At 52.4% G+C, this 69,721-nt stretch overlaps 2 protein-coding genes and 1 long non-coding RNA gene across 7 annotated transcripts; 2 read left to right on the forward strand and 1 right to left on the reverse strand.

Moving 5' to 3' along the window:
- Positions 1-4,085: 4,085 nt before the first annotated feature.
- Positions 4,086-31,731, reverse strand: Gata6 (GATA binding protein 6). Of its 5 annotated transcripts, none has more exons than XM_063231855.1 (7): positions 30,757-31,731; positions 28,136-29,286; positions 24,118-24,284; positions 21,010-21,135; positions 19,826-19,913; positions 19,629-19,732; positions 4,086-5,299 (listed from the first exon to the last, which is right to left on the reverse strand). In XM_063231855.1, the coding sequence occupies exons 2-7, from the start codon at positions 29,247-29,249 to the stop codon at positions 5,132-5,134; spliced, it is 1,767 nt and encodes a 588-aa protein (XP_063087925.1). In that variant the 5' UTR covers positions 29,250-29,286; positions 30,757-31,731; the 3' UTR covers positions 4,086-5,131. The 5 variants fall into 5 exon arrangements, with proteins under 5 accessions (XP_063087925.1, XP_063087923.1, XP_063087922.1 ...); XM_063231853.1 differs by having other exon boundaries at positions 30,713-30,851; XM_063231852.1 differs by lacking the exon at positions 30,757-31,731 and adding an exon at positions 30,561-30,692.
- Positions 31,732-31,996: 265 nt separating this feature from the next.
- On the forward strand, positions 31,997-32,779 carry LOC134471813 (uncharacterized). The gene is made up of 2 exons (XR_010041487.1): positions 31,997-32,197; positions 32,405-32,779. It is a non-coding gene; the product is annotated as an uncharacterized LOC134471813 (long non-coding RNA).
- A 26,758-nt stretch (positions 32,780-59,537) lies between these two features.
- LOC134471855 (uncharacterized) lies at positions 59,538-68,654 on the forward strand. The gene is made up of 4 exons (XM_063232031.1): positions 59,538-59,580; positions 59,881-60,128; positions 60,633-60,938; positions 68,325-68,654. The coding sequence occupies exons 1-4, from the start codon at positions 59,538-59,540 to the stop codon at positions 68,565-68,567; spliced, it is 840 nt and encodes a 279-aa protein (XP_063088101.1). The 3' UTR covers positions 68,568-68,654.
- Positions 68,655-69,721: the final 1,067 nt, after the last annotated feature.

A 69,721-nucleotide genomic window follows, 5' to 3' on the forward strand; every position in this document is an offset into this window, starting at 1 on the left:
AATTTCCCTAATTTAGCAAATGGTAAAGATACTCAGATATATGAGGCATACAGGACCCCAGTCACCTACAGCCCAAACAGAGCTACACCCAGGCATACAATAATCAAAATTCCAGAAATCCAATATAAGAACAGAATATTAAAAGCCGTCAGAGACAAGAAACAGATCATTTACAAGGGAACACCCATCAGAATTACAGCAGACTTCTCAGCACAAACCATCAAATCACGAAGAGCGTGGGGGGAAATAATTCAAGCTTTGAAAGATAACAACCTCCAGCCAAGATTGATATATCCTGTACAACTGTCCCTATAAATTGATGGAAAAACAAGGTGCTTCCAGGATAAAGAAGAACTAGGGGAATTTGCAACCATCAATTCAACTCTACAGAGAATACTGCAGGATATTCTAAAAAAGGAAAATACCAAGACTTCAGAAACAGTGGCAGAGAGGCCACAATGAATGGAGCAGAAAGTGAAATGAAGAAGACACACTGACAATTAATGACAGAAAAAGAGCTCAACAGAAATGAGACAGAGAAAGCTGGATGGTAGGAACAGCTATTTTGGAGAAAACAAGACATCATAATAGCTAGTGCTGATTTAATACCATCTTATTTTGAAGTCCAATCAAGCTTTTGTTCTTCTGTCTCCATCGGTCTTAACAGGTTATATCTTATTGGATTTTATTATATGTGACAATATAAACAAAAACTTTTATAGACAAGGAGATTATACAGAAACCATTGTTCATTTTCTGTTAGTTGGTTCTAAATACCCTGTAATACTGTCATTCTCCTCAACGGTTTTACATTGTCTTGATATGTTTGATGCTACAGTATACGAAGTTATACTCAAAAGATTTCAAAGAAAGAGACACTATGGTAACTACTTTTATGTCGGGATTATCTTGTGAAACACTATTTTGCTTAAATGGTTGTGTTTTGACCTGCGCTGTTTTGTTGTTATGCCCTCTTTTATCTCAATCTCCTTTTTTTATTATTTACTTTTTCATTTTTATTCTTTTAATTAAGGGAAAAATAAATAAAAAATAGCAAGCTATATTATAGTATCCCACTTTGATTTCCTATTAACTTGATTTGAAACTCTGTATTGCTGTCACTGTCTTGTTTTGACTGATTTTACTCTATTCTGTTTTGTTTGATAGTACCAAGTTCGAAAGTATAGGCAACAACTGTAAAGACCATAAGATTCATTCTGACGCCCATTCTGGTTTGACTATTATCTTCTTTTAAAGTCCTCTAATGTCTCCAATGTTTTGGTTTTATTGGTTTTGTTCTTTACTGTTTAGTTCAATTTTGTTATAACTGATTATATAGGCAATTCTTTTTAAGATAGCAAGAGGCATTATGGTAACCATTGTTGATCACCTTGTATTGTTTTTACATTATGTATTATGTCCATCCTTTTGATTTGACTGTTTTATTATGTCACATTTGGTTTTATTCTCTTCAAAATACTAAGAACTGTGGGAGTAATAAAACCCAAAATGTGTAATTGTCATTGTACAAAAGAGGAAAATAAAGTGCTCTAAAGGACATAACTGCATGTATATTTAAGTGTATAAGATAGATAACCATATTACTGAGTTTTGTTGGATCATTGAACAGAACTGTCTTCAGTCTCACTGTTTGAATGTCCACTTTATATGCTTTAATTTTGTAACTTGAACAACTATTTCTAAGATGACAATATGTAATCTATTAGTGATTTCCTACTGTTTATTTTTTCTGAAATTCTGTATAACTTGCACCCTTTTTCTGTTTCTGTTTTTGTTTTGTTTTGTTTTTTCCTTTTTCTCCTTAAATAAAATTTTTAAAAAACATAACACAGGGCATCAGCTACGGAGCAGTCACTTTGCAAGGACAGTGAGAGTGGGGGAGAGTGACTTACGCACATCCTCCCGACTGCCCTTCAGGGCCATCTGGAACCGTCCACCGGACCCACGCAGCAATTTCCTGAGACTTCTTCCCCAGTGAAAATAAACTCTTGCCAGGCATGACAGTGCATGCCCATCATCGGGAGACTGAGGCAGTAGGATCGCCACATGTTCAAGACCAGTCTGGGTACCCACACTCTGTCTCAAAACAAAACACACACTCGAACAAAGTAAATAACCCCCCCACCCCCCCCCAACTGCTAGTGAGAGTCTGGAGGCTCAGGCAGCACATGCCGCTGCCCTGGGGACTCATCAGGGTTTCAGGGCGGAAGCCATGTCCATTTTCACCAGCAACGCTGGCTGCTCTGTCCGTGCTTCTCTCCCGCAGGTCACCCCTAACAGTGGCTTTGCCCCCAGGTTCCATAGCACAGGTACGAGGTGGCCCCACACCCTATCCAACCGGGTGGCTCGACCTGCTGTGCTGCCCCTTGACTGAGACCGGAAGTTAACCGAGTCTCTGAGGCCCAGGGAGACCTTTCCGTGAGCGAGAAATTACCTTATTTGCAGGGGAGAAGGACTGGCTCCCCCTGCTTTGCAGGCCCTTGGCCCTTCCGTGCCACCAGGAATCCACGCGAAGGGTCTCTGAATGCTGTCACCTAGAAGACAGCCTAGGACACGTGAACAGGGACCCATCCAGCAGCTGCCTGTGTCCCCACCGCTCCTCCGAGAAACGACTGGTTTTGTGTTCAGGCCGAGCCTTAGGGGAGGCTCAGTTAGTTGGCTTCGGTCAGCAAACTTCCATTAGAAAGGCCCAGGGGCAGGGGGTTGGTGGCATTGGGAGAGGCAGACAGGGAGCCCCCAGCCTCCCCTACCAGCATGCTTTTCACACAGCTGGGCAGGAGGACTGGGCTCCCTCGCCCCAAACCAGCCAAGATCACCCCAACAAAGGATCATCCAGAAACCAAAGCAGAAAAATTCCCTTTCCAGTGAAAGCACATCAAAATGAACAACTCCCAACACCCCCGAAAGCCCCCACAGCAATGAGAACGTCCCAGAGGGGGACAGCGGCCTGGAGGGTGGTGGGTTTCTTCTGGTATCACAGCAGCCCTGCAATCAGCCCAAGGCAGACGGTGCCACACACCTGCTTCATCCCCAGCATCCCTGGCTGCTTCCACACCTGCCAGCACAGGCTCAGCCCGGGGTTCAACCCCTGGTGCCGGAAAAAGCATTGAAGAGGTACAGGTGACCCAAGTAGATTGTTAGAGACCACATGTTGCTGATATTCCACAGAGATAAGATGCTATTCAAAGCACCCAACCTGTAGAAGCCCAGGCCACCATTTAGCACAGTTAACATGTCTGGGATAGTAGCACACACCTATGATCCCAGCACGTGGGAGGCTGAGGCAGGAGGATCTGTCAGTCATGGGTATGCATGGGCTCCATGAGTCCCCAAATCCACACACACGCCAGCCCTGAACTGGGCCACCAGAGCCACCTAATATAGTGGCACGGCACCTACAGTATCACCACAAAGGAAGACTTTCCTTCCCTTACAGTAAGATGCCAAGATGCTCTGGGAAACGAAGGAACCAGAAAGGAAAACCTTCTCCCCTCAGGCCACACAGCATATATCACTCAACAGGAAAGAAGTCTTGGACTACCTAAAATGTGTTTCAGCACTGACCCTAAATCTCAGATAACATCGTTCAGTACAGTTTTAGGGTCCAAGCAGGTGTGGCGGTACATGCCTACAATCCTAGCTCTTGGGAGGCTGAGGCAGGAGGATGGCTACAAGCTCGAGACCAGTGTGGGATTAAGACAGTGAATCCAAGTTCAGCTTGGACTAGGCGGCAAGACTCTTTGTTTTTTTGAAAAAAACATAAATTTAAAAAAATACTGAATCCTTTTCACCTACCAAAGCTGTTACCAACACACGCACAAAGCACTAATTATTCTGTGCATCAGATTTCACGTAAACCAAGATGCAGACAGTTCCCAGGCATGGCACGTGCTTGTTTTATATGAAGACCCACAGCCAGGTGTAGCATCAAGAGAAAACTGGAAGGGAAGGGTCTCAGAATGCTGTCACCTAGAAGACAGCCTAGGACACATGAACAGGGACCCATCCAGCAGCCGCCTGTGTCCCCAGCCACAGGAAGGGAAGGGAAGGAACTCACCATAAAAGAACACAAAACAATACCCTTTTATTTTAAAAACTCTGGTGAGACAGTTTTCCATAGGACATCCCATTTAAAAAAAAAAAAAAAAAAGAATGTAAACCAACCTGTGGGTTAGTCACGCTATACAACTTTCGAGTGTCTACAGATGCCCAGAATATTTACAAATGCTATTCGTTAGGTAGTAAAGTTCTTCCAGCATGTATTCCACAGTCCAAAGAGGGGGTACAATGGGGTTCTTGTATAAAAATCCTTAACAAATGGAGAAAGGCAATTTTTCCTGAGAAGATTTGTTCTTGAAATCGGTTTTCTTCAACAATTGGGAATATTAGAAATGGGATGTGTTTGTAAAAGAAGCATAAGAATGTCTAAGTTAACATTGTTTCTTAAATTATTTTAAGTACCATTAAGTTAAAATGTTTACATTCATTATAAAAATGCTGTTAAATCTTATGCAAATGATTTAACACTGATTGCTGCAACGCAAATTGCACTTTTTAAAAAAATTATTGTATACATGGAAGAAAAATATTTTGTTTGCTACCCTGTTTACAAATGGCGACCTGCCTCACAGCGGTCACGTGAGCTGAACGTGGAAGTCAGTCACAGTGTAGTTAGAGTTAGATGCGGCCTTGCAAACTGAGCCGTGCGCTCCACGAGGCCCTGGAACCGACCCAGCCCCCACGACCTGCACGAATGTGGCCTCCCACGGTGTCTCCATGAAGCTGGCTTGGGAGCAGGTGTGAAGAAATTCTGGAATAACCAACAGATCAGAAGAAGCACATGATTTGGGACAAAACATATGAAGCTGCTCCTTAAAACTCTCCATCCTCCTTAGCAGGTGAGGCCGGCACCGGCCCGGGGCTGCAGGTCGGCTGGAGGTGGCCCCGGCGCTTCGGGCCTGGACGAGCCCTTTCCCGTGTTTGCGAGCCTCCCGGCGAGTAGGTCCCTTTCAAAGCAAAGGCACTGAATCCCGCATCCGAGGAATGTTCAGTCTGCGTGATCACCACCGTGGGGATCGGGGTGCTGCCTCCCCGCCTCCAGCCGCGCAGCTCAGGCCAGGGCCAGAGCGCACCAGGAATCCTGCCGCACGGAGGACGTGACTTCGGCCGGCGAGGCCATACTGACGCCAATGTAGAGCCCGTCCTGACCCGAATACTTGAGCTCACTGCCCTCGGGGTTGGTGCCCTCGGCCGCGCTGGACATCACTGGGGCTCCCGCCTGGAGAACGTAGGGACAGAGGGGAGAGATAGTTAGGTCACTACGTCAGCTGGCCCACTGCTGCTGGTCCCACACAAGGGACACAGGGCTGGCCGTGCAGCCCGGTGGAGAGGAGAGAGACGCAGCCGGCAGGCGCTCTTCACTGGGCTGCAGCTGTCACACGGGGCCACCAACCTGACCCTGGCACATACAAACATTCCTCTGTTGACTGCCATTTTTTTTGAGACAGGGTCTCACTGTGTAGTGCAGGCAGGCCTCGAACTCACTGTGTAGCCCAGGCTGGCCTTTAACTCATAGTGATCCTCCTGCCTCGGCCTCCTGGTGCTGGGATTACCGGTGTGCTCCACCATGCCTGGCCCCTCTGTTAACTTTTGAGCTCAATAACTGGCCAGGGACGTGGCTCAGTGATAAGAGCACCTGCCTCCCATGATTAGGTCCTGGGTTTGATGCCCAGTGCCACAAAACAAACACAGCAACCTCAGGAACCACCTGGCAAGACGCAGAGCCGGGCAGAGAAGAGGCTGGCAGAGTTCTGCACTAACCCGGCGGAGTCCAACACCTCAGCGGGTGCAACACCGCACACACCGCACAGCACAGCGGCTCCGTCCAAGCGGAAAGAGCAGCGCGCAGGTTTCTGAGCGCGGCCCTCCTCTGGCTCAGCGCATGCGCGCTCCAGCTGACCAGCTGCCTCACTCTGCGCATGCGGGCCGCGGGGCTGCAGACCACCGCATCAGCAAAGGCCTGCTCTCCTAACCAGCACCAGTCGAGCCGTGATTCCTCCAGCAACAAGTACGCCTTCCAGTATCTTCTCATCCACAGGAGCAAGGCCAAAGAGAAAACAGCCTGTCCCTTTGCAGACAAAAACCAAAGGAACCGCAGTGTTCAGGCGGGGTACTCTGGGCGGAGCGCGGCCTTTCCCAACCAGTGACCCAGGCACAGCCTCCTGCACGCGTGGGCAGCTCCCTGTGGTCCAAGTGGTTTTTCTGTTGCACGCTTGATCGCATTAGGCCTTTCTCTGGCTGTGTGGTGTCCCCGCCACTGGAGGACCCAAGGCCACACTCCCCTACCCTCACCCCGCAAACTGCGGTTCTTCCTGGCTGCACACACCCCAAGGCGCCCCAGGACAGCAGCTGGCCGGTCCCGGCAGGCATTTTGCCTTCAGCCCTGCAAACTTCCTCCCCACGACCAACCAGCCCTGGCCCTGACCCTCACTCCTCGAAAAAACGATGGCTTCAGAGAACCCAGCAATGATAGCACTCCCATGTGGAAGACTACCCTGAGAGGCAACAACAAAATTTCCTGAGGTGATTGAGCTGTCTACAGTAGAAAATGGGCCAGGTGTGGTGGCGCATACCTGTAGTCACAGCACAAAGGAGGCAGAAGCAGGAGGATTGCTGCCAGGCTACCCTGAACAAACCAACCAAGACCCAGTCTCCAAAAACAACAGCGATCAATTGTGGCTAATAATTCCACAGCCATTGTTATAAGCAAGCTGGTGTGAGTCTAGATTTAAGCCCAGATGACAACATTCAATGACAAACCATTTGCTTGTTTTAGAAAGAAACCTGGGGCTCACAGAAAAAGAATTCCCTGAAGCATTTAGGTCACACCCACCCTGACTCAGCCTCTTCTCTAGCCGTACCCCCGTACTCCCGGGCCTGACCAGGTGCCCTGAGCATGAGAGGCAGAGAGGCCCCGGGGTACAGGAGACCAGGCCAGTGGACACAGCCACCACTCTGTGGTCACCAACATGGACCATATTAGCAAAGTTCCCACCAGGACCAGGATCGCCAGCTAATGGGAACAGGGCAGTCACTGACCCTGAGTGACAAACTGGCTGACACAGGGAGGCAGCAGAGCAAGATCAGGAAAGGGACACAGGGGCAGAGACTTCCCGAGAAGGTCGAGGCCACCACTCAGGAAGCTCGGGTGTAAATCATGGTCAGGTCAGTCACTTTACTGAGTAAGGTCACCTCCCTCAGCTCCTCCTCTGTGTGAGGGTCTTCGATCCTGAAATCCTCAGGGTTGGCTATGACAATTAAATTGGGATCACTGTCTGGCGTGGTGGCACACACCTGTAATTCTGTAACCCTAGCACTTGGGAGGCTGAGGCAGGAAGACTACAAAAGTTCAGGGCCAGCCTGGACTACATATTGAGGTTGCCTCAAAAAAACGAAATAAAAACACTGAGCCTGAGTTAATTAAGACCTACTAAAGTCCTTATCCTAGTGTCTGACAACAGCGGTGATGCTCACATAAGCTACTACTTCTGTGGTTAAGGCAAAGGACCTAGGCCCTGTGTTCTGCCAAGTACCCTCTCCCAGCCAGGAACAAAAGCCAAAGGGACCCATCCAGAGAAGAAGTCACCCAGGGTCGTCCTGTCCCAACTGTTACTGCCAGTTCTTCACAAAGATACCAAAGACTCCAGCAACCACTCAAAAGGCCCGTGGCTCTTTTGAAAAAAAGCCACATTAGAGAAATCTTAACACCTTGATGTTATTCTTACACTTGAGCAGTAATCACAAAAGCTATCTGTTGAAATACCTTTTATCTTCCTTTTCAGACAATGTTAGGCATTATGCAGGCCCAGAGAGCCACAGAGGGCAGACAACCCCCAAATTCAACCCAAGGACATCAGCACCAGTGAGATCAAGAGCAACAGCCTAGCCAGGCAAGGTGGTACACAGCTGCAATCCCAGCACTCGGGAGGCTGAGGCAGGAGGCTTTCAGTGAGTTTGAGGCCAGCCTGAGCTATACAGTGAACCTTGTCACACACACACACAAAAAAGCAGTAAGCTGTCTTTCAAGAAAAAAAAAAAAAAGAAAGAAAAGGTGGGTAGTATGAGGAGCTAGTGCCTAAGTGTTGACAACTTTAAATAAAGCACATAACAAATAAACATGAAATGCTACAAGGAATTTTTTGCTCATGCAGAAGGCTGACATTAGGCAATCACACCAGTCCCCCCCCCCCCCCGTCCTTGGCAGGCGGGGCTAGAGTATGTCCACAGGCAGCAGTCCTGTCCTACAACTTCAAGAAGTCTGCACCCTGCTTCACCCCGTAGCCTTGCTTCTGGGGTCTCACGTGGAAATAATCCAGAAGAAAGGAAAGGTCCCACAGGGAAGCCAGCCGCCGCCGGCTGTGTCCAGCATGGGCGCAGTCCATGGTGTGTAGGTAAGGGGATGGTGCAGGGAGGCAGGGCACCTCTGCTGGGTGAAGCAATCAATAAAAATAATAAAACCAGGCACAAGATGAGGAAATCCCTGTCACACACTGTTACCTGAAAACCAGCTGGAGGAGAACTCTCTGTCCCACACACAGATATGTTACAGGGGACCAAGAAAGAGGTGGGGGGTGGCAGGGTTGTGGCATCCAGACCCCTCCCGAGCCCTGGACTTCGGAGACCCTAAAGCAGGGCCTGCACAGGCTAATAGAGACTCAGACAGGAGCCTCCGGGCACAGCACCTGAGGGCAGAGCCACTCTAGATGGGGTCAGAACTCTCCCTGCAAAGCCAGGGAGGAACCAATGTGGGGGCACTGCTGTGAAGATGCAGGAGGGGTCCTGTGTACCCCAGAAAGCATCTGTCTGCCTCCTGTCACAGCCTAGGGTCTGGGAGGAAGCTGTGCACTCGTGAAACACACAGCTGCACAAGTCCAACACTGACACGTACCCTCTGTGCACCTGAGTCACTTGAACAATGGAAGACCAGCAAATCCGCTGCAGCAGGGCTGGATAGCCAGGCAAGATGGCGCACACATAAAATCCCAGCACTCAGGGGGCTGAGGCAGGAGGATTGCCAGCAACTCCCCTGAGGCCCCTGGCTCATTTTATGTCCCTTTCCATCCTGGGTCATGTTCATGAATGATCTATGAAAAATCAATACCATTTTGGGGGAAAATCAAAGAAAACTTATGACGACCCTGGAGTCAGCACCACCCAGGCACGCACAGACTTCGGCCGGTTAACATTTCCCTGCACTGAATTAAATCTAGCACTTCTCAGTTCAGGTGGAGCACCTGACCCAACCTCAGCCAACCCTCCCTCCTTGCAGCTTGGACTGGGTAGTCAGCAGCCACTGGCCAGGCCAGGTCCCCGCTTTCTCAGGATCAAAGTGCGAGCCAAGGGTGGAGCTGAGGTCTGCTGTTCCCATCCCGGCTTATCTCCCCGCAGCCTGGCAGGACAGCTGAGAACAGCGCTTCCTGTTGAAAGAATGTTATCAGCCTGGCGAAGCCCAGCCTGGCCTGTAGGTGCAGAGGCGGTGGGCTGGAAAACTCCCTCGGAAAGGAAGAAATGACCCAGGGACAGCACAGCGGCTGGTGCAGCCTGCACAGGGTGAGAATCCCTGGCCTGGGAACCAGGCACACCCGGACCTCTTTCCTGTGGAATTTATCGAAAAAATCCAAGACCACTGGGCATGGCAGTACAGGCCTGTAATCCCAGCAGCCCGATCGCTTTGAGTTTGAGGCCAGCCTGAGCTCCACAGTGAGTTCAAGGCCATCCTGCTCTAAGCACTGAGACCTTTCTCAAAAAAATAAATAAAATAATGTTTAAAAAAAAAAAAAGCCAAGACTTGCGCATGCATACTCTCTGTCTCTCTCTCATTGCTTTTGCTGTTCACCACCATGAAGTATTACTGCTGTCTGCCACATGCCATGCTGCCCCGGATAGAGTCAGCCAGTTATGGCCTGAAACCTCCACAAACTATGAACTAAATAGACCTTTCCTCCTTAAAAAAAAAAAAAAAAAAAAAAAAATCCAAGATTTATGATGCCATACACGCATGAATTCAAGTACCCAGTGGAGTATCTGGCTGCTTGTGAGTTTCTGGAAAGTTGCAGTCCTGTTCTATTTGTTTTTTGAGACAGCGTCTCACTGCGTAGCTCAGGCTGGCCTTGAACTCGCCGTGGAGCCCAGGCAATCCTCCTGCCTCAGCCTTCCTGAGTGCTGAGATTACAGGTATGCTACCATGCTCAGCTATAAAGTTCACTTTTGAGGAAGAAAACCCCAAAAAAGGGTTCATTAGAAGGGCTCTCTTAGCATGCACAGGACCATGCTTTGATCTAAGGAAGTCTGGCTCTGAAGAACTCGTGGTCATACGCAGAGCGAGACTATCACCTATGGACCTCTGAGCCTGGGCCCTCCCCACGGGCCTGAGCATATGCGTGAACACAATGCTTTCTCTCAAGAGAGCCATCATCCCTTGCAGCCAAGACTCCTGCAGCACTTGGCAGCTCCTTCCTCAAAAGGACAAAGCCCGGCCAGGCCTGCATTCCGGCCACGGGGAGCACACACTCATTTCCATGCTGCCTTGGTTTGGCCAAGGCAGGGCCAGACACAAAAGCAAGCCCATGGCAGTTTAGAGGGAACCCACTCAAGACAGGAGTGTGAGTCCATTTCCAGCAGGGGGTAGGAAAGCGGGTCACAGCGAAGTCACTCTCAGCCCTTACTCTACTAAGAGCTACCTCAGGTGTACCCTCTCCCCAGAGTCCTGGTCCTTTAGCCAACAACCTCTCCATCTTCAGCAGATTTCTCCTGGAGATGTCACAGCTGCCAGCTGTCCCCTGGGGGCCCAGGCTAGGTTCTGTCTACATAGTGAGTAGCAGACCACAGCAGTGGGCAGGGAGTGAGCTGCCCGAGCTTGAGAGGAACCAATTCCATAGCCAGAGAGTATTCTGGGTAAGGTAGCCAGCCATTTCCCAGGTGTGTGCACACCCTAAGGAGCAAGTGTGGCAAAGCCCTTGGGTAAGCAGCGACTACTGGGAGCAAACTCAATTGCCATGGGGAGGGCTCATCCCATCTGCTGGACCAAACCAGGACACAGCACTCTATTTTAATCTTCCAGTGGAGCGGCAAAGGTCCCGAGGCAAGAGCTGAACCTTCTGAACTGTGATCCTAACTTTTATAACTTTTATAATCAGGAGATTGCATAAGCACCTTAATCTGTAAGTCCATGAAAGAAAGCCTTCCAGTCAGAGAGCCCAGCAGCAGCATCTGGGACACACTCCCCCTGCAGAGAGCAGGTGAATGTGCTGGGTGGCATGAGAACCTTTAAAGCATGATTTCCCAACAGACCAACTCTGAATTTCCACTTTAGGGAGATAACAATTGCTGGGTATGATGTGCAAACTCATAATCCCAGCACTAGGAAGGCTGAGGCAGGAGGATCGCCGAGAGTCAAAGGCCAACCTGGCTTACATAGTGAGTTCAAGGCCAGTCTGATCTACAGAGCAAGGCCCTGTCTTCTCTCTCACACACACACACACACACAAAAGTGCCATGCAAATAAAGCACACATGTCATTCTCAGCTCCAAGGTTGTATCTAAGTAGTGTGAGTCCTGCAGGCATCTGCCACTAGCACTACAGCACAATCCGAAGGGTCAGGTAGTCGGGATGACTTTCCCCTCTCCCAGGAGGAGAAACACAGCTTTTTACAAAAGCTTGGCCGTCTGCTATCATTGGAGGACCAAGCTGGAGCTCAGGCCTGGCTGCCTGAATCAGTTTCCTTCCAGCTGCTAATCTGCAAACCCCCAGAATCAACTTCACTACAAATCAAGTGATTTAATTTAACAGGAACTTTAAATGCAAAGTCTTGGTGCTTAAAAGAGAAAATAGGATTCTACAGTACATGCTCCAGCTCTGGCAAAATACTGCCAAGCCCAAAACCCCAGTAGGACACTGAAACCAATGCTTTGTGGTTTACTTGTTCAAGTAGTTCTTAAAATCTCAGGTCAATAAAACAAGGTCTTTGCCAGGCGTGGTGACACATGACTTGTATAGCCTTGGGGAGGCTGAGGCAGGAGGATTGCTGCAAATTCAAGGCCAGCCTGAGCTACATAGCCCAAGGCCAGGCTGAACAACACAGTAAAACTCTGCATCCAGACAACCAAAAACAAATTAAAAATAACTTCCTGGGGGCTGGGGATTTAGCTCAGCGGCATAAGCGCCTGCCTTGCAAGCAGGCAGTTCCCTGGTACCGATAAAAAAGGAAAAGGAAAAAGACAAAAAAAAATATAATAACTTCCTGCCTGAGCCTCCTGAATACAGGGATTATAGGCGCATCACCAGCCCTGGCTTAACACCTGTTTTGGAATCACAGCCATTTCAGAGAAAATGGGCAGGTGAGTCAAACACAAACGGATCTACTACGCTGCATTCAATTCATACTCATTAGCTGTGTCACTGCTGGTAACTCTTTTGGCAGACACCCACAAAATGCATAATAAATTGCTTTTGTTCCAGTAAAGGAATTCATTTTCTTTGAAGATTCATTTGGCAATAATTCTACAGAGCATTCTAAGCCAGATTTCCTAAATTGGGCCATGTTTTTCTCGTAACATTATTTCATGTTTTGTGACAATTTTTATGCATTTTTACTGAGGCAGGAGGGAGGGAAAAAAAGCAGCTGCCATCTGTGCAGGAAAGTTGCGTTCTGAGCTGAAGCCATATGCAAAGGTAAATAACTTCGGCCCTTACTTGCGCTTCACCAGCGATTCGAGCTTTCAGACTGTAATGAGTCACTTATTAAATAAACCACAGGTCTATGATAAATTGGGTGGCCGTCTCTATTACAAACTATTTAAAAAGTAATAGAGTTTTACTGTTTCCTAATACTATACACATGAAGCCACTGGATTCCAATGCAATGCGCCAGCTCTCCATTGCCCACATGCGTGGACGCACACGCACACGTAGCCTTGTGAGCAAAATGGAAACGTGCCGGCTCGTGAGCCTGGCACACAGCGAGCGCGCAGGTGAAAACGCCAGCAAGCGTTTTTCTCCAGTCCAGGCACTGCAGGAGCGAGCGCGCATTAGTGAGCTCCGGGGGCAGAGACGCCTGCCCACCGCCTGGCCCTGCGTCCTTCGGAGGTGGCTGGGCATCCTGGGTCATAAATGACCCCGCCAGGGAAGCTGACTGCAGCTCTCTCCCGAGCCTGGGAGAAGGAACACTTTCTTAACCCTTGTTTTGATTTATTTAACAAGGAGTGTTGCAGACAACACAGACTGAAGACAAATGGGTGCCTGCCTGCCTGCCAGGGGACCCTTGTGCAGTGAGCTCAGAGACTGATGGAAGTCAAAGCCACAAAGCTCAGCACCGCGGCGGAGGGTGTAAGTCTCCCGCTGGAGGGACTTAATGGGCACAGTGACAGCATGCGCCTATAATCCCAGCCCTGCATCACTGGGAGTTCGAGGCCAGCCTGGGCTACACAGTGAGTTTAAGGCCAACCTGAACTGCATAGTGAAACTCTGCCTCAACAAGACAAAAACAAAAAGTTGCAAACTTCTATTTGATATTTTTAAAAGAATCTTGTTATAGTTGCATTCCTAAATAAACAGGGTTTTTAATTTTTTTATCAACAGTATTTTTTACTATTTAATGATAATTTCACTAAATTTACTGATATTTTTCTACCTAATCTTACCCCACTTAATATTAACTTTTTCTGTACTACTGAGGATGGCACACCAGGTACCTACTACTGAACTATATCTCTGGCCTTTTTTATTGTGGGACAGGGCCATCCCTAACTTGCTCTGCTAGCCTCAAACTTAAAATCCTCCTGCCTCAGCCTCCCAGAGCCCTGAGACTATAGGAGTGGGTCACCATTCCTGGCTAACAGTACATTTTTATCTCTAAGTAGAATATTGCTGAGGAGAATCGTGTGAAGGGTCTTCCATACTTGGCTAGTGTTTTAGTGGCTCTTTGACACTGAAATTAATCAGAATTCCTCACATCTCTTTAAGGAAACAACTACTACTCTTCTCTAAAGATCTCAGAGGGATGAGAACAGAGCCCCAATGCTGGCGGCCTCACTGACTGGGCACCGGCCAGATGGGGTCCAGATCAAAGCCTGTTTTTTAATTTGACCTCGACCTTGGCCTGGTTTTTTCCCTTCTGCGCTCACTCTGAGGGAGGAATGAGAGAAAATCCCCTGAAGGCAGCTGGCATAAGAAAGGGACTAAAGAATATGCGGGCCCCTCCCTGGGCGAAGACCTTATAACTGAGAGCTCGGGGCGCTGAGTACTCCAGGAGCCCTAACAGAACCCTTTAATCTAGAGCAAAGCAGGGCTGTGGCACTGTTCTCACTGGAGAGAAAGAGTCAGACCCAGGGTTCGGTTCGGTTTGATCCAGCACTACAGAACAAATGAAAGATGGCGGTAATATCCCGCCCAGACTGGCCAAGGCAACTGTCAGGACTGCCTAACTCCTCTGAGAAGCCCAGACCCTCTGCAACACTGTTAATTCGTGACCGGTGGTAATCCAGGGTAAATCCCACTTCCCGTGCTTAGAGAAAGACAGTGGAGTGAAAGCTGCTGGCAAGGCACCCTCTCCCTCCAGCCAGGCAGTGGCCCACGCCTCTCTAATCCCAGTTACTGGGAAGGCTGAGGTGGGAGGATCCTAAGTCTGAGATCAGCCTGCACAAGGAGCCCCTGTATTCATTTGCAGGTTCAAAAAATAAAATGAAGAAAGGAAGAGGGGAAGGATGAACTCCCCTCCCTTAGCTAAAAACTGTCCAGTGAGCTACAGGGACTAAGCGGAGTCCATACATAAAACCTCCGAGAAGTTTACACGTTACCTGCCTGTGTGCCCGGCCTCCCTCAACAGCACCCGAGGGGTCTGTGTCTCTCAAACCCCGCTGGGGCTCCTGGGGGCACCAAGGACACCTTTACAGAAGCAAGAAGCGGCCAGAACCCAGGCCTGTGGCAGTGCCCAGCAAGAAGCCCAGAGTGGGGGAACCTTTCCGGGGCACTCGTGCCCTTGGAAGAGGAAATCCACACAGTGCCCCAGCCCTGGACGGAGGAGGTGCGGTGGCAGCTGAGGCCATGCCTGGCGCCTGGGCTCAGGGTCAGATCGCTGAGGAGTCCCGCGCGCGGCTGGCTTGGTGGGGATTTGAAGACTCTGCTTTCCACCAGTCTTACTCAGCAGCTGGAATCCAGTCCAGCCCCTGGCTTCTCGCTCCCTGCCCCCAGCCGCACTAAACCTCTGGAAACATTTCCCTTCAGCTGCTCTGGAGATGGGAAACTTCCCCACACACACACCACTGTCCCTATTTTCTCCCATAAAAACTCTGCCCAATTCATCTGAATTTCCTCTACTGCTTCTAGCTCTGCGATGAACTCCATGCTCCCACTTTGACCCTGGGGAACTCTGCTTATCACTGGTTTACAACACTTACACATCTAAGTCTGCGCTCCTTGAAACCACCCCAGGCACTGTCCCAGGAGCAATTCCAGCTGTGGGGCCTGGTCTTACCCAACTGTAAACACTGCCTCCCCTCCAGCAAAGCTTCTTGGTTTGGACTGGTTTGGTTTTTGAAGCAAGTGCCTCACTTTTGTAGCCCAGGCTGGCCTCAAACTTTTATTGATCCTCCTGCCTTAGCCTCCCAAGTGAGCACAGGGATCACAGGCTTGCGCCAACCAGCAAAGCAAGGACTCATCCATTTTCACCTCCATTCACTGCAGCATCCACGCTTCATGTGACTGTGTATCACAGTCACCATTAATATCAGCTTCAGGAAGTTTATTTTTTAGTAATTATTTATAGGATTATTTTAGGGCAAAATATGCTCAGTGATTCTTAATTCTCAGACATTGTCTTATTGCTAACTTCATCTCCAAAGCTAATTGTTTCTATCCCAAAGAAAACTCAGAATACTTTTTCTCTATAAAATTTAGCAGCTGAGTTACAAGGTTTACACAAAACATTCTCCAGTTTTAGAGTTTGAAGTCATAGAAGCGATGAGACCATTTATGGGCTGCTTATTAAATCTCATTTGAGAATTGCCGACATAGAACATTACATTTTTGCACTAAAGAACCATAACCAAAAAGCCTGTAAAATATAACTCAGTTAATAAATGGAAGTCAAGAGATTTTAATACTCTTACATATTATAGAGAATAAATACCAAAGGAAATCTGATGTGTGTTTAGATCAACTAAATGTTTTCAATCGATAACTCCACTATGTGTAAGGAAAATCTTAGCCAGAATGAAAGATAATAGTCTTTAACCAACTCTATCAAAAATTAAGTTTATGTTTTGCTTAATAAACACCAGGAATTCTGAAGGAATAAAACAGGCAATATGCCGGGTGTGATGGTGCACGCCTGTAATGCCAGCACTCGGGTGGCTGAGACAGGAAGGTCACCTTGGTCAGCCTGGGCTACATAGTGAGTTCAAAGCACCCTGAACTACATAGTGAGACATTGTCCCAAAAAATAAAAACAAAACAAGCCAAGCAACGTGTGAGCAGTGGGCCGGTGATTCTACATCTTCCCGGCCTCAAGCACGAAACAATCTGTCCACCCTCATCCCCAGCAGCACAGCCCACAAGGAGAAGCTAAGTGATTCTGTGGCCAAGTCGGCCCATTGGCCTTTACCCAGGGGGTGTCTTGTGCTCTCAGAGGTTGTATTAAAGTGCAAATTAGCAGCAGGTGCATAGAGCTGCTAAACAAAAATCAGTCCAAGGAGTGAACTTTCAGAGCTGGGCAGAAATGATTTCATGGCACATGACAGCTTCCTTGGGAAGAATGCAGTGCCAGGCACCCTCCCCTTCATCTTTCCTCCCGGCTGGGGAGGGAGCCCCAGCCCAGACTCGGACAGGACAGTGTGGGCCTCTTCCCTGGCCTCAGAGGACTTGGGACTCTGGCCACGCCTGCCACTAGGCTCCCAGACTGATTCCTGGGCGCAGAGCGGGGTTAAGTGAATGGCAAGGATGGGGCTTCTAGGATGACTCCCCACTTACAGGAAGTCGATGGTCCCGGTTCATGGGCTGCAGAGACCACTCTTGATGTTGCTGAGTTCCCCGACTCAGTTGTGGCATTAAACTGTGGCACCCTGCAGGTTAATCCTACCCTGCCACTCACTGGCAGTGTGGAGTGGATCAATTCTCTCCAAAGACTTGGACCTCCGAACCATCATAGGTACTGTGTAACACATGTACTTTGCTTTGATTTGGGGTTTGTTTCTGAAAGAGGGTTTCACTGTATAGTTCAGGCTGACCTTCAACTCATGTGGTCCAGGCTGGCCTCAAACTCCAGGCAGTCCTCCTGCCTCAGCCTCCCAAGTGTTAGGATTACACTTGTGTGCCACCACACCAGGGTTGTTTATGTGCAATAGTTTCTACACTCCTAACACAAGCTTGCTCCGGGAACCTGCCTATAGCATTTCACAAAATCTCACCGGCCAGCTGTCCACTAGCATCAGACTCGGGGAACCAAAAGGGAAAGTCAGAGAGGACACCTCTGTAAACCCCTCCAGCACATTCAGAACGGCTCCTGCACTGTCACTTAGCTCTGCCCCTGCCTGAAGGCTCAGCCCACTCAGAGAAGCTCCTGGAAGGTTCTAGGGGCAATGGACATACTCAGGGACCCTTGGTAACCTGGGGACTCTAGTATCCAAGGAGGCTCAGAGGGCTCTGCCAGGGAAGCTGCACCCTCACACAGCCAAGTCACAGGGCGCTCTGGGGACCTCCACACTGAGGTCACCATTCACAGGGGCTTCTGCAGGCCCAGGGCCCAGCTCTGGCCCCTACACTGAGGAGGAGTCTGTCTGGGGGAGGGGAGGGAGGACGCTCCGCCCCATCCTGGGGGCTGCAGGAATTTCTGTGCTTATCTCTGGGAGCTGCCCAGCTGCAGGCCCGGGAGGGAAGGAAGGGAAAGAGGGAAGAAGGCCAGGGAGCTCACAGCCCAAGACCTTGAGAGACCTGAACTCCTCACAGATCACAGATCCCCACTGCTCAGCCCCAGGCCTCAGGCCTCAGGCCTGAGCTGGCCAAGCCACCTCCCTGCACCTGGTCCCTGGCAAAAGGGCCAGGCCGTCCAGGCCCCCGTGGCACCAGCCCTGGGCCCTTTCACCCTCCTTGGAGCGTGTATCTCACATTATGACACCTTGGGAGCACCCACAGGGACAAACAGGCCCACGCCTCCTGTGGGTGCCGGGACCCCTCTGCCATTGAGGTGTCACCCACAGCAGGGACCTGGCCGGCAGTGGCCCTCAAACTCAGCTGGACAAGAGACAGAGAGCTCGGGCTCCGTGGCAGGCCCCACTCCTGCTGCAGGCACCCACCAACCAAACAAAACACCCAGCCAGACCTCTCCCCGCTCAAAAGGCTCTGCAGGCGGTGCCTAAGGAGCAGAAACAGCTGAGGCCCCCTCCCGGTGTCACGATTTCCATTCCGGTGACAGGATTTCCATTACAGAAAAAGCGCCTGAGAATTTGGGCCTCCGGACAAAGAGAAACATCAAATTCTGGTTTTAAGCACAGCTTCAATATTCTGTTTTACACATTTAAATTGGGGTTGGTACAGACAGCAGGACGTGAGAGAAGGACCCGCTGCAGATCCCAAAGCACCCAGGGGCTGCAGTTCCCATTTCCCCGGGGCCCTAGTTTAAAAATCCAGATTTCCAGGCCCCACCCCCAAAAAATTTAGATTCAAAACTCCAGGGTGGGGCTCAGGAATCTACAGTATTTTAAAGGGCCCCAACAATTTCAGAACAAAACCACAGTCCTAAATTAGTCTCTGCTTTAACCTAGGAATTAGCAGGAGGCTCATTTTAAAGCCCTGCTTGAGGGCTAGGAGTGTTCTAACTCAGGAACCCTGGGTTTCAGCCCCAGCCTCAAAAACATAAGAAAAAAGAAAAGAAAAGGAAGTCCCGGTGGTTTTATTTTGGTTTGGTTTTTTCCTCTTTTTTTAAGAGCATTCCAAGTGAGGCGGGGCATGGTGGCCCAAGCCTGAGATCCCAGCACTAGGGAGGCTGAGGCGGGAGGCTCCAGTCACATGGTACCAAAAGAGAATTCCAGGAGAATCTGAGAAACAGGGTGGGGAAAGGCACAGCTTGACAGAAACTTTGTGACGGTCACCAAGACCCCCACAGTCTGCCAGGTACAACCAAGGAACACGGGACAACAACAAAGGTCGGTGGAAACAACAGCCAAGAGCACAAAGGCGCTGAGCTTTGCTTTGGGTGGGTGATAAGGAGCGGCAAGTGAACTGGGAGAAGCAAAAGCAACTACATAGAAGGTTCTGCTTTTCTTAAAAAAAAAAAAAAAGTACCACTAAAAACAACTGAAAACTCTCCAAACCTTCTTGCTTTCCTTGGGTTAATTTCACCATAAAAAAATGATACAGATCTTAATTAAGATGTTTGTAAAGTACTTGAGTTTGTCATTTTGTTGACATTTAAATGTAACTTCCTCTAAAAGCTATTCTTAGGTATCAACTAACTAAACTGTTGGTTTAGATTATTGTGCTGCCAGATAAGATAAAATTCGAGATAACGTACTAGAGAGCAACCTACTCGGTTAGGCGTCCGCTCCGTAACACTCACCCTTGAGGCCGCCTGCTGTGTCGGAGGGGATGCGTTCTTGCTGCAGTCATCTGAGTTAGAAGAGGCTGAAGTTGGAGTCATAGGAACGGAACTATTGCTATTACCTGTGAGAGTCAAAATAAACCCCGTCAGCACACAGGCTCTACCGCGAGGACCGGCAAATACTTCCCGATCCAACGGCCTTTCATTATATTTACCAGAGCAGGTCTTTGACTTATTTATGTTTTTAGGTTTTCGTTTCCTGGTTTGAATTCCCTCTTTTTTCATAGCAAGCGGTCGAGGCACCTAAAAAATGTTCACATAAAGCCTTAAGTTTATTAAATATATTGAAGGAAAAACCAAAGACTGGCATCAGGACTGAAAACCCCCATTTAAAAGAATTTATCGTAAACCTCAACCCCATTTGTATACACAATAGATTCCAAGTACACAGAGGCTACACATTCACCATCAAAGATCGATATTTCTTAAGAAAAGAGGGTCTGAATCGCTCGAGGAGAAAAAAAAAATAAAAGAGGAGGGCAGCGGGTATACTCAGTAGCAGGGGTGGATTTGATCCCCAGCATGGGGAAGAAAAAAAAAAGTGAAGGGTGTGATTTACAAAGGAGAATTTAATTCTTCCAAAACTTCTTGCTTTTCCTTGGATTAATTTCACCATAAAAAATGATAGAGATCTTAATTAAATTAAAATGTCTGTAAAGTATGGTGTTTATTGCTCCAATGGCCTGGGCAATGTAGCAAGATCTTTTCTCAAAATTAAAAAGAAATAAAGACAGACAGACAAGTAACTTGGCCTGGGAATGCAGCTTAATGGTAATGCATTTGCCTACCAAGCCCGTGGCTCTGGATTTAATCCATTTACATGGATTAAACGTGCAGTGCTTAATTACATTTAGCACTGCAAAAATGTAAGTAGGTAAATAAATAAATGAAATAAAAGATCATGTACGATCTTCCTCTTAGACCTTATTTTTCTTTGCAAGTTTGAGGTATTCATAATATTTTACCCTGTCCTCTAAGCTGAAGGACAAAGTCTACCAGTTCCTCCGCTGCCAGGGTCCTTGCTCGCATTCAAGGATTTTATAATCTACTTATTATTGTGCCTTGTGAGTTCATCTGACTGACTGCTTACAATTCAAACAGATCTGGTCGCTACTCCTAAAAGGTGTCCTGGGGCTCTGGTGTTCCTAAATCGGGAAGGTGTCACACAAGGGGGGCTTGTGATCATGAGCAGGCAGGGACTCTGATTTTCACGGCCACCCAGATCACAGTGCAGCACCTTCCAGCTAAGGAGGTGCTCGAACCCTCTGGCTCTCGCACCCTTCCCTGTGTGGACGTCACTGCACCTCTACCAGGCAGAGAGCAAAAGGGAGCCGCGCACCCCGTGGAGTTTCATGTAGAGCCCACATGCGTTGCACACGGGTTCTCCCTCAGCGTTCCTGCGCCATAAGGTGGTGGTGGTGGTGTGGCAGTTGGCACAAGACAGCCCGAGCCGCCTCGACGAAGGCTGTGAAGGAAGAAGCAGAAAGGATCTTAATACAAGCCCCAACTGCGTGGCACCTCAAGTCCCAGCTCCACCACGCACACTCTGGGTGACGGACTGCTGGGAGACTTTCCACGGGGAACCAGATTTTCTAAAAGCTGCCAAATAGCTGTATCTCGAAAGATACCACAAGGGAGGATACAACTGGACATGAACACGAGTGTCCCTAACACCCACTGAAGGGTGATCATACACACCAACGCCTCCCCGCTCTGGACGCCCCCTCGGCGCAGACACTGGCAGAGCCCAGGTCCTTTCTCAGCTGGGGGGGCGGTCAGCCAGAAGCTGGACAGGGGCCCTACACCTCCACCTCCGGGCGATCTTAGAAGCAGAAGATAAACAGAAAAAGAAAGAAGATGTAAACCCTTGGCGAAGAAAATGCTCCTCCATTTCCCCTACATTATCACATGTGACTTTTAAAGAATAAGAATTTAAGCTAGAGGACTTTCCTCCCCAGAATGGCAAAATGTACCATCCGTCTCTAACTTAAGTTCCTTTTAAAACTTGTTTTCCATGACTATAAAAACTGTGCTATGACTTCAGCTTAGAAAGAAAGAAAGAAAGAAAAACAGAAAGAAAAAAGAATCTAAGGGGAGCATTTAGAGACCTGAGGAAGTTTTAATGAGCAGAATTTGATAAGTCAGTTATACATTAGTCTGAACACAAAGTTATAAAAGACAGGCAATAAAAATACCAGTGAGGATGCATTAACATTCCCAAACTGGAAGACAGAGATTTGCAAATTCTTTGCCTGCAAATTGAAATGATGAAATTGGATTTCACGTTTGCAGTTCACACCCTGCATATTGCGTTAGCAGCATTCTTTACAGTGCGGTTGTAAAAACAGACACCAGTAAGCCTTTTAGCACTGCAGCTTTTTTTCAGAAGTCGGTGCTAATAATTCTTAACACCAGTTCTTAGCTCTGGCTTCTTAAGAGTGTGATTTAAATGATAGGAGACCTATCTGGGGAAATTTCTTTGCTAAAATGATGAAAATACTAACAAAACCTTACATACACACTGGGGCTTCTTTACCTTCTCCCTCTCAGCGAAGTTAAAAAAAAAAATTATTCTAGACAAGCACTCCTTTCCACAAATGTGAAATCTCAGCAAACAACAGACAGGAAGATTCATTTTCTAAAATGGGCCGTTTATGAGTTTCCAGGGGAATGTGGAGCCAATGCGAGGCAAACTTGTTATCAGAATGTGCCATTTTAACAAAGAACTTTATGATTGTCAACTGCAGATCATAAGGGAAGCCAGTCCTCATAAACATGTGAAATGAAGGTGAGCGGGTTATAAAAGTCCCTTGCAGCGAGCCATCTCAGTTATATTCCTCACTGACAAGGAATTCAAGTTACACCATAAATCTCGCATTTTGCAACGCATTGCAAGTTCAAATCCACACTGATTGGTTCTGGACTGCTGGCTAAACAAACTCGGGTTCAACATTCTGTTTCTGAGAACTAATCCAGACCCATGAAAACCATAAATACGAAGCCCACAAGAAGAGCTAATTGATAGTGACACACCCAGCAATTGGTATCATTTAGGGCTCATTTAACGAAGCACACTGGCTGACCTTGGTCTTGGCCAACACACCTGCCACAAAGAAAACTGACTCAGAAATGGGAAACCCCTTTGGTTTGCTGCTTACAGTTATTTTTACTGGTAAATGCGGGAAACAAATGGTACTAAGTAAGGACCTTACTTAAAGGACATTTTTAAGGAGAGTAGACCTTAGTGGTTACTATTACACCGCCTTGAGACAATGTTTCCTTTCCGAGCTTAGCTGGTACTGAGCTTTCCCAAAAGTGGCAATTGTCTTGTTTCATTGTTCATGAAGTAAAATACCCAAAACCACGGAACTTCCTTGGAATATTTTCCTATTACTTTTTCTCTTTTAACGTGGTGTGTATGAGAATAATTCAAACCATAAAAGCATAGAGTTATGCACCAAAGCTATCAGCATGCTTTCAAAAAAAAATTCTAAGCCACGGGAGGCTCTAACAAGTTTAAGGCACATACTCTCATTGAACTAACCTGGGCCACTTAATTTTAAATGCATTAAAAACAACCCTAAAACTAATTGCTTCTCTTTAAGGTGTCAGACCACGCAGTGGTGCAATTTCACTCTAATCTTTTAACGCAAACAACATGTGTAGCATTTGTTCTGCTAATTAGGGTGCAACAATTAAATAAATTACCTGGATACTTAAGACGTCTGGCATCTAACTGCAAATTTTGCCTTTAAAAAGGCGTTTAGGCAAGGAGTATTTGGGCTAAACAAATGTTAGCCTTTAGGAGGGTTCATGGAGGCTTCAACTTCCCTAACTACAATAGCCGGGAACACCCACTCCTTAGACGCATACATAACAATGCCAAAGTGACATTAATCTTTTAAAAAGAATCAGAATTCCTGTACTTTAAAAGATGGGGAAATCTGCTAGAATTGGTGAAAGTCCTCAGTCAGAGAATTACATATCATTCCACGTTTTCCCAAGTTCTATGCGGTCCTCTAAGGAGCCAGATTTTAGAATCGCCAGGATTAGAGCATGGCATTCACCAGGCTCAAGGGCAGTCCCAAAGACGTGGGGAATTTGGGGCTGACCCTGTCGCTCACTGGGACACGGGAGGTGCAGGCTTCCTGGCCTACTCCACTGAGCACCCCGTGTTTTAAAGGGGTCCTGGTTTCTCAGGAATGACCGTCAATCCTGACCAAAGGGGACACGGTGACAATGTCCCTACTCCATTCCACCATTCCCGATTCCTTGAACATCTATCTTCCCAAAATTATTTCCGTGCAGTGGCGAGCACATCTAGCAGATTTTGATTTTAAAAGAAACACAGCAGCTGCAGCCTCGGGGGTCACGCAGGAAGGCGTGCGCTCGCTGGTTTGGGGGCGCTCCCTCCCAGCCGGCCCCCCAGCTCCCGGGGCGCACTCACCACGCGCTTCTGCGGCTTGATGAGGGGTCGGCTGAGGCCGTTCATCTTGCTGTAGAGGCCGCAGGCGTTGCACAGGTAGTGGCCGGTGCCGTCGCGTCGCCAGAGCGGCGTCTGGAAGGAGCCGCAGTTGGCGCACTCTCGGCCCTCGTGCGGGTCCTCCAGCACCTCTGCGGCGACAGCAGGGTGAGAGGTGGGTGAGGCTGCGCCCGCCGATCTCCCCAAACCCGGCACCCGGGCTCCCCCACCCACCCACCACACGCAGGGCCGGGGCCACTGCGATCTGCACCAGGGCTGCGACGCCCTCTGTCCCCACGAAGCCACAGAAAGCTGGGGCAGGGCTGAAGCACCCCAGCACCTAGGAGAAGTCAAGTCGGAGCGGCTCCCCTGACCCCCTCAGACAAAGCTTTTATCTGAAATCCCTCTAGTCACCATATGACGCTCCCCACACAACCTTCACAGTGACCACCGATCTCTGCTACCCACAAACACCCCAGGACACATTGCCTTGTTCCCTTGTTTGTTTTTGTTGTTTGGGACAGTCTCCCCATGTGGTCCAGGCTGGTCTTAAACTCACTTTGTAGCCCAGGCTGACCTCCAACTCACAAGGATCCTCCTGCCTCGGCCTCCACACCACTGCCTTGCTCAGCTTTTGTCAAGTAATTTAAAAAGTATTTTCATAGCTGCCACCCTTCCTTACATGTCTTCTGCCAAAAACAATAACAATAAGTGAAATTATAAGTTCTACTCCCGAGCACAAATGTCAACTTATTACAAGAAGGAAGTTCTCAGGTCTCTCAAAGCAAGAAAATAGCACTAAGAAGGAGGCATACAAGAAATGAAGCTTTATTTGCCTGCCACAAGGAACAAGCCTGACCACGCTGGCTTTTCCTTGCAAAATTTTTACAAAAGGCTGATTGATGATGCTTGGGAAAATTATTTAGACTTTCCCAATGACAAATAAAACTGCTGTTATTTGCCCACACTAAATATTTAATTTCTGCAACGTATTTTAAATGTGTTCGCTTTTATCTTTTTTAGTAATCTGCTTAGTTTTTAGAATTGTCATAACCTAAACCTGCTAAGAAAAACAAATCTTTTTTTTTCCCCTTTCTCTTCTTGGAATGGAGAAAAACAAATCTTAATAAAGAATATGGTTGTAGCATTTATTACTTCCTCTCAAGAACTTTTAAAAAGGCATTAAAATGAAGTATTTATTTAATATACACTCCTAAAACAAACTGTCTTCAATTTGGCATTCTTCAGGAGTATTTGTAAATCATTTTTTCTTTAAATTTGTACCGAGGATCGAACTCACAACCGCACGGTCGCCTGCTTGCAAGGCAGGTGCTCATGCTGCTGAGCTAAATCCCCAGCCCCTTGTAAATCGCTTTTTAAAATCCATAAACATCATACCTTAGCGTTTTACTTGAAGATTAAAAGTCTCAGCAACGGTCCTATTCTTCTCTGTCCCCTGCAGTTTATAGCTAGCCTCTACCATCGACTGTGTAGTAAAGATATTTAAATGTGATTTTCACATAAAAACGCTTGTGCCCATTAATACTATTTACCCTACCAAGTAAGCGCCCTGCCTCGGTTCTCGAGTTATGCCTTTGGTTGAAAGGAAGTTAGCATCCTACACAAGCCGAGTTCAAAGTTGTCATGGAGACGCGGCGACGACTCGAAGCACATCACAAAGATTTATTCTTCGCCGCCCTAAAAGCCACTATTGAGCGCAGTAATCAGTAAAGCGCTCGAGACTTCAAGGACGCTGAAGTTAAACAAGGTATTTATCTTCGTTGTTGACTTTAAAATGTTACCTATCAGAGCCCCTGGCTGGAGGAGCAGACATTCCCTGCAAACCCAGCCTTGGGCCTGGAACAATAAAGACAGAGACCGGCGTGCACCCCCGCTAGAGCCCTTTACTCCCTGGAAACCCCAAGACGAAATTTAAAGTCCACCGTGGATAAATGAACTCTGGGAAGGCTGCTTTTATTTCCTTACATAAAAATTCTCTCTCTTCCTTTCAACTTCTCCCCCACAACCACCAGGCAACCATAACCCCTTACTCTGAATTTTTTTCCTAAAAACTGCTTTTATAAAACTGACAAAAGTTGGACCAGGCTGGAAAGGGTGCCTGTGTCTGCGGAGCCTGCTTGGGGAGCTCCTGGGTGCCAGGAGACAGCGAGCAGTCAGCAGTTCTGGGTGTTCTGGAGGGCTGGACCGGGGATGGGCTGAGGGCAGCAGCATTTCCAAAGCTTCTAGACTGTTCACACTGATAAAACATGGTGCTCAGGTTTTAGTCCTGCCGTCTGCTCAAATCAATTAAACAGTCTGCCTTCAAAAGGGCTCAAGAAAAAAATTCCAAGGGAAAAAGTAGGAAAACTAGCTAGATGCTGGCCTTAGAACAGCTGAGAGGACAGGCAAAGTTAGGGTCCCTCCTCCTACCCCAAACACTGGCTCAGCCCAGCTGACTTCCTGAACAGGCTGTGCAAACTCCGGGTATTCCCAGGTCCCTATTTTTGTTTCTTTAATATACAGAAAGGTTTTTTTTTTTACCCCCTCTAACTTTGTCAGGTCACATGTAAAAAGCAAAATAATTAGAGAAGAAATATGCTAAGTTTAAAACAAGAGCACACTACAGTGTCTGCAGCTGCATCATGCTCTAGAAGGATTCCCAGTGGGAACCAGTCACTGCTAGCCGAGGAGGGCTCGGTTTGGCTTGTCTTCGGAGTTATCTCTCCTGTGGGACACGCAGCAAGCTGCGGTGTGTGGAGAGAGGCCAGGATCACTCCAGAGACAGCTGCACCCCATTCACGCAACCCAGGTCCCCACGGGGCTCCCAGACTGGGCCCAAAGCTACACACCCAGCCACCACCCCTTTCCCGCCCCTTGAAGATCACTGCACTCCTCCTGGTGGAAAGAGGGTCCCTGTGCAGTCAGGTGACAGCCTACAGGGTCCATTCCCCACGCAAGCCACACACCGACCGACCCCAGAGATGGTCTCCAGGGCCAGCAGAGCAGGAAAAGGCCAGAGAGCAAGTGTGACAGCCAAGTCCTTGGAAAGGGGCAGAAAGGCGAGGGGACCTGCCCCAGGGAACACCAGAGGAGGAAGGGTCCTCAGGGACCCTGGAAGGCCTCCCACAGGAGCCTAGACCTGGGCCATCAAAGACACCTGGACAGGACACCTGACTGTCTCCCTCCACCTCACCACCCCAGTGACTCTGGGGTGACACCTCCAGCAAACCCACGAACAAACAACCGAAGCCTTGATTTTTCTTAGGACCAAGTTTATCAAACAAATGAAAGAAATCCGTGAAGGCAAACAACAACAGCACGGAGACAGCCGGGCTTTCTGGAAGGACACGTTTCCAAGAAGCTGCCAGTTTTGTTTTCAAAGTCTGTCCGACAACACCCTGGCCAGACGCAGGGCATGCGGTGTTTAAGTGGAACGGTACGCTACAAACTGGGGCTCGACTCTGAGGGTCCTGCGAGCAGCCGCAGACCCCTGCCCAGCTGATGCCAATTGGGCCCATGGGCGGACCCACCCGCTGCCCTCTGGACAAAGTCACAGGAAGGGCAAGGCCAGGGCTCCCCAGGTTTTCCTTCCCTAGCTCACTTGGGACGCGAGACCCAGTGAAACCCTAGGGCCTGGCTCCCGCACTGGCCGCAACTCCTCCGCACCCCCGGAAACACACGCATGTCTTTGCCTTTGGAGAGTTCAGTTCAATGAGACGCATGTGCGTTTGGGGAGAGGCTGAATCAAGTGACCAGAAGTACCCCAAACTCCCCAAATGAGAGGGTACGGAGGAGCTCAGGCCTGACACTCCCCAGGCAAACCTCTTCTAGTCTGCTGCAGGTCTCAGACCTGGCCCCGACCTCTCCAAGGCCTGAAGGTGGAGGGTGTGTGCCTGAAAGAACTGAGCCTCCACAGCAAAGCAGCGCCCGGTCTATTCGCGCGGCCCGGCAGCTGCATCCCGGTCCGGGCCCACACCCCCGCGGCCCTCTGCGGCGCGCTTACCTGCGCTGGGCCCCCGCGGCACCGGGAGCGGGCCTCCGGCGCGGCCCTGCAGGCTGTGCAGCACCGGGGTCTCGAAGGGTCCGGCCGGCCAGGCGGGCGTCAGCGGCGCGCCCATGTAGGGCGAGTAGGGGCTCGGGTGGTGGTGGTGGTGGTGGTGATGGTGGTACGTCCCGTTCAACGGCCGCGCGGCCGACAGCGAGCTGTACTGGTGCTCCCGGCCGCCCATGGGCGCCAGCCCGCCCGCGCCACCGCCGCTCACGCCGCCAGCGCCCCCGCCGCCCGCCGCCGCGTAGCCGCCGGGCTCCCGCGCAGCACCGGTGGCCCCGGGCGGGCTGGGCGAGTAGGGGAAGCGCGCGGAGCCGTGCGCCCCGGCCGAGCTGGCGCTGCCGGGTCCCGGGGCCCCGCCGGCCGCCGCGCCGCCCCCGCCGTAGGGAGGGCTGTCGGCCGCCCCCTGGGGCCAGCCGGGGTGCGCGCCCGGGCCGCCCGCGTGGTTGGAGGGGGCGCCGCCCGCACCCTGCAGGTAGGGCAGGCCGGGCAGCATGGAGCCCACGCGCGTGGTGGGCACGTAGACCGGGGAGCTGGCGGCCGCAGCAGCAGCCGCGGCCGCTGCTGAGTGCACGAAGCTGCCGGTTGCACCGTCGTAGGCGGCCGGGCCCTGGCCGGAGAGCGCGGCCAGCGTCTGGTACATCTCCTCGGGCTGCTCAGGAGCGAAAGGGCTCAGCTTGGCGCCCCGGCTGGACCACAGCAGCTTGCTAGCTGTCGCCGCCTGGTCGAGGTCGGTGAAGAGCAACAAGTCCTCCCAGCTGGACAGGGCGCTCCCGGGGCCCGCGACCCCGGGCGCCGCAGGTCCGTGCGCAGCCCCGAAGGCGTGCGAAGCGTAAGGGCCGAGCAGCAGCGAGTGAGCAGGAGGCCCCGCCACCGCCTCCGGGTCAAGCTGTGGCGTCCTGCAGTGGCTGGCGCCGCCGCCGCCCCGGGAGCAGGAGGACGAGGATGAGGAGATCGGGGAGGGAGGCGTGGACGGCTCCCGCGCTGGAAAGGTCCCCGGGTCGCCGGCGTCCACGGCCGCGGCCCCGAAGCGCTTTGTCAGGCACCAGCCGCCGTCAGTCAAGGCCATCCACGGTCCGGCGCCGCTCTGAGCTGACTCCTAGCTCCTGAGGCAGGGTTGGGGGAGACAGGGACGGGAGAGAGAAAAGGGGTTCACCAAGAGCGCGGGCTGTGCGCCACTCGCCTCCAACACCCTCCCCACTCAGGGAGGCACGCGAGATCCCGTCTCGGGCGCGGGCGTGGGTAGAGGAGAGAAGAGGGAGCCTGCGCAGCCGCCCTGGGGTCCTCTCTCCCCCACCTCCATTCCCCCGCGCTACCCGGCGTCCCTTCCACAGCATCCTCTCCCCGCACGCCAGACCCCGGGGTCCCAATGAGGCGGCCGAGGTCTCCTCCCGCCCCCGGGTGGCTGCCTCCGGCCGCGGACCCAACACGCGTGAGTAGGCAGCTATGCGGGGCGGCGAGAGCGGATGCCCTCCCCTGGAACCCGCCGGGTGACGGCTTCCCGTTGGAAAGTGGTTCGCGTCAGGACGGCAACCTGTCTCCGAAAGCGAAACTGCCGCTTTGCCCTACAGCTACCCGGACCCAGCGCACCAGACCGAATGCGTCCCGGAGAAAATGCCACTCCGCCCAGAGAAAGTGGGGAGCAGGGCGGAGAAGGCGGCCCCGGTGGAGAAGGGGTCGCGCTGGAACCCCACGGCGCAGCAGTCTGGCGTCCCCTCCGCGTCCCGGCGCGCCGCACACCTTAGGCTCCCGCGTGCGCGCTCACGCCGAGCCCCGAGGCCCAGCCTGGGCCCTGGGTCACCCCCAGCCGCACACAGGCCGGACCGTTCTGGTATCGGACACAGCGGGGTGGAACAGCGCGCCGAGAAAAAGGAGAGGAAAACGCATGGGAGGGGGCAGGAGGCCGCCCCAGAGCCGAGGCCACCCCAAAGGGGAGAGCAGGAAGAATGACAGAGACTCGGAGGGGGTGGGGAAGCAGGCCGAACGCAGCCTGGCCGGCCTCCTCCGGGCGGCTTTCCCAGATCGCTTCGCCTCACCGGCGATAACCACACTGGAATTAATGCCCACACACAGACCCGGACTAGATAGCGAGCAAGAGGTCCCGCTGCCCGCCCGGCTTCGGGCGCCCGCCCCCCTTCGCTGAGATAACTCGGAGATAAGGCTGCGCGCAGATAAGCACCCGGGGCGAGGAAACGGCACCAGAAGTTGGTCCGCGGCGTCCCGGGAACCTGGGAGCCGCTCCAGCCCTCGCGAAGGGGAGGAGGGCGCCACCCGTGGAGCCGATCGCGGCTGGGACAGCGCTGGAGGCCCCGCGGCCCGGGATGGGCAGGGGCGCGAGGGAGGGCAGCGGGGAGGGCGAGCCGTGGAGCAGCGGCCGAACCTCGGGCGAGCGCGGCGCATGGAGCACGGCGGCGGCGGAGAGGGCCCGGGCGGCGCGGAGCGAGGCCGAGGGCGCGGGCGGCGGGAGAGCGCGAGTCCGGGGTCTGCGCGGCGCTGCTGGAGAATAAAAAGGAGAGAGGAGGCGCCTCTTACTGCTCTGCCGGAAAACTGCAGCCTGCGCTCCTGATTGGACTCACCGAGCCCTAAACAAACAGCTCTCGCCGAAGGGTGCCAGGCTGTGGGTCGGAACTGCGCTCTGGGAGCAGCTGGGCGCGGAGGTGAAGAGGAGGAGGCGGCGGCGGCGGAGGAGGGATCGAGGGGAGGAGAAAAAGGAGGGGGGAGGGGGAGGGGAGCGCGCCGCCAGGGCAGACAATGAGCGCCGAGCTGCCTGCGGGCGTGGGCCGGGCGCCTTGCACCGCCAGGGCCACCCGGACCAAGAGTGCCCCCCAGGGGGCGCCCAGTCGGGGGACGCCCAGGAGGGGCGGAGGCGACAGAATGCCCAACCTGACTGGCGACCGACACCGGGGCGGGCGAGGTGCGCCTCCTGCGCCCCCAGTTCCATGCACACCCGCGTGCGCGCGCTCACGCACCCAGAGAAGGGGCGGTCGGCTGCGTGCCAGGGGCGCCGGCAAGAGCGCGCCCCCAAAATGAGGGGCGTAAGTGCTTTGCCCCAGGCCCTTCCCCCCTCCCGCCCTAGTAAGTGAGCTTTTTGGCTTTGCAGCGGTGTGCGACCGACCTTAAACTTTCCCCGATTCTATTTCGGGATGCTAGGGCTCAGGTCGGGGTGACCTTTGAGCATGGGCTCCTCTACTCGGCAGAGAAGGACCGCGGATGTCCACTCCTTACCTGTCTTTTGCTTTTAAAATACTCACTAAATCCTCGGGAGGATCGCATTCCCCAGCTGACCTTCGAGAACTTTTAACTCGGGGTCCCCGCGCGCCGTGCGGAAAGCTTAGCCTACCAGGTTGTGCCACAGGGCAGGGGCTTCCCACCAGCGGTGCCCGGGGACACCCTGCGTTTTGCCCTTCCGCTGGCTGTGACTCTCCCTGGACTTCAGGTAAGGCGCAGATCAGCATGAGGGGGAGGAGGTGCCTTCCCTAGACCTGGTGCCAAATCCGGGATCCCTGCCCCCTCCCTCGCGCACACACCCCTCTCTCGCTGCCTTGGAACGGCGATCGCAGTTGTGTGTGAACTGACACGGTCCTTGGCGACCAAAGGACTGGAACGGGCGTCGCGGGTTATCAGCTGCATCTGTCACAGCGCGGCGCGTGACCGCAGGCGCGTCCGCGCGAGGCCAGGACCCGGACCCGCTCCCTGCCGCCCACGGGAAGGACAGGGGAGGACGCGGTCAGGAGGCGCGATCTCGCGGGGATGGGTTCGCGCGCCTCCCCTCCCCCTCCCCAGGTTCGTCGTAGTAAATGATTGTCTAAGGTCAGTCTCCCTGAGCGCCTTTGGGCTCTGGTTTTTGTTGGGGGGGGGGGTGAGTGTTTGTTTTTAAAAAATTATTTTTGTGTTTTTCCAGTTGGGGAAGGCAGAGGCACCCCGGCAGAGTTCCCAGGTCTGGGGAGGTGTGCCGCCGAGCGCGGTTTGGAGAGACGGCGCGACCTCTTTGCAGAAGGGGCTCCTGGCCCCGGAACCGTGAGTTGCTAACCTGTGGGTGGGGACGGCAGTGCGGGGAGGGGGTGCGGAATCCAGGAAGCTGGCGAAAATCCTCCTTTTCTCATCCTTCGTTGTAAATTGTTGCTGAAGACTTTTGAATTTTAAATTGCTACCGGGAAGGTCCATAAACCGTTCTCGCCCGATTTAGTCACTTTTATTACATTCCTCTTCGCCACCCCCTTCCAGTCCCCGCGCGGCTTCTAGTCGCAGAGCTGGGAAAGGTTAGCGGTGGAAAACTCTGGAATGGAGGAAAGACTGGCAACTGGAGCAGGACCCAGGGCTTTAAATTTTAACCCGAGTTCGATCGAGTGCGTGGTTCTCACCGTGGCTTCCAAGGTCTCGCTGGATTGCGGTCCCTCAGCGACCTGCACCAAGCTTTTAAACGAACTGAATTTTGCAAAGCTCGTGTATAAGCAGTCATGCGAATGTTCTGGACGGTTGATTTCCTTTGAGTCCAATTGTTTGTTTTTTTGTTTGTTTGTTTTTTGAAGTGTTTTTCAGATTTGTGTTAAAAGGATTTTTTAAAATTTGCATTTGCTAAAAAATAAATGCTTTGTTGGAGTTTGCGTCCTGACTATGAACGGCCTCCAAGTCGGAGCCTGGAGTCCGAGCCTCTGCGCGAGCCTGCCCAGTGTTTGCTTCATGTTTCCAAGTTCGGGGTGTTCGTGTGAACTTGCTAGTCCCCCTGATCTCGCTGGCCCGCAGTTCTGGGAGGGCGCGCAGCGAGGATACTGGCTCGAGCAAAGACCTTCGGGCTCTCGGGCTTCTCCTTTGGGGAGGTGACCCAGTGTTGTACCCTCCAGATCCCCAGTTACTCAAAGTGCCCCAAACAAAGGGAACGTAGGTGACCGTCCCTTTTATAGGGCTTCCCCTCCAGACTGATTTTCAAACCCAGCGAGGGAATGCCTAGCGAAATTTATCATGTCACTTATTTAAAAATAAAGGAAAAGTTTATCCTGATTAGGACCAAATCCCAGCCTGCCTGACCTCTGAGTTCCCCTTTTCCAGCGCGTTGGCCTGGGCGCTCGGGGCGCCGATGCCCGGCAGGGGCGCGTTTTCCGAGCCGCCCTCTCGCGCGCCCGAGGCCTGCAGAGCCGGGGCGCAGAGAAAGGCTCCCCGGAGCTGGAGGACCCGGTGAGGGTCCAGGTGGGCGGACGCGCCTGCGGAGCCCTTCCTCGGGCTTCTTTTTGTTTTTCTGCTCCCTAAGGTCCTGCGCTGCCCCGGGCCCTCTCCGGCGCCCCGTTGGGAGCCTCGCTGACACCGCGCGAACCCGGCGGCGCCCCGGCTGGCTGGGGCCGCAGCGCGGCAGCCAATGGGGCGCCGGGCGGGGGCTGCGCCGCCCAAACGGAAGGGCTCCGGGGACCCGGGTGGGGACGCGCGTGCCGGCCCCCGCACCCCACAAACCCTAGCTGCGTGCGGGGTCTTCCCGGCTGCTCCAGCGACCTTTCCCAAACGCGGAGACCCTAATTCCTGGTGAGAGCATAGCTTTAACCGTAGAGTTAAATTGTAAAAGAAAAGAAAAACACAGATTTATGGGGTCTTGAAGGTTATGTCGTATTTCTCCTGTCCGGAGCACGCTGCCGCCAAGGGCGCGGGGTCACCCCGGCGTCCTCCATCCCCGGCCGCGTGGGACTCCAGCGGGGGGGGGGCGGGACCCCCACTCGGTGGCCGCAGCCCCGCAGGCCGCGTCCCTCCTTCCCGCCTGTTTTCTTTGGCTTCATCTTTTTTCCTGCCGTCCTTTTCTTTTTTATTTTCCCTTTCTCCTTCCTCCTCCGTGCCCTCCCTCCCTTTCCAATCCGCGAATTCCCGGACCCTGGAGAGGTGCGTGGTCGCGGAGGCGCGAAGGTCGCCTGCTCCGGCCGGCGCGGGCCCTGGATGGGGCGGGAGGGTCGCCTCCCACCTCCGCGCTTTCTCCCCTCCTCGCGCTGCTTGTCTGGCCACCCTGCTGTCCCCTGGTGCACAGCCACAGACCTCCTGCTTCCCCGCTGCCGCGTGACACCAAATTGACGCTGCTGTCAGGGCCGCGCAGCCTGCGGGAGCCCCGCGGTGTCTCTCTGGGGTCGCAGGGAGGAGGCGACAGCGAAGCTGGAGATTCACACCCGATAAACAAATTCTGCCCGGCGCCGGCAGTGCAGCAGCCTGCTCGCCGGACACCCGCGGGAGGCCCAGACCTGAGGTCCCAGGGAGCCGGGGAACTCTACGTCGGGACTGGGACCAAGTCGAGGTCAGGAGGTGGCTAAAGTGTCGTCTCTTTTTGGTTGTTTACACTAAGTAATAAAAACAAACTACCCTGGTATATGGCGTAGTGATGCGCGCCGGTAATTCCAGCACTCTGGGAGGCTGAGGCAGGAGGATCTCCATGAGTGCAAGGCCAGTTTGGGGCTACGTAGTGAGTCCATGGTTAGCCTGGCATACACAGTGAGACCCTATCTCAAAAAAGAAATCATCTCTGGCTGCGGGCAGGGTCCTGCCCTGGCCCATGGGGTTCGCAGTCGCTCAGACTTCTGAGCCGAGCTTCAGCTGTGGGTTACCGAGGCCAGTCCAGCAGCGGGTGTGGAGCGGAGATGTGAGGCCGAGGTTCACTCAGTCATCCAGATTGGCCCGGCTGGCAAGCGAGGGCTTTATTCTCGGTGTCTGTCGCGCCTGGCATCGCCACACGCACGTGGCAGCAACCAGGCGAAGCCCTGCTCGGAGCATCCCTGCTCCCCGAAAGCGGGCACTGAGCGGGCTTCCCGCTGGCTGGGGGTGGGGGTCGGACGCCAGGCTCGGGCCTCTTCTCCCCGCCCCCAGGTCCACCCCACACCTTCCCACTCCCCTCTAGTAGGAACGGAGGGACCCCTTAGGGTCCCGGCCGCCTCTTCTCAGCTCCGCCTCCCGCCCTGCTCCCTGGCAGAGGTTGGGGGCGAGGGTCACTGCCAAAAGGCTCTCCAGGGTCCCCCATGTCTGAGCTCCCCAGTCCTGAGCTTTGCTGACCCTCAAGCTAAGGCGGCTTCCCGGTGGGAAAGCAGAGCGCCGCAGGAAAAGGGCTCCTCATGCTCCCGTGGTGAAAAAAACTTCCCGTGCCCGTGCGGGGCTGACCTGCTCACGCTGGTACCCCTGGGGTGCAGCCCCACCCCGGGGCTGTGTGCTCAGAGCCCACGCTCGCTGCCTTGAGTAGCGTTTTGTTTGGGGTTTGGGTTTTTTCCCCAAAGGAGGGCCAGGAACTGCTAAAGCAGAAAAGTAGCAAGAGCTGGCTTTGGGGAGATTTGCTAAGTGACAGGTGCCCCTCCTTGGAAAGAAAAAAGAAATTGGAAAGGGAAAGAAATTGCCAAAGTCCCAGCAATCAGGAGGCTGATGCAGGAGGATCACAGTGAGTTTGAACCAGCCTGGGCTAAAAAGCAAGACCCTGTCTCAAACACCAAAAATATAAAGAAAATTTAAAAGTCACCACAGCCAAGGCTCAAAAGCATGATCTTTCCACGCAGTTACATAGCAAATATACAGAGAATCGGGATGCAGGAGTCTCTGCCACGGCTGCCCTTCAGCTCCCGGCAGCAGGGACACAGCCCAGCGGAGGAGCTCGCTGCGGCCCAGAGGCTGGAGGGAGCAGCCGCTTCTGAGCGCTTTGCTCCAAAGGTGGCACCTCGGCTTCCAGAGGGGAGATGGGGCCTCTTCTACCTCCACTAAAGCGCGGTTCGGGGTCGTTGTCCTTAGGGGATTTATAGGACCCCTGGGCAGCTCGGGGCTCCTGGGCAGCCTGTGGAGGCAAGGTGTGACCAGCAGCAAGGGCCCTTTCTGTTTAAGCCACTGTCCTGGCTGCGGAGAGGACTGAAGACCGTGTAGCAGGAGTGCTCCTGGTAGCTGCAGGTTCTTCCCAAGCACTGTGCAAGGATGAACTATTATTGTTGAGCCTGGTGTGATGGTGCACATTTGTAATCTCAGCATCAGGAGGCTGAGGCAGGAGGATCTCCATGAATTCAAGGCCAGCCTGGACTATCTAGCAAGACATGAAAGAAAAAGAAAGAATTATTTCTAATGAACATTTCCTGTCACCTCACTGTGGTTTACCAGGAGGAGGTGCAGCCCCTGTAAGGGGGACTTCCTGTTGCTACCCCTGCAGATGCTGCTGCCCACTTCCACAGAACCGGTTGATTCAGGAATCCCAGACCCACAGCAGGGGCCCTGCACTCCTTCCTGTGGGAGAGAGAGAGGCCCTCACAGCCAGCCCTGAGGCCAGCAGGAGGTATTGGAGAGGGAGTAATTCATATCCTGGCGGGGCTACTTTTGCTGTTTTTTGAGACAAGGTCTCACAGTGTAGTCCAGATTGGCCTCAAACTCCCAGCGATCCTCCTGCCTCAGCCTCCAGAATGCTAGGATTACAGGTGTGCACCACCAAGCCCAGCTCTGGCCATCTAATATACAGTCATTCATTCATTCATTTGCGGGACTGAGATCAAACCCAGAGGCTCACACATGCTAGGCAAGGACTGTACTTGAGCCACCCTACTAAACAGAGACAGACCTAGGCAGTTCTAGACATCTTCCATCTCTTCTTCCCGCCCCCCCCCCCGGGGGGGAGGATCGAACTCAAGACCATGTGCTTGCAAGGCAGGCACTTATGCTGCTAAGCTAAATCCCCAGCCCTACATCTTTCATCTCATTTGCCTTCAGAGTCTCCTGTCACTTCCACCCACTTTAAAGCTTAATAACGAATAGATTTTTTTTCAATCTGTAAACTTAGCAAAGACTACTGTTTTTTGACAGTAAAATAAACAGGGAAGTCAAGGGTAGTGGTGCACACCTGTCATCCCAGCACTCGGGAGGCTGAGGCGGGAGGATCCCCTTGAGTCTGAGGCCAGCCTGAACTGCACAAGGAGACCTTGTTTTCAAAAGCAAAACTAAACTAAACAAAAATGACTGGGGAAAGAGATTTGTTTTCCAAAAGCGAGATGTACAGGGAACCTAAAAGACTGCTTGCTTCAGGGTTTCCGCAGGGTGCGACCTGGGCCCTTCCGCCCCCAGCCCTGATCTCCCACTTTTGATTTACCCAGTGTGGCCTTTTCTCCTCTTTACTTTCACAATCACACACTGAACGCTGATAAAGTTCAAGACCCAAATGCTTTGTGTTCCGCAGATTTATAGCCGTCCTGGCACTCTGTGGCCTGCCAGCTCCAGGCTGCTGTAGCCCTGGCAGAGCCAGAGAGTTTGGCTGCGGGCAGCGAGTGCTGCCCAGAGCAAGCCCCAGCCTCCTTCCCTGGGCACACGCTGTCCAGCCTCGGTTACAGCTCTCATGCTGCAGCCTGCCTGTGGGGACGTACAGTCTCGCTGACTTGGTCTCTCTGTGTAGCCCAGGCTGGCCTCAAACTCATGGCGATCCTCCTGCCTCAGCCTCCCAAGTGCTGGGTCACAGGCAGTCTGCATGGCAGGAACTTGGAACATTTAGAGCTGGTTATGCCCAGGGCGCAAAGTCAGGGACAAGCAGATGAGTGGTGGGTCTTCCCGGAGCCATGAAACAGCCTCATGTGTGTGATCAAGGGCAACCCCTGAACTGGTAGAAGTGTTATGGCCTCCAAACATCAAGCACGGGCCAACGGCTCAGCCTCCTCCTGCCTGTGTCCTGTCAGGGCTCTGGGCACACTCCACACAGCTCCTGCCTTTCTGCCAGCTTCAACGCAAATGTGGACGTTAATCTCCAAACAAAAGGCAGATTGTCTGCAGCGCTGAGTAGCCAGCCAGGCTACCAAGACGCACTGAATGATTTGCTCCTCGCCTGCCAGTGTGTGAGTCCACCGAGCTACGGCATGCGGCCCGGAAGCAGTTGCCACAGATGGAAAATCTTTTTTCCACCTGGGAACTAGCAAAGGGCTTCATGGGGGTGAGTACCAGGAATCAAACTCAGAACCTTACTCTTGCCAGGCAGGTGCTTACGGCCCTGGGCTTCATATTTATAAGCAAACCATTCTTGTAATTCTTTTGCATGAGTTGTTTTGTTTTGTTTTTGAGACAGGGTCTCTCTTGCTTTTTAGTACAGGTTGGCCCTGAACTCACTCTGTAGCCCAGGCTGGGCTCAGAAGCCTATGATCCTCCTGCCTCAGCCTCCTGAGCACTGGGATGACAGGCGTGCACCACCAAGCCCAGCTTTGTTTCTCTGGCCTGTCAGGATTTTCTGGGTTGGGGTGTAGCTCAGTGGTAAGCCATCATCTAGTGGACACGAGGCCCTGAGTTTAACGCTAAGTACCCCAAGAAGCATCATAAATTCCTCATTAAGATAAACACAGTAGGAAGGGCTGGAGGTTTAGCTCAATGGCTCAAGCTTGCCTGGTAAGTGCAAGATCCTGAGTTCGAGCCCCAGTAGCAAAGATAAATAAATAAATAAACACACAAACATAACAGGGAACCGTGGTTTAAGATATCTTTTTTTGTTTTTTATAAATCACTGTTCTGAGACTGTGAACTAAAGCTGTGTGATTCCCCGTTAACACGATTTTCCTGAGGAAGACGACTCTGTCACAGCACCCGAGGGACAGGGTGTTACCCTGTGGAAAGGAAGCCTCAATGTTCCCGCTTCGCTTCTCCTCCCAGGGGGACATGAGGACACTGGACACTGCTCCTCGCCATTGGGGAGCTTGTCCCTGCAGAAGGGATGAGGCGGGACTCATTGTAACACACTCATTAAAGACTACAATCGTCCAAGAAAAACCGTGTGAGCATCACGCCTCTTCTCAGGCTGGCGGCACACACCTGTGTCCAGCTGCACCGGCCAGAAACCAAGCGTGAAGCTGCTGATCCCCTCGGAGCCCTCAGGCCTGCCTGGGGAGGGCACCGGGACCGAATTCCACACCCGGTTGCTGCTGCTCACCGTCTCCCAGCTGGGGGTCCTTATGCAAACCCCTTAACTCCTGCACGTCTCATGCCCCTCACCTGGAAGAAGCGGATGGCGCTAACTGTAGCTTCCGCCCGGGATTGTTCCGGAAGCCGAAATGGGTTCACGTGAATAGCATGCTCTGGGCCCAGTGTGGTGGCGCAGGCCTGTCATCCCAGAACTCAGGAGGCTGAGGCAGGATAATCACTGGGAGTGTGAGGCCAGCCTGGGCTACATAATGGGTTCAAGGCCCGGCTGGACCACACAGTGAGGCTCTGTCTCAAAAGAAAATTTTGTTTTGATGTTTTGTATTTTGGAGATAGGGTCCCACTATGTAATTCAGTCCAGCCTTGAACCCACTATCTATGCCAAGCAGCCTTGAATTCACAGCAACCCTCTTGCCTCAGCCTCCCAAGTGCTCAGATGACAGGTGTGAGGCGCCACGCCTAGCAAACACATTTTCTTCTAAAATAATGGAAGTCATTATATTACAGTGATCCGTGCCTGCCCACGCACATAGCAGGGCAACTCGTAACGGCTAAAACTTGGACACAGCCTACAGGTCCACCACATCAAGGAACTAAGCAACTGTGGTGTTTACACACAGTGGAGTCCTGCTCTGCATGAAGAAGGCTAAATTTGAGTCCTTTCTAGGGAAATGGGTGCACCTCCAGACACTAAGTAAAACAAATCATGCACAGGCTTGCCTGCCACGTGGTTGTTAATGCAGAAATACAGAGTATAAACAATTTAAAGAGCAGGACAAGGCAGATGATAGGACATGGAGACAGATTGCTTGCAAATGGGAAGGGGACTGATGCGGAGGGAGGGAAAGGAGATAAAAAGACCTGAGATGTGTCCTGTCCCATGCCAACTCCCGTGGGGAGCATCAACATTTCCGCAAATGTGGACTGGAAAATAAAAATCAGTCACGACCCGGAGCTCACTGCTCCCTAAACCACTCCTGCTCTGACCCCTGAGGAAATTGGTCCTCCAATCCTGCATCCTTGGAGTCTGCCAGGTGATGGCTGCACCTGGGGGGGGGGGGGGCTGGAGCCTCCATGGTGGCCAGGAGGAGGGACCCCAACCACCCACCACTCTGCTGGCCCTCAGGTGCCCTCCACGAGGCAGCCTCACAAAGAGGCTTTGCCAGGTGCCCATGGTACTAGACAACCTCGGGCACCAGCCACGGAAGACACACCGAGACACTGTCTCAGGGCGCATCCTACCTGCCGCCTGGCCACATCCAGGCACTGTCCTCCCCTTTTCTGTTGTTTGCAGGCAGGGTCTCACTGTATAGCCCAGGGTGGCCTTGACCTTAGTGCAATCCTGCTGTCTCAGCCTGCTGAGTGCTGAGATTCCAGGTGTGCACCACCACACCTGCTTCTCACGTTGCTGTTCCCACTTTCATCCTCGTGTGCGTGTGTGTGTGGCGTGTGGGGCTGGAGGTGGAGCCCACAGCCTAACCTATGCTAGGAAGCACTGTGCCCCGAGCCACATCCCCCAGCCTCCTTGCTTCATGTTCTATGATTAAAGAACAGATTTCAGCTTCAAGAACGACTTTCTTCTGCCAATAGCAATGACATAAAGGAGTAGAATTAGGACTGGCACCCACCAAAAGTAAGAAGGAAACCAGGCATAGTGCCACTCGCCTGGAACCCAGCACTCGGGAGGCTGAGGCAGGAGGTTCACTGCTACACAGTGAACTGAAGGCCAGCCTGAATTACACAGCGAGACATGTCTCAAAATAAAACAATATAAAATACAATAAAAATTGGTACAGCAAAAGCACACTGCCATGGATCCCCTCAGCACCGCCCCCCCCCTCCTGCCGGCTAACACATTCCTCCCATCCTTCCTGCGGCTTTGGGAAGCAGCTCTGGGAGGGCCCTTTCGCCAAGCCTGTGAGTCCTGCTGCCTCAGGAGGACGTCACGGTGGTCCTCACACACCTTCTCTACTGGACCTGAACCCAGGGGAAATGACCCTGTGAAGCCATACAAAGCCAAGTGGGGTCCAGAGGAGAAGTGGCGTTTGAAGGGGATCCATGGCGGTGTCTTTTATTGTATGTAAACTTTCTGATCACATTCCAGGGAGAGAAGCAAATTCCAACAAAGCAACTGCTCAGCGCGCCCCCAGGGCCCCCGTAGACTTCCTCCTGGGTGACCACGTGGGGAGGGACAGGAGGACACAGGATGGGAGAGGGGACCCGGCCCTCACTCAGGCGGAGCTGTGACACAGGGCACAGTGGCCGGGTGTGACGACTGAGCACATGGAATCCCCACCCAGAAGGTGAGCGCTGCCAGCCATGCAGCCGGGCCTCTCCATTGCAGGCGGCTCTGTGTGTACCGAATCCCTGGCTTTTCAATCTGTCACTTAAATGTGAAAGCCAGAGTCTTAGGAGTCGTTGCATTTTTATGTTCAGGTCACCTGCACGTGGTCGAATCTCTCTGCTCTTCACCACAAGCCCCTGCTGTGACCAAGCCCTGGGTGGAGAAGGAGGAAGTGATTATTTGCTTTTGCCTAGAAATATGAGTCTGTTTGGGTCTCTCAGGTTTCCATAAAAATGACGAATCCAAAAAGTGAGAGAGAGAGAATTTGCCCTAACAAAGTATTCTGTGTATAAATATATTTAGGGGCAAGATGTGAATGCTATGCTGGAATTTCAAAAATGGATAAAATCATGATGGTAAATCCCCAATTGCTATGAAAACAGGCAAGATCCAGCTTGCTGAACAGAGGGAAGAACCCTCCAAGGCCTTGTTTAAGATCTCTGCCTTGTGTCTCAGATTTGGTTTTGCTCACACAGAATAAAAACTGTAGCCAGACAGGGTGGTGCAGGCCTGTAATCCTTGCACATGGGAAGCTGAGGCAGGAGGATCCCAAATGTAAGCCAGGTCTGGGGATCTCAGGGACTTAGAGATACTCTGTCTCAAAATTTAAAAGGCTGGGGATGCAGCCCAGTGCGAGATTTGACCCCCAGTGCCGCAAAAACAGTTTATAACAGTTATTTCTGCAATAACTCTAGGACTCCCTATTAGAGGTACATTTTTTATTATTTTGGTTTATTGAGACAGGGTCTCCCTATGCAGTTCAGGCTGGCCTTGAACTCACGGTGGTCCTCCTGCCTCAGCCTCCTCAGTGCCGGGGTTATGGGCATGCGCCACCACACTTGGTTATGGAATGCTCTTTATAATAAAGACAAATATAGGTGTCATACAGTGCCTGTGTTTCTTGCAAATGAAGTGTATGTTTCAAGTGAAAACAACCTATTCCTCAGAGTAAAAGTGAATGCTAGTATATTTTTAAGTCCTGTACTCTTTTTGCTCTTTCCTCTCCCAAATATTTGCTCCTTTTAACTAACATGATTGTATCTTTTGCAAGCAGAAAATACTTTTTTTAATTTGGAGCCATGACTAAGCTGATAAGGAGGGACACAATGGTTTTAGGGTTTTATGTCAGTAATGGTTCCGTTTTGGGTCCGGTCTCAGGACGAGGAATCCTAGTGCATCTTGACCTTGTGTGGTAGTGTACACCTGCAGCCCAGCACTTGGGAGGCTGAGTCAGGACTGTCGTGAGTTCTCAAACAGCTTGGGTTACAAAGTGAGTTCAAGGCCATCCCGACCTACATAGCCAGACCCTGTCTCAAAAACAAAACAAACAAAAAACACACCCCAAAACCTGGACGAAACAGATGTGGTGGCACACGTCTCTAATCCCAGCATTCAGGAGGCTGAGGCAGAAGGAGCTCCAGGAGTTCCAGGCCAGCATGAGCCACACAGCAGGTTAGAGGTCACCTGAACTAGTGAGAGGCTAACTCAAAAGAGAAGATGCTATCTCCTGTTCATCTCCTGCTCTCTTTTCCGGATGGTTCTCTCTGGTCGCTGCCTTATTTTCATGCTGATCTATTTGTCCTGGCGAGGCCTTGGACATTTCTTTCCCTTTTGCACAGCTAGGGTGCGCCAAGGCCCCTACATGCCAGGCCAGTGCCCAACAAGGAGCCACACTCCCGGCCTGGAGTTTCCATTTTATGAGTCTTTTCTGAGCATATGTTATTTTTTTGAAATAAGGAAACAATTCCAGGAATTCAGGGAGGCCGGGCCGGGCCCTGGTCTCGGGCTGGAGCTGGTCCGACTGTGGGTAGGGCAGCAGGTCAGTCAGCAAATATTTATCCAGTGCCTACCTGGTGCCCGGCAAGTGGACAAACACTGGGCACACAAGCGACTTCAGAACAGGACAGCGGCCACCAGAGAGGCCCCAGAAAGGAGCCTGGACGCTCAGCAAAGCTCCTGTCCCAAATGGCCGTAAGCCGTAAGAGAAAAGCTCATCTGACGACAGGTGTGCAGGTGGCTGTGCCGATGTGAGCCCCCAGCCACCAGAAATGGCACAAAACTAAAACGTCTTTCTCCTGTGTGCTGCTTTTAGGCCAAAAAATACTAATAAATGACAAGAAAACTAAATAATATGAGAAATGAACTTGCGCTCAGAAGGCGGAGGCAGGATTGCTACAAGTTCAAGGCTAGCCTGGCCTACGTAGTTCAAAACCTGCATTGCCTAGTGAGCCTCCATCTCAAAGGAAAAAGAAAAGAAGAAAGAACAGAAATCAATTTACAAAAATTACGTGGGTTTTGTTTTGTTTGTGTGTGTGTTTTTTGGTCTTTTGAGACAGGCTCTCGCTCTGCAGTTCCAGCTGGGCCTGGGCTCACTTTGTAGCCCAGGCTGGTCTCAAACTCATAGTGCTCCTCCTGCCTCAGCCTCCTGACTGCTGGGATCACAAACACGTGCCACCAAGCCCAGCAAGAATGTCATTTTAATAACATTGCTACCCGGAATCAAGAGCCTGACCCCCAAGTTAGTAAACCAAAACCATTTTTGTGACCACCATTTACATCCCAAGATCTCTCAAATTAATGAGCAGGGCATGCTATGTACACTTGTAATACCAGCTCCTACTTGGGAAGCTGAGGCAGGAGGATCCCTTGAACCCAGTTCAAAACCAGCCAGGATTACATAGTAAGACTGAGTATCAGAACTAAAAACAAAACAAAATCTAAGAGATGAGCTCAGCTGTGATGGCGCAAAACTGTAACCCCCAGTACTCTAGGAGGCGGAGACAGGAGTGTCAACTTAAGCTCAGCTTGGGCACTTTAGCCCCTCACTGGGACCCTGTTGCTAAGTCAAAACTGAAAAAGGACCAGGGATAGAGCTAAATGTGAAGGCCCTGGCAAAAAAAAAAAAGAGAATAGGGGCTGAGAATTTAGCTCAGCGGCATAAGTGCCTGCCTTGCAAGCAGGCAGTCGTGAGTTCGATCCCTGGTACTGATAAAAAGGAAAAAGACAAAAAAAAAAAAAAAAAAGAGAGAGAGAGAGAGAGAGAGAGAGAAAACAAAAGATCAGTTGTGCTCCCAAATCCCAAATAGTTTCATAGTCTTAAAAAATGCTTCATTTAGCTCAGCAGCATAAGAGCCTGACTGGCAACCATGAGGTTGTGAGTTCAATCCCCAGTACTGAAAAAAAAAAAAAAAAATGCTTCACGGTATGGTGGTACATACTGTAATCCCAGTACCGTGGGGCTGAGGCAGAAGGATCACCACACATTTGAGGCTAACCTGGACTACGTAGTAAGTCTGAGTTCAACCTAAACTACACAATGGGATAAAAATAAAAATAATGCTTCACAGCCAGGTCTGGAAGCACACATCTGTAATTGCACCACTCTGGAGGCTGAGGCAGGAGGATTGCTGAGAGTCTGAGGCCAGCCTGAGCTACCTAGTGAGACCCTGTCTCAAAAGAACAAAGGAAAAAGAAGACCCCCAGATTTGTGTCACAGTACTTGGGTTTTATTTTTGTTAGTTTTTTAAACAAAGTCTCATGATGGCGTCCAGGCTGTCCTGGAGTTTAGGGTCTTCCTGCCTCAGCCTCCAGACCGCTGGGATTCCAGGCTGCACCTCCACAGCTGGGCTAGCATGGTGATTCCCATAGGTTCTTCGGCCTTACCCCAGGGCAGAGCTTCCAGCAAGACCCAGAAGCACTTTGCCTCGGTGGCCTCCTGGGGGCTGGGCCACAGAGGGCTGGGCTGGTGCTTATGGGCACCCAGCACCAACGGAGCTGAGGCACAGTCTCCCCCGACCTGCAGCCACCCAGCAACTTGAGCCCCTTCCTTTATCTCTTCCGTGTTCCTAGGGATGGAACAGGGGTTTTCACACTGGGCCACACCCCAACCCTTTTCCAACTTTCTGTTTTGACACAAGGTCTTTCTGAGTTGCAAAATGGCCCAGGCCAGGCTGGAACCGGACACCCTCCTGCCTCAGCCTCCGGGAGGGCTGGGATTATAGGCGCGGCCACCACACAGTGCCTGACTTTCCCTTCCTGTCAAAAGGTGACCTTGCCTGGCTGGCCGGGCCTTTACCACACCTCGAACATTCTCCCCAGAAGGTCTTCCCTCTTCTCCCTCCAGAGAGAGCAGCAATGCTTGGCTTGTTTGATGTCTGCCGCCACCTTGAAGGGGCGCACACCAGAGAATCCCTGCCCTGCCTGCCAGCCCCCCCAGGGCCCAAGGCTGCTAACTGGAGCGACAGGTTTGGAAATTAGCCAGCACAGCCGCCCATTTAGTGCCATCGAAACTTCCTCCCTGGGCTGGGCGTGGTGGCCACACACCTGTAATCCCAGCACTCAGGAGGCTGAGGCAGGAGGGTCATGCCCTGGGCTCTTTAGTGAGTTCAGGGCCAGCCTGGACTATACAGTGAGCTCTTGCCTCAGAAACAAAATCGGGGCCAGGTATATAGTTCAGTGGTACAAGTGCCGGCCTTGCAGGCAAGAAGTCATGAGTTCAACCCCCTGGTACCACCAAAAAAAAAAAAAAGCAAAACAAACAAAAACCATAAATGAGCGATTTTCTTTATCGAGTCCTGTTCTACACTGAGCCTGTGGGTGCTGCCTGCCTGACCTCGAGGACAGGGGAGCCCGACTGGGTAGGAGGGACCTGAAACCTGGAGGAGCCGGAATGAGGCAGGGTCCAAACTCCAAGCCCGGTCCAGGGCTGCCCCGCTGTCCCTGTCCTGTGTCACCAGAAGCGCCCTCCCTGACCATTTGCTCTGCAGCCGCAGGTGGCAAACCTTCGGCCCCACAAAGGGCGGCGCTTCAGTTCCTGCTCAAAGCCCATAAACTGTGCCAGCAGCCTAAGGGTGCAGCCGGTGCCTGTGCCCCAGGAACTGGGGTTCAGAGGAGTCCCAGCCTCTCTGTATCTGGCTCTGGCCTAAGCAAGCCCAGTGATGCTGCCATGTCATCCCGCACTCAGGGAGGCCGAGGCAGGAGAATTCCAAGAGCGAGCCCAACCTGGGCAGCGTGGTGGGGAGGGAAGCTCCTGTCTCAGGATTTAAAAAATAGCACAAAGGGCCGGGCTGGAGCTGGGGCCAAAGCCTGGGCAAAATCTCCGGTGCTGCACACTACAACAAGAGGGCATCTTCTGGGTAACACTCACCTTACCTGTGCTGGGCTGAGAGTAAAGCGGCCACAGACTGACATAGTTTAATTATAAAGCAAGCAGGCGGCGGGCTGAGGAGGGTTTGGGGGAGACCACTGCGGCCTCCTTTCTCCCCACTGCTTGGATTCACTGAGCCGCCCCAAGGCCTTGCCTCCGACCTGTGCCCCGAAGGCCCCAGCCCTGTTCTTATTGGTATTTCTACTTTTTCAACTGCTTTTTCTATTCCTCAGTTTCCATATTAGAAAATGGCCTTACTACTGGACGTGGTGGGGTACCGCCATGATCCCAGAGGTCAGGAGGCTGAGGCAGGAGGATCACAGCGATTTTGAGGTCTGCCTGGGCTACACCATAAGACCTTGATAGGGGAGCAGCTTCCATCCCTGAAGGGGGGCCTGGCCAGAGCGGGCGCCCTGTCCCTGAGCAGTGGTCGTCTCAGTGCCCATCAGGCTGACCGGGCCTTCCGAGGGCCCTTTTCTTATTCCCAGACACTGTTCCACTAGGTTACGCAGACTGAGTTAGGACTTTCGATCCTCCTGCCTCGACCTCCCCAATGCTGGGGTTACAGGCGTGTGCCACCACGCCCAGCTGCACTAAATTTTGAGTTGGCAGCAATGACTGCTTTCAGAGAGGTGCTTCTCGGCGTCAAGTTTCCAACTTTCGACGGAGTACTTTTTGAACATATAGTAAAAATAAGTTACTAGTAAAACAAAGGGGAAAAAAACATCAAGAGGAGCATTAAGCCAGGCGTGGTGGCACAGGCTTGCAATCTCAGCAGGCTGAGGCAGGAGGATTGCAAATTGGAGTCCTGACCTGGCAACCTGGTGATTTAGTAATTAAAAACTTGTCCCAAACTACAACAAATAAACAAACAAATTTTTTGTTTTGTTTTCTGTTTTGAGACAGGGTTTCATTATGTAGCCCAGCCTAGCCTCCAACTAAAAGGCAATCTTCCTGCCTCAGCCTCCCAAGTGCTGGGATTATAAGCATGCACCACCACACTAGGTTTAACCACATATTTTGAAATCTATTTTATTTAAAATTAAATAAAACTAACGCTAAATTTCAAAACACATCAATCAAGGGGCAACAATGGTAATACACTGTACAGTGTCACCCCCAAATTATTCACCCAGAGCACAAGACATCTGCATTCAACTGTCTGAACAACACCAGCACAAACCTTTCTCTTCAGTGATCTCAGAGAAAGCAGCAGCATAACTATCTTATCTTTTTATATACATTACAATATACAGTTTCTTTCAGCTTCTCACACTAGGGGGTCAAGAGGATGCTTACACATGCCTGTCTGATTTATTTCACTTAAGAGTAAGGTCTCACATCGCACCCATTTACCTATAAAAGTCTCCAGTTTATCCTTCTTTATGGCCAAGTAGTATTCTATTGTATAAAAATACCACATCTTTTTTGTCAGTTCCTCAGTGATGGGAATTTAGGTTGTTTCCAAGAATCTAGCTATTACAAACTGTGCTGCTATAAACATGGGTGCACAAATATCACTGTTGTGATGTTTTTAATTCTTTTGGGAAGACACCAGCTGGGTCGAATGGAACGTTTAGTTCGTTTTTTGAGGAATCTCCACACTGATTTCCACAATGGCTGCACCAGTCTCATTCCCACCCACAGTGAGAAGCCCCCCCCCCCCGCGCGCCCCTCCAGCACTTGTTATTGGTTGATTTCTTGCTGACACCGTTCTTCAGCGGGGAGATGGAGTCTCAGCCTGTTTTAATTCCATCTCTCCGATGACCAGTGATGTAAAGTGTTTTTTCACATATTTATTTACTGTTGGTATTTCTTCACCTGAGAAGTGTGCATTCATCTCAGATGCCCGTTTTTGGATCTGAGAGGACTTTTCTGAATTCCGTATGTATTCTGAAGAGTAACCCTTTGCTGAGGAACAGCTGGCCAACATTTTCTCCCACACTGTGGGTCACATTTGTTTCTAAAGGGCAGGGATGTAACTCAGTGTGAAGGCCCTTAATGCTGCACAAGAGACAGACAGACAGACAGATGGAGATAGAGAGAGAAACAATAAACATTAAAATCAACAAACCAGATGGGATCCCAGCACTTGGGAGGCTGAGGCAGGAGGATTGCTAAGAGCTCAAGCACAGCCTCGTCTACATAGCAAGAACCTGTCTCAAAAAAAAAAAAAAAAAAAAAGAAAGAGAGAGGGACAGAGGGAGGAAGAAGAGGAAAAGGAAAAAGAAAAAAGAACTACAACAAAAATAAGATCAGCCACAAAAATAAGCCCAGCTCCTGCCCTCTGGCCCCTGAGCCTTGTCAGCCGGCACGCTGTCCCCTCCGAGGCAGAGAGTGGCCGCGTCCTCACAGCCCGGAGAGCTCCGGTTCCTGCTGTGGTTCCTCAGTAACTGGCGGCCCCACAGACGGGGCTCTGCCCCACCCTTGCGCCTTCCCTGCCCCACTGGCTGCAGATGAGGGCGGAGGAGGCTCCAGGAGGTGAAGCATTTCCTCCGGGGCAGCATCCGCAGACTGGCGGGTGGGGGCGCTGGCCCGGCTTCTGAAGGGACCCTCGCTTGCCCCTCGCCTCTCCCCATCTGCCCGCAGCCCCCACCGCCAAGCCAAGACCTTCCCAGTGAGTCCTGTGCTGATTTCTTCAAATAGCTGCTCTCCAGCAGGGCGCGGTGGCACATGCCTGTCTGAGTGCTCAGGAGGCTGAGGCAGGAGGCTTGCCACCAGTTCAAGGCCAGAATGAGACCCTGTCTCAAAAATCAAACTAAACCAAACAAATCAACAGACAAATGAGATGGGCTGAGAGACAGAGACAGAGACAGAGGCAGAGACAGAGGGGGCCGGGGATGGCAGACAGGCGATCCAAGCTGGGACCCCGTCCAGCTAGCTGCTCCTCCCTGGGGCACCTGGACCCTCCAGGACGCCAAGGTCATTATCCTGTCCTTTTTTGGGAATAAAGACAAGGAAACACTGCATCCGTTTGGTACAAATGAAAAACATTTCTTGCAAATATTTTCAATACATTGCTGGTCGAATCTTCAGCCCGGGAATCCAGGCCTCCAGAGGGTTTGATTGTATTCGAAGTTTCGGTGGTGAGATAACATTTTTTAAAAACAGAAAATGATAGTGATAAGGAAACAAAAGACCTTTACAATGAAAACCACAGCACTGGAGAAAAGGAAACCCGAGAGGACATCAGAAAATGGACAGAGAGCCTGTTCCTGGGTGGGCAGAGCCCAGAGTCCAAGGACCAGGCTTCCACAACCACAAACCGTGTTCAAGCGATCCCAGCTCAGAAGCCACTGTGTCCCCGCAGAACCAGGGAAAGCAACCCTAAAATTCATGGGGTCCCAGAAGAGATCGAAAACAGCAAAAGCTGTCACGGACAACAGAGCAAAGCATACACAAAGCCACAGCCATGCAGACGTGTGGTACCGTCTGCCAGGGAGACGCAGGGAACAGAACCCAGGGAGCACAGACGGCCCTGGGCACAGTGGCTCTTCAGCTGTGGAGTCCAGGCTGGCCTTAAATCATGGGGATCCTCCTGCCTCAGCCTCCCAGTGCTGGGATTACAGGCCTGCACCATCACAGCCAGGAGCTATTTGGTCTTTGACCAACAGGCCAAAAATATGCTCTGAAGGAAAGACAGCCTCTTCAGACATGGTGCCAGACACTGGCCGCCCACACGCAGAAGGCTGGACCAAGACCCCTATCTCTCACTGTATGCTAAACAAAATCAAAATGGGTCAAAGAGCTAAACGTTAAAACAGAGATGCTTAACTGCTGGAGGAGAAGATGGGCAAAGCCCGTGGAGACAGGCATAGAAGGACTTTCTGAGCAGGGTTCCAGCAGCGTAAGAACCGGTACCCAGAGTCAACAAATGAAAAACTTCTCCACAGCAAAAGAAATAAGCGACAGTGTGAAAAGACCATTTACAGAACCAGAAAACATTTTTCCAGCTCTTTCTCAGACAGAGGGCTCAAATCTGGGTCCGTAAAGAACCCCAAAAAACAGATCCCCCAGAATAAGAGGCCCAATGAGACTGGGCAGCTGCAGTGACCAGACCCTTCGGAGAAGAGGTCCACCAAATATACCGGGAACCCTCCACCTCGCTGGCTGTTACAGAAATGCAAATTAGAACAACACTGGGATCCCACCTTTCCCCAGGAGGAATGGCCATCTTCAAGAGATCAAACAGTAACACTGCTGGACGTTTCCTCCTCCGCACCGACAGTGGGGTGGTATTTACACACTGTGGAGTACTACTCTGCCATAAAGAAGGATTAACTTGAGTCATGTAGAAAAATGGATGCACCTTGAGACCATAACATTAAGACAACGTACCAGCTCCCCACAAGAGATGTAAACATTATGTACTGCAAATGCTTACTAATAAAAAAGATTAGGGTTTTCTGAGACAAGATCTCACTGTGTAGTTCAAGCTGGCCTTGCACCCACTCTGGAACCCAGGCTGGTCTCAAATTTGAGGCAATCCCCCTGCCTCAGCCTCCAGAGTGCTGGACTAACAGGTGTGCATCACCACGCCCAGCAAGCCAGTGCCATCTCCTACCATCAGGAAGGTATCTCCTGTCTGCACTGCCACCCCCATGCGACATTTACCATTGCAAAGTTTTTCAGGCCATCAGGCCCTCTGAGTTCCATGTCCTGCTTCTTGAGGCCCAGTCAGCACCAACCACAGGACATTTTCACTGCAGTTGGAGAGCCAGGCTACTTGGCCTCAGGCTCTGGCTGCAAGCTTGGGTGTGGGTGCGCCAGGCACTGCCCTCATGCTCAGATTCTGTTTTTTATTTTCTCATCCATGACACAACCATGTGGGTCGCATATGCACAGAGCACTGAGCCCTTCCTGGTCCCTGGCCCTCCCAACCCGCCTCCCTCCCCTGCTCTCCATCCTCCCAGCCTCCTCTGCTTCTCCTCGGGTTCCTCTTGCAGGAGAAGCTGTGAACAGCTCGGCTCCTGTCTGATTTCTCCCCCCAGTGTCATGGCCACCCACGCTCCTGCTCACACCCCGTCCTCCCGGTCAGGTGCTGAGAGTTGCCCAGCCAGGGCGGATGGGCCACAGCCTTCCCGGGTTCCCTCCCCAGAGGGAAGAACAGGGAAATTCCTCCCTCCCGCAGGGGTCCCCACACCAGCCCTCAGGAGGCTGAGGCAGGGGAGGAGGCGAGTTCCAGGACAGACAGGGCGACCCAGTGACCTAGCAAGACCCCATCCCAGAATAAAAACGGGTTGAGGCTGTACCCTGCATTTAGTCCTCAACATTAAAGGAAAAAAAGCCCAAATAATTTCCCCCAGACCCTCAAAGACATAATTGAAAGTTTCTTCCTGCGCCGGGGATTGAACCCAGGGCCTTCGTGTGGAGTCACACCCTGCATTTTTTGAGACAGGGGCTCATGAAGTCATGAAGGTGCCTGGACTGGGCTAGAATTTTTGATCCTGCTGCCTCAGCCTCCAGTGCTAGGACAGCAGCTGTGTGCCACCACACCTGGCCATAAATTTAATTTTAAAATAAATATCACTGTCTAAAACACTTTGGTAAGCAAGAGTGTGGGCGGGGAACAAAAGCACAGTATTTCCTGGAAGCTGTACCATGATTCAGGATCCTAAACCAGCCCGGCATGGCGGCACACACCTGTGATCCCAGCACTGGAAGCTGAGCAGGAGGATCACCATGAGGCCAGCCAGTCTCAAAAAACCCGAGATTACTAATCCCTAAACTATTGTTTCAGACAATGTTCCCCTTCCTTCTCTTTCCCAGAGCCTCGGTTTCTAGAATCCCCATCGCTATTTTATTGTATTAACTCTCGTAGACACACTGTCCTTGAACTGATGACGTAACCGAGGCTGATCTGCAAATTCCAGCAACCCTCCTGCCTCAGCCTCCCGGGGCCTGAGATGACAGGCGTGTGCACCACACCCAGCAAGAGTCCCCGTCCTTGTGGGCGCCACCGCCCAAGAGTCAGGCTTCTCAGAGTGGACAAAGGCGCCCCCTCCCCTCTGCAGGACCCCAAACCACCCCCTCGCTCGTCATAGGAGAACAGGCCTCGGAGCACCAGACACCATCTCCGGGAAGTGGGCTTTGCATATCTCGGGCTGCGCCTCGCCCTCAGAATATTCACCTTCTCTTCCCCAAGTATCTGGTCCCCACTCAGCCCCCAGTAGGTTCCGGGGAAGGACTGCTTGTGACAGAGTTTCTTCCCTCAGGCTGGTTTAGAAAAGATTCTCGCCGGAAGAACGCAGGCGGCCTGGAATACACCTTATCTTTACCATGATTTTCTATCATCGGATCAACCACTGTCCATTTGCATTCAAGGAGCACAAAACCCACAGCTTCCTCATCAGGGATTTTGCTAATCACAGCCGGAAAGCATGTAGAGACTTGTCTGTCCCTCCAAACCGGAGGACGGCGGGGCAGCCACTTCTATGACATGTGGGCAGCCCGGGTGTCACAGACCGCAGGGAGGTGCCCCAAAGTGTGCAGGGGAAGCCGGGCATGGCAGGGCACCGCTGAGATACCAGCACGCAGGAGGCCGAGGCAAGAGGATACCTTGAGTTCAAGGGCAGTCTGGGCTCCACAGTGAGTTCAAAGTGAACTCTCAGGGAGCCTCCTGCCTCAGCCTCCCGGAGCCCGGCTTTCCAAAACTCCTTTTCAGACCACTTCAGGGTAGGAGTGGGACATTCACCATCACCTTTGCCTGGCCACTGCCCACAGTAAAAACACTCTTGTGTGACCTCAAGTGACCCCGAAGGGGTTCCCAGGCTGGGCCACCCTGTCACCCAGGTCACCCTGAGTTTCCTTACCCCACACTCTCACTGCTGTGAGCCAAGCTGTCACCATCCTGGCCTGGTCTCCAGAAGTCCGGAGTCAGGGGCTCTGGCTTCTCCCTCTCTAACCCCATCCTGGCTGCACCCTGGGGTGCTCTGTCACTGAGTGCCAGCCACGGTCCTTTAGTTTTGATTTGATTTTGATTTGTTTCATTTTGTTTTATTGAGACAGAGTTTCACCATGTGGTCCAGGCTGGCCTTTGAACTCACAGCAATCCTCCTGCCTCAGCCTCCCGAGCACTGGGCACTGGGATGACAGGTGTGTGCCACCTGGCTCTCTCGAGGGAGGCTGCCAGTTCTCGTGACTCTAAGTCACACTGCCAGTGACATCCTCAGAGAGGCAAAGGGGCACAGCAGGAGGCAGGTTTCCTACCATCACAGATTACAGAGTGGATTCCTGCCCGCACCAGTGCGGTGCCTTCTCCTCCAGTGGGGCAGGCTCCCCGTGCACGCAGCAAAATAAGCAGCCCACGCTGCCACCTCTGAGGGGAGGTTGTTTATTTTTATCACATTTTCAGCCTTGAGAGCCTGGCTCCATGTCCACACCAGCACCCTGGTGCTGTGAGCACCTTAACAGGTACCAAAAGGAGCCCGGGTCACCCGGGGCCCTGGGGAGGGGCGGCCTCAGCTGGGACCAGCAGGCCCAGGCTGCTTTTTTTCTTTTCTTTCTTTCTTTTTTTTTTTTTTTTTTTTTTTTTTTTTTTTGAGACAGGGTTTTGCTGTGTAGTTCAGGCTGGCCTTTCTCATGGTGATCCTCCTGCCTCAGCCTCCCAAGTGCTGGGATCAAGCAGGCCGGCCACCTGGCCTGGACCTAGAAGCTGGTCGGTCACCATGATACCAGCCCAGGCTGTGAGCCAGGGAGCCCCAACAAGCGGGTCGGCCTCTGACCCCACTCTTGGTAAAAGCCCCAGACACCACCAGATCTTCCAGACACTGAGCTCAGAGTCTCTTCGAGGAGGGGAAAGGCTGGAGGATCAGAGCTGAGTGGGATGCCTCTCCTCCGGGAATGAGGCACCACTGTCCGGACTCCCACCTGTCCCACTTTCCACTGAACGAATGTGAGGTCCCTTTGTTGACTGACATTTGTTTTGCTTTTTGTTTCAAGACAGGCTTCGTAGCCCAGGCTGACCCCAAACTCAGGGCAACCCTCCTGTCTCAGCCTCCAGAGTGCTGGGACCACTTGCCCAGCAGGAGTGCTTTATTCTTTTGGGTCGGGGTTTGTACTACGGAAGGATCCCTTTCCTCGTGGATGTCAAGCACACACAAAACATATCTGCATTCCTTCTTCACCCAGCCCCTCCCTGCCCTCCATCTCTTGGTCTTCCTCCCTTTCACAGAAGATCCAACTCCCAATCTCCTGCCTACGTGTCTTTTATTTTACTTTTCCTCAAAAAAACTAAAACTAGAAATCCTAGCTGGGCACGATGGCGCAAGGCTGTGATCACAGCACTCCTCACCACAGGAGGCTGAGGCAGGAGGGTTGCTGTAGAATCAAGACCAGCCTGGGCTGCATAGCAAAACCCCATCTCCAAAAGTCAGCAACAGAAGAACAGCCTGAGCTCCCGGCACCTGGAGCAGAAAAGGAGGAAGAGTTGTGCCACAAGCACCGTCCCTGGGCTGCAGCCTGCAAGGCCCACTCGGACTCCGCGGTCCGCCCTCCACACCGGCAGGCTCCTCTCGGTTTGCACTGTGCCGCGGCGCCAGCAGGGCGGCGCTCTCATGGCTGCGCCTGCTTCCAGAGCGCATGCGCAGAGGGCTTGGGGCTGCACCCCAACCGCGAAGGGTGCGTGAGTTTCGAAGTCTCCTGAGGATTGTGACAGCTCCGGCCCCGGCCCCGAGGGCAGGCCAGGTGCCCCAAGGTCACCAACCCCCCGCCCCCAGCGGGGAGTTGGGAGCTCTGTCCCAGCCTGGCTGCTCCTGGTCCTCCCCTAGCCTGGCTGACACAGGCGTCACCTCGCAGCGCCCTGCAGCTCCGAGCAAGGCAGGCCTGAGTCGAGGGGTGCACCATGATGCTAGCTGTTCCGGGGGGCAGCAGCCTCCAGAGTCAGGAGGAAGGAGGCCAAGCCAGGCATGGTAGCGCCCTTGGGAAGCTGAGGCAGGAGGAACTCAAGGTCAGGGCCGGCCTGGACACAAAGGGGGAAGGGGGGGAAGGGAAGGGTCGCAGGCATTCGCCACCGTAGCCGCGTCCCTCTCCCTCTGGGTCCACCCCTCCCACTGGCAAAAGATCAGTCTCCCTCCTCCTGCTGTCCATGAGACAGTTAAACTTGTGGGTCTGGTTTACAGGTGCAGTGATGCATATCTGTAATCCAGCACTCAGGTGGCAGAGGCAGGAGAGTCGCTGTAAGTCTGAGGCCAGCCTCGGCCCCACAGTGAGTTCAAAGCCACTCTGAGCTTCATAGTGAGACCCTGACTCAAAGCCAGCAATTATGGCCTCAAGCTTCATCCATTGTCCTCCAGATGACCAAGGCTCACCCTTATGTATGACAGAGTGGAAATCTGCTGTGTGTAAGTACATTTTCTTTATCCATTTGCCTGTGACGGGCATAGCTTCCAGAGTTACTGGCATGGTGAATTGTGCTGCTACAAACATGGGTGTGCATGCATCGTGGGTGTAATATGGTATCTTTAACTCTTTCTAGAAGATACCTAGAAGAACACCTGGGTCAAATGGAATTTCTACCTCTAGTTTTTGGAGGAATCGCCCTGCTGATTTCCGTAGATCTTGTACCAGTTTACAGTCCCACTGACAATATAGGAGGGGTTCTTTTTCCCTGCAGCCTCAAGGCATTTGCTATCACTTAATTTCTTTTCTTCTTACTTTTTGATTGATTTTTTGAGCCAGGATCTCACTATACAGCTCAAACTGGCCTTGAACTCTGGGCGATCCTCCTGCTTCAGCCCCCTGAGTACTAATATGGCACCACACCTGGCCAGTCATTTAATTTCTTGATGATAGCCGTTCCTTCTGGAACAAAAGGGAGTCTCAGTATTGTATTTCTCTAATGGCCAGAGATGGTGAGCATTTATTCACATATTTATCGCCCACTTGTACTTTTTCTGAGAAGTTGGTTGAATTTTTGGTTGAATTTTTTTTCCCTTTTTGAGATAAAGGTTTCACTATACAGTTCAGGCTGGCCTTAAACTCACTTTGAAGCCCAGGCTGTCCTCAAATGCACAGCAGTTCTCCTGCCTCAGCCTCCTAGTGCTGGGATTACAGGTATGTGCCACCACACCTCCTTTTTTTTTTTCTTTTAGTTGCCTGTTTATTTTATTGGGTCTTTTATTTGGGGGACTCTAATTTTTTAAAATCCATTTTGTGAGTCTAATTTTTTTGAGTTTTTTATTCTAGACATTAGCTCTCTGTCTAAGGAGTACCTAGCAGTTATTTTTCCTGTCTGTGTGTGGTCTCTTCTCCCTGCTGGTGGTTTTCTTGCTATGCAGAAGCTTATTGATTTGATATGATCCCATTTGCTGATTCTAGGTTTTATATTTTATACAACTGAGGTTCTGTTCAGAAAGTCCTCACCTACACCTAGGGCTTCAAGAGTTTCACTTGTTTTATCTACAGATGATTGTTTCTGTTTCAATATACATTTACTAATTTATTTACTTTTTTGAGGCAGAGTCTTAGGACGTAGTTCAGGCTGGCCTTAAACCCATTACATTGGCCTCCAACTCATGGCACCCTCCTGCCTCAGCCTGCTGAGTGCCGGGATTACACTGCGCCTCCATACCCAGCCTGTTTTAGCATGTAGATCTTTGATCCATTTTAAAATATTTTTTAAAATTTTGAAATAGGATCTCACTAATTTGCTAAGTCAAGCAAGGGTGGGCTCAAATGTACAATCTTCCTGCCTCAGCCTTCCAGGGTGCTGGGGTCACAGGCGCAGGCCACCATACCTAGTAAGACATAAACTATTTTACTTTTGGAAGCTGCCCTCAATATCCCAACAAGCGGACGTTTAACACGGAGACGCGGAGATGCGCAGGAGAATGGGAACAGAACCTAAGGCATAACGGGCAGGAGAGCTTGGGGGCTGCAGAAGCTTCAGGCTGCTACCCTGCCCATTATTCCCACAGATGACAGCCCACAGTGGCTGGGATACATGGAAGCCACCGGCCAGGGGCTGGGAAGGTACCTGCCCACCTCCGTGATCTCCCCTCCTGGCCTTCACTGTGGGCAGGGTCCTGGCTTTCTGCTCCCGGCAGGCCGGAGAGCTGTTGAATTCTGTAAGATCTCCAAAGCCGTCCTCCCATGCTGATGTTCATGTGGCCCCGCTTGGCGGCCCACACCTATCATCCCAGCACTCAGGAGGCTGATGCAGGAGGATCGCCAGGAGTTGGAAGCCAGCCTGGTTTGCACAGAGACCATATCTCAAAAAGGAAAGAAAAAGAATTTCCTCTGGGGAAGCCAGGCATCCACCTCCCCACGAGGCTCCAAGGACATGGAAGAGAAGGGAAGGGGAGGCCCCAGGGACACGCTCCACCCTGGCACCGAGGCCCCCACCCGCTTCTGGCTCTGGGTGGCGGCGGGGGACAGAGGAGCCCATTCTGTGCTTAGGATCAAATGCTGCGGGTCAAGTGTGGGCTCCTGACTGCAGCCGTTTGAAGCCAAGGCCCCAGGGCACATTTGTCAAGCTCTCAAAAAATAGAGTGCGGGATCAAAGCAGCAGCACTTCCCGAGGATAAACATTTGTCACCTCTGCACACGTTTGATGTGCCCATCGGCCTCTGTGTTGCCCCTGTGAACGGGTGGCTGGGTCTCTGTGCACACACTCAGGTCCTTCAGATGCCCGGCCAGCATGGGGCAGCCGGGACGGAAGTGGAAGTGGAGGGCTCTGGCATCCGTGGCTAGAGGTGCTGTGTCACCTTATGTTTCCCTAGGTCTCTCTGGGATGACGGGGCCTCCTTGGTAGCATTTTGCAAAGCATTTAAGTCAGTCACCTACTCCAAATGGCACAAGTGGCCAGGCGAGGTGGCACACACTTGTGCCCCAGCACTCAGAAGGCTGAGGCAGGAGCATCTCCAAGAGTTCGAGGCCAGCCTTGGCTCCATAGTGACTTCAAGGCCAGCCTGAATTGCATAGCAAGACCCTGTGTCTGGAAGAGGCCGTGGGTCTGGGCAAGGCCACCATGGTACCACGCCCTGGCTGATGGGCTCCCCAGTGACATGGGCCAGGCTGTAGGCCTCAAGCCCTGCTGCCACCTCTGTGTCCCAACCCCACCTGGCCTTTGCACCCTCCTGAGGTCACAGCGTGGCCTGTGCTCGCTACCTTGCAGAGACCCCTGGAGCATTTTCCACAACAGTGTTCTAAAATTCACTCATCTTCTTAGGGCAGGCACGATACACTAGGGGTTCAGAGCACGTTTTACAAGGTTTTTGGTTTTTTTAAGGGAAGGTCTCACTATGTAGCCCAGGCTGGCCTTGAATATGCAGTAATCATCCTGCCTCAGCCTCCTGAGTGCTGGGATTATAGGCAAACACCACCAAGCCCAGGATTGTGTACATTTTTTTTTTTCAGTACCAGGCACCAAACTACAACCTTGCACTTGCCAGGCAGGCCCAGTGCCACTGAGCAATATCCCGGCCATTGTGTCTATTTTTAAACATCCAGGTCCTTGCCGGTGGGTAGTTGGCAGGACAGCGCAGTGGCCCAGCCCCCGAGCCTTGCCCTTCCGACTCTGCACCTCGACCAGGAGCCCCCACACTGAGGGCGATGGAAGCCCTTCAGTCAGCCTGACCCCAGCCTTGAGAGAGCACTGCTAGGAGACCACATGGCCTGGACGGACCGCGGGGGAGCAGTGGGTCCCCTTTAGAAACATAGCTGGACATTGAACCCAGGGCCTTTGCTACACCCTGAGCTACACTCTTGGCTTCTTTTATTCATTTTTATCATGAGACAGCGTCCCAGTATATTGCCAGGTTAGGCTCGAACTTGTGAACCTCCGGCCTCAGCCTTCCAAAGTACTGGGATTATAGGTGTGCGCCACCGTGCCGGGCTCAGCAGAGTGCGTAGAGAAGCCCCTCTAAGAGTTAGGAAAACCCCAGTGTGGTTCTGGGGAGAAGGTGCCGCTGGAGCTGCCTGGGACAGAAGCGGGAGGGGCGGGACCTGTGCGCAAAGGTGCGCTCCTGTGCAAGGTCCCCTCAGGCCACTCCGATGACGACATGAGCCACGATTGCACAGAGCCCGGCCTGCAGGGGCCTCCGCGTGCATGGCTCTAACGGGGACTGAAGGGCAGCACATGGGGGACGAGGGTTCCTGCCTTAGGCAGCGCTTCTATCCGCTGTGATCGCAGCCCGAAGAATTCGGATGGTGCCACCGGGCCGTGGTGCACCTCTCATCCCAGTCCTGGCGAGGCTGAGGCAGGAGGATCTCCAGGAGCCCCAGGCCAGCCTGAACGCTAGGGACAGACCCCTCAGGGCCCGCACGGCCAGTGAGTGACCTGGAGACACTGCCCCACAGGGCAGTGAGCGTTTCCCACAGACTTTCCTGGGTCTCCTTTCGCAGGAGAAAGACCACAGCGGGCAGCGCTGAGGGGAGCTGCGGCCTTGGCCGCGCCCCGCCCAGGAAGGTGCAGTGTGGGGACCCGGGTGCCCAGGCAGGGTCGGAGCCCTGTGCTGCCCGCTGAGGGCTCCTGGGAGCTCTGGGAAGGGCAGGAGCGGGAGCCCTACAAGGCCGAGGCGGTGCTCATGGTGCCCCAAGGAAGCCTTCCGGCCACTCCCGAGGCACCCAAAAACCCGGCTCAGGAGATCCAGGTGACCCTGGCCGGTGGTGCTTGTTAAGCTGCCCAAGGGACCCAGCGTCCAGCCTGGGGTGCGGCCTACGGGTTGAACATTCCTGATCTAAAATCCAAGAGTCCCCAATGCTCCAGAGCTAGAAACCCTGACTCCACACAACACTGAAAATACTCTATAAACCGGGCTCTGCCAGTAAAACAGGCGAGGTCTGTTTGAACTTCAGTCCACCTCCCAGATACCTCCTTATGCATATGCAAATATACAGACTACCGCATTATGCATATGCAAATATCCCAGATACCGCATTGTACATATGCAAATATCCAAGGTACCTCATTATGCATATGCAAATACCCCCAATCCAAGGCTGGGCCTGCCACTTCAGCAGCACTCCGGAGGGAGGCTGAGGCAGGAGGATGACTGTAACTTCAAAGTTAGCTTCACAACACAGTGAGCTCAAGGCCAACCAGAACTGCATAGCAAGACCCTGTCTCAAAAAGAAAAAAATCTATTGACATAAAGTCATCTTTGGGACACCAAGACTGCAGTGAACAAAACTGCTTTCTGCTCCTGGAGCTGCTCGTGGCCTCCGCCCTCTGTCAGGTGTCCCTGGCCTTTGCCCCTGCTGCCTCCCTGACGCAGAACAATGCTGTCCTGCACCCACCGGCTGGCCAGGCTCGAGTCTCCTTTAGGGCCAACACCAGCCTGCACTATCTGGTCAAGAGGAGCTGGCCACTGGAGGGGCATCCTGCCGTCTGCAACTTCCAGCGAAAGCCTGAATTTGAATGCTTGGTTAGTGTCAGAGAGATGCACAGATTCCTCTTTCTGGTGAGTTTGTTCTTCTGAGGCAAGGTCTCACTGTGCACCTATGCCTGGCCTCAGACTCACAGCAACCCTCCTGCCTCGGCCTCCCGAGTGCTGGGATTACAGGTGTGCACCAGCACACCCAGCATTAAAAAATAATAAATTAATTCTAGAAAGAGAAAACCAGGTCGGCTGCAGAGGGGCAGCAGAAACCAGGTGAGGGGAAGTCCTGGAAGCTCGGGAGGATTACTCCATGGGAAACCCAGCAAGATGGGGTCAGAGGCTCTCAGACAAGATGATCTGCCGCCTGGGGCGAATGCCCTTCCTGCCCCACCTGTCCCAGCTCGAGGGCTCTGTAAGGTAGGGAGGCTCCAGGCTCAACCCTTCCCTTTTCATTTATTACCCGTGAGTTTTAATTTTCAAGCCGGGGGAAATGGAGACTAAAAGGGGCCCGTAGGTTTTGAGCCTGACATGGTGGCACTTGCCAGTAATCCCAGAACCCAGGAGGCTGAGGCAGGAAGATTGCTGTGAATTTGAAGCCAGTCTGGGCTACACAGCAAAGCTCCATCTCAAACAAACAAACAAATGTGAAACCAAATAAGCAGAGTGTGACAAGGCAGGGCCTGGCCCTGGGGTAAGGGCAGTGCCTAGAGGACACACAAGGAGACCCAAGGCTGAGGCGAGGACCCAGGGCTCGAGCCTGGGCGCAGCAAATGGTGCCCCTAGACTACAGCCTCAGTTTCCAGGCGCGGCCAGGACTGGGGCTGAAGTGACTCGGGGTTGTGACCTTGCTGTGGGTGGTGGGTGCCAGAGGGGCCCTCAGGGACCCAGAGGTTTCGCCCAGAATCCGACACCTTGAGCCTCCGAAACTGCCAGGAGTGAGCTCACCCCAAGGGCGGAACCCAGTGTCACCGGAGCCCTCGTCCTGTGCACAGTACAACTGGACGGACGGACGCTTCCAGGGGGCTGCACACAGGAACAGAGGCTGGCATTGTCGCCGGCCAGGGTCAAGGGGACCCTGGCAGTGTAAACAGATCCTCCCGCACCCCGCGGGCCATGCGGGGACATCTAAGGGCAACCTAACAAGGCCACTTTGTATGGCCGCTGGCCCAGGGCCACCTCGCCTTTCTCTCCCAGGAGGGTGGGGCAGGGGGCAGCTACGTTTGGAGAGAGATGGAGCTTTCTGTGACATAGGGGAGGTCTCTCTTCCATCCAGCACCCTGGGATGCTTTCTAGAGCACAGTGGGACACTCCTGCAATCACAGCAGGAGACAGGAGGCTGAGGCAGGAGGATCGCCAGAGTTGGAGGCCAGCCTGAACTTCACGGCAAGACTCTGTCTCAAGAAAGAAACAAAACAGAAAAGGAAGACCGTGGTCTGATCCCCACTGAATGAAGGGAGTGAGACCCCAAGGGGTGGGGAGGCGACCCTGAGCGGATTATACCTTCCTGGCCCCAGCCACACACCGAGACCCTGCACGGGCAGCTGAGCCGGGCTCTGCTGGGAGATAAGCCAGCGCTGGTGATCATATAACCCACTTGCGAAATAAACCCCGTGGGCTGAAATGGGCCAGTTTCTGTGCCAAAGAGGGAGGGGCCTGGTTGGTGCTCAGCAGGGCCCTGTTTCACTTCCTCCTCGCTAGCTGTGTGTCCCTCAGCCAGGGCTGCCCGGCATCTTGCCCACAGGCAGGCCACACCTGTCAGCAGCCAAGCACCGTGCTGAGGGGCTTGAGGGAAGAAAGCTTACTGTTCTTTTTGTGTTTGTTTTGTTCTTTTGTTTTTAAGCAGGGTCTTGCTGTGTAGCAGGCTGGCCTCAAATTCACAGAGACCCTCCTGCCTCAGCCTCCCAGGTGCTGGCATTATGGGTGTGAGCCATCATAGCCGGCTTTTAACAGATTTTTGATCAGTGGTTGCTGAACCCACAGACAAGGAATCCGTAGACACTGGAGGCCAACTGTCCATCATGCCTGGTAATGAAGGAATAGGGAAAAACACTCAAAGGCACTGAAGAGAAGCAGAGGCGAGCCTGGCCCCACCCAGCTCCCCATGGCCGCTGTTGGGAGCCTCCAACCGCAAGGATCTCACGCCCATCGCTCCACCGACCCACGACTGCAGTGTAAACTGCAGAGCCAAGAAACCCACCGCCTGGCCCTGAGTGGTTTACGACCCAAGTGCTTGGTCTCCTGTCCCTCCATCCCCCGGGCCCTGCCACCCACTGTCCCCTGTGTCCAGTTGGCTTCTTTGCTTCCTAGTCGCTGTCCAAAACCAGAGCCCCCACACTCCCCTGGATTGCACAGGGCTGGAGCTAGAGGATGAGCTCGTGCAGAGTCACCGGGGACGCGTTGTGACTCTGTCCTGGCCACCCTCCTCCACGCCTTTCCAGGGCTCTGCTGGGGCTCAGGCTGAGATTTACGGTTGTTTGTCCTGGACTCTTTCGATATTTTTTTCTCGCCTTGAAGATGAAAGGGCTACCATCCTCACACGTCCAGACCTCCTGGGCTTTGTAACAGGGGCTTCTGCGTTGTCCCTTTTATTTATCTGAGAATTAACTTCTGAGGCTGAGCGCAGCTCCCTGACCTGAAACAGAGGAGTCAGAGCAGATGATCAATGCCTTTCTGCAGAGCTTCGTGTCTGCTTCCACGGGTCTTCCCGCCTCTACAGATAGCGGCTGAGCCCTCAAAGCCAAGGAAAAGGCTTTGAGTCCCTACAGCGAAAGCGTCACCCGCTTTCTTTCTGTGTTTTGTCTACAGAGCCCAGCCCAGTGCCTGGTGTATAGTAGATATTCACTGTTTTAGTTTTTGTTTTCTTGCCTTTTTTGAGACAAGGCCTTGCTATGCAGCTCAGTCTGGCCTTGAGCTCACTTGGTAGCCCAGGCTGGTTTTGAACTTGCAACGATCTGCCTGCCTCAGCCTCCCACGTGCTGGCTATTCAGTACTGCGTTCTGTTTTGTATTGTGTTGTATCTTGAGACTGTCTTGCTGTGGAGTCCAGGCTGGCCTTAAATGAACCATGAACTGTCTACCTCGGCCTCCTGAGTGCCTGGAATTACAGGTGTTTGCCATGAAGTCCGGCTGAAAATATTTTTGAAAAAACTAGATTTCTATTAAACACATACAGACCTTTATTTCTGGTCACTATTCCCCAAGTGATGCAACCTATAGCTAGCTACACAGTACTCACACGGTACTGGGTTTTATGCATAGAGATGACGCAGCCAGAGGGTTGCACAGGTCCTGCACAAGCAGTGTACTGTGTCATGTAAGGGACCTCACGGCTCAGACATGCCTGCAGTGGGGTCCCGTGCTGAGTCTTTGGTGACACTGAGGCCACCAGCATGCTGACAGGACGGACCTTGGCGGATGAGCATAAGGGTGCATTTGTTTTATGCATGAAGGGATATTTAAACACCTTTTAAAAATTAACTAATGTTGGTACTCACCTGAATCCCAGCACTTGGAGGCTGAGGCAGGAGAATTGCTCTGAGTTTGAGGCCAGCCTGGGCTACCTAGTAACACTCTGTCTCAAAAACAAACAAAAGCTAAAGAAGAGACAAAACCAAAAAACACAAAGTAGGGCTTTTATCCAAAGTCTTTGAAGGTGGGAAGCTCACATGGTCCCCGCTCTCCTTTTGACTTCCTCACGTACCTTCTAGAATGTTCCATGCTGGGAGCTTTCTTATTTCTTTGGTCCTCAAAAAAAAAAAAAAAAAAAAAAAAAAAGCTTTCAGAAATGCTGGCATCGATCATCATTACATTGTCACCGCGGAGGATTTGTGAAAGCCCTAAGTGAGCACACCAAGCTCTGTGCTGGCTCTGGATGGGTGACGGAAACTTTCAAACGGTCCTAACGGACAGGATGATCCGCACTGACCCAGGAGGAGAGCCTGGTTAGTATGGTAAGGATGAGATTTTCTAACCACACAATAATTATACATTAGCCAGGGGATGTAGCTCAGCTGCATCCTCCTGCCTGGCAGGCACAAGGTCCTGAGTTCGACTGCCAGTACACCCCCCCTCCAAAAATAATAATTATTATTATATGTTCACATCTTCTGCGGGGGAAGGTTGGTTTGGTTTTGTTTTTTTGAGACAAGGACTTGCTGTATAGCACAGGCTGGCCTTGAATTTGCAGCAATCTTCCTGTCTCAGCCTCCCAAGTGCTGGGCTCCTGGGGTAGAGAACACCCTACTCCAAACCTCTCTGAGGCCAGACTCTGCAGATCTGATCCCAGGTGGCCCCGAAAGGTCAGACCCTCACTCGGCACCCACCCAGAACCCAGGGGCTTTGCTCTTGGACCTTTGACACTGCTTATCAAAGTGGCACTCAAGCCAAGCAGGGTGGTGCACACCTGTAATCCCAGCAACACTCTGGGAGACTGAGGCAGGAGGGCTGCAAGTTCCAGCCCAGCCTGGGCAGTGCAGCAGGTCAGTGTGAGCCTGTCTCAAACATAAAAAATACAACAGGGCTGGGACTGCAGCTCAGCACGAAGCCGCTGGGCGCAGTCCATGTTATCCGGGAAACAGAAAGCAGCATGGGGGGGGGGGCCTGTGTCCTAACTCAGTGTTCCTGCTTCTCAGCTGGGTACAGTCAGAAATTAACACAGGGAAGAGGATTGGCGGGGGGCAAGGCCAGTGTTGGGGCTCCTTCTCCCCCTCACTGTTTCTTCTGGACACAGGCAGAACTGAGCAGCACGGGGTGGGGGGTGCAGAACTACGGCGTTGAACCACAGTGTTAATGAGTGTGTTGGCAGTGGAAAGGGTCTGTCTGTCTGTCTGTCTGTCTGTTTTTTGGAGGAAAATCACAGAGCAGCTTAATGTGTGACCGAGGGGACCACTTCCATCCTGCCCTTCCAGTTTCCCATCCCCAGCCAACCTCTGGGCTCAGTGAAGGTTGGAAATCATCTTAATCATTTCACTGATTTTTATTTTATTTTATTGCCTCCGGGGCTGGGAATCAAACCCAGGGCCGAGTGCACGCCAGGCAAGCTCTGTGCTCCTGAGTGCCGCTCCAGACAGCAAAATCATTTAATCTTTGCAAAAGAGGAGTCGCTTCCCTCTTTCTTTTTTGAGGATTTCCTTACATTTTATTTTTAATTATCATTTCAAATAATATGACATCAAGTCTTGCTGTGTAGTCCAGGCTACCCTGGAACTCAGGGGGAGCCTCCTGCCTCAGCCTCTCGTGTGCTGGGATTACAGACCACCACTCTGGCTGTGGCTGAGGAAATCTGTAGTTAGCAAAACACCCAGGAAACGTAGTAAGGCTTCTTGCTGGTCTTTGTGTGCTGGGCTGAGCCTGGGCCTGGGGTGGGAGGCGAACTCTGTCCCCCAGAGTTGCAGCCCAGGAGGGCCCTTCTGCAATCCACCTTCCTGGAGACCCTGGGAGCTGCAGGCCCCCCTCCTAGAAACTGAATTCTCCCCAGCCCCTGACCTGCTGCCCAGGATGCCAGACACAAACACATACCTGGGAGGACAAACAGTGACCCACCCGAGGCGCGGGTCGTGCAGGAAAGGAAAGGGACAGAGCTCTCAATTGCCACCGCTGGCCTCGCCTTTTTATGGTGTCTGCTGAGAAGGGTGTGGAGGAGGAAGACACAGGCAGGTCTGGGCTTCAGGTTACCCTGAACTCCTGTAGCCCGGGCAATGTGGTAACTGACTTCATTTTAGTGATTTTTTTTTTTTTTTTTTTTTTTTTGTGGGGAGCACAGGTTTCACTACGTAGCCCAGGCTGGCCTTGAACTTGTGGTGATCCTCCTGCCTCAGCCTCTGAAGTGCTGGGATGACAGGCTTGTACCAAACCTGACTCTAAATTAGAGGTGACCATTTAGAAGCAATTTTCCGAGCGTGCTGCAGTTGCTAAAAACTGGGAAACAGCCAGGTTAGGGAGCTGAGAGCCTTGAGCAAAGGACCCTAAACTGAAAATCGCCCAAAGCATTTTACGTTCTCCAGCTGAAAGGGCTCTGCTCCTACTGGAAACTCCACAAAGCCACGCTGCTGCGTGCAAAAGGGTGTGTGCACCAGGGCTGCGAGGTCACTGATTCTGTCTTTGCAGTCACTCTGAAACCCCACCTCTCCGAGACAGGAATTCAAAGGAGTCGTGTACCCGTCTCAACTCTCCACAGTGAAAGCGACCATTGTGGACTGCAAATGTGCACTGATAAAAATAAAGTCAGACATGGTAGTGTACCCGTCTAATCCCAGCCCTCAGGAGGCTGAGGCAGGAGGATCACCATGAGTTCCAGCCCGGCCTGGGCTACACAGTGAGTTCAAGCCCAGCCTGCACTACAAAGCAAGACCCTGTCTCACAAAACAAACCTACAAAGTAAACAATGCACTGAGAGATAGAAATATGCACACACACACACACACACACACCCTTCAAACTGTTCTCCACACCGCCCCTCCATCACAGGGCACAGGGACTGCAGGACACACAGGCTAGGCGCTGGGCCTCAGTGGGTGGTGGGAATCCAAGCGAGGTGGGGGGTGCAGCTTCCGGGCTGCCTCCTCTTGTCCCAGGACCTCAGGCCTCCCTGGCCGCCTCTGCGCCTCTGCCTCTGCGGGGCACAGCCCTGGGCTCCGAGGGCCTGTGATGTGGTGCCCTCCCGACACGCCCCGAGATAGGGAGCAGGACAGGCTCAGAGGGAGGATTCTGGTGTTTACAGAGACTGGCAGTGGGTGGCCGGCCTCCCGAGCATCTGACGGAGGCCAGGGGAGTGCTGGGGGCTGCCAGCACCCATTCAGGAAGGACACGGGGTTTTGAGGAAAATCCCAAACATATTTTCCAAGGGGTCTGGTTCACTTTTTCTAAGTTGCACGAAACCCACCATGAATGCCATGTAGATTTCAGACTTTACCTTTCTGAGGCTTAGAGCAAATCAGAGGATTCTACAATGACTACAAAGGCCTTTTAACAAAGGTTTTGATCTTTGGAGCTATTCTTTTCTTCTACAAAGAAAAAAAAAAAGCCAACATGTTTTCCAAATGAATGAAAGACTCAGATACTAAAAGAGAGTTAAACGAGCAATCTACTAAAAGAAGCTTTATTTCCAGAGTTGACAACACTTTTGAGAGGACGGGGATGAGAGTGGGGTAGGGGACAGGATCTCACTGTGTAGCTCAGACTGGCCTGGAACTCAGCATCCTCCGGCCTCAGCCTCCTGAGTGCTCGGATGACAGGCCTGCACCACCATGCTAGGAGCGTGGGGCAAAGTTCACAAGCACTAGAATATCACACACCTTTTTAAACTTTCCAAGCTTTGAGAAAAACAGCACACAAAATACGCGATCCCGACCCCCAGCCCAAGCAGAGCCTGCTTGGCTCTCCTGCCACACACCGTCCCTCCGAGCCAGCCCAGAGCTGGCTTTCCTGCAACAGGACTCATCTTTCTCATCATCGATCTAATGGCTTACAGAGGACCGAGACCCCAGGAGGTCACCCGAATGCCCAGCCAAGCCCCACAGTCATCCGGGTGATGCGCACGGCTTCTGCTTCTTCGCCAGGACAGCCGGCCAGATGCGTGTACGCAGTTCCAAGGCGCCCTCTCACCGGGTTCGTGTTGTCTCAGCCTGGGGCGCTATCAAGGCGGCAGTTTACTGAGGGAGGAGGACCTGGCCCACTTCTGCTGCATCTCTGTGCTGACCAGAGCGGCCCATGAGAGCAGACATCTAACAAGATCTACTGCTAATTACCTAAAGATTGGTCACCCCTCTGCAATAAAACCTTTATGATGATGATCCTCTTCCTCCATGAGGCTCTGTGGCCCTCTGGGTCTGATCAAATCAACAGGTAAAAACAAAAATGAAGGGAAACTTGGTCGTGGTGGCACATGTTTGGAATCCCAGTACTCGGGAGGCTGAGGCAGGAGGATTCCTACCAGGTCAGCCTGGGCTATCTCATGAGACCCTGTCTCAAAAACAAAGAGAACAGAAAACAGAAAAAGTCAGCCCTGGTCTCCTGGAAGACCTGCCCACCCTGCTCCCCTCCCGCGTTGGGTGGGGACTCCGCCTGCCACGGCCTCTCCCTAGGCCCTCACTCAGGGCTCCTCACCTGGCCCTGCCAGGCCCTTGCCCCCCACCCCCAGCAAAGACACCACTGGTTTCTTCCCTTCCCGCGCTGTCTGCTGTGGGGGAACTGTTTTAATTTATGATTCTCAGCCAGCAGGTTGTTAGCCTGCTGTGTTTGCAAATGGTGGATGATTAAACTCCCAGCCAGGTGTAAATGCAACCTTTGTCATCTGGAGGCTGGGAGCAGGCCTGGCAGGGCTGTCCCTCCCATCCCTCCAGCCCAGCCCTGTGTCCTCACAAACACTGGGCGGCCACACAAACCCTGACAGACCCTAACCCGGGGCACGGGGAGCCAGAAAGCCAGTCAGGGTCTCTCTCTCTCCAGGTAAATAATACCTGGAGACCTCCCCAGGTCACTGGCTGGGCCTTTGCCCTGGAAGCAGAGGCACACTTGCATGGAGGCTTTCCTGCTTCCTGGGCCGCTGGAGTCACCAGAGCCCTCAGCCAGGCTCGCCTGCTCCGTGCTGCTCCTGGGTTCAGCCTGAGGGCTACGCAGCCAGGTAGAGGTCAGAACAGCAGTGGCCTTAGGTGCTATTTATTTATTTATGGTTGACTTTTGAGACAGGGTCTTGCTAGGCTGTTCAGGCTGGCCTTGAACTCTCTGTAGAGCCCAGGCTGGTTCTGCTCATAGCAGTGATCCTCCCGCCTTAGCCTCCCAAGTTCCTGGATCTCAGGTTTCTGTGTGTGTCACTCCCAGCTGAGTCACCTCTGAGAGGGTCTGGGTCTGCAGGCCAGAATAGGGTCA

Source organism: Cavia porcellus, unplaced genomic scaffold (assembly GCF_034190915.1).
Source record: "Cavia porcellus strain 051 isolate PalLab524CR breed Dunkin Hartley unplaced genomic scaffold, mCavPor4.1 scaffold_20, whole genome shotgun sequence".
Classification (NCBI taxonomy): Eukaryota; Metazoa; Chordata; class Mammalia; order Rodentia; family Caviidae; genus Cavia; species Cavia porcellus.

Coding starts and splice junctions, on each gene's coding strand:
- LOC134471855 (XM_063232031.1), top strand. CDS start 59,538: ATGAGCCACGATTGCACAGAGCCCGGCCTGCAGGGGCCTCCGC. Junction 59,581..59,880: donor CGGCCTGCAGGGGCCTCCGC/GTGCATGGCTCT, acceptor CTCCTTTCGCAG/GAGAAAGACCACAGCGGGCA. Junction 60,939..68,324: donor TGCACAGATTCCTCTTTCTG/GTGAGTTTGTTC, acceptor AATGGCTTACAG/AGGACCGAGACCCCAGGAGG.
- Gata6 (XM_063231855.1), bottom strand. CDS start 29,249: ATGGCCTTGACTGACGGCGGCTGGTGCCTGACAAAGCGCTTCGGGGCC. Junction 21,136..24,117: donor TCAAGCCGCAGAAGCGCGTG/GTGAGTGCGCCC, acceptor CTTCCTTCACAG/CCTTCGTCGAGGCGGCTCGG. Junction 19,733..19,825: donor TAAGTCAAAGACCTGCTCTG/GTAAATATAATG, acceptor TGACTCTCACAG/GTAATAGCAATAGTTCCGTT.